This window comes from Poecile atricapillus, chromosome 2 (genome assembly GCF_030490865.1).
Source record: "Poecile atricapillus isolate bPoeAtr1 chromosome 2, bPoeAtr1.hap1, whole genome shotgun sequence".
Classification (NCBI taxonomy): Eukaryota; Metazoa; Chordata; class Aves; order Passeriformes; family Paridae; genus Poecile; species Poecile atricapillus.
In genome coordinates this window covers 42,663,979-42,731,343 of record NC_081250.1, presented here as the reverse complement: position 1 = coordinate 42,731,343, position 67,365 = coordinate 42,663,979, and the positions used below count along the sequence as shown (strand labels likewise).

Sequence of the window (67,365 nt, the reverse complement as noted above, 5' to 3'; positions counted from 1 at the left end):
CACAAGAGAAGCTTCCAGATGGCCCTGTAAAGCCCAAGGGACTAAGTCTGCTGGTGAACAGGTTTTCCAGCCTAGGTGCTTGCTGCACTACATATTTGAGCTTTATATGAGCTGTCCATTGTAAGCTGAGGTAGATATTTCTTTCTAAACAGAAAAAAACTTACATGGGAATTGCACTGAAGCATGTAACAACTGTTACTCTTTAATATCAAAATTACTTTCTTAAAGAAAGCCAACCAGCCTTTCGTAACACTTTTTCAGTTTTTGAAATTTTTGACATTTTGCTCAAAAAAAGCTTTTTTTTAATCTGAAAAAGCTGATTTTTTTAATCAACACTCAGAGTTTCAACAACAATTGTGATGATTTTTCATTCGAAAAGCATGTATATTTTGAAGAAGGTGAAACTTTTCTCCTAAAACTTTTGATCTTTTCCATGCTGTTCAAATCAAGAATGTTATGAGCTAAGTCAGATGATTGACAAATGAGGAGACAGAGCCCCTGATCTCATGTCTGGGCTTGTACACCAGAAAACATCTGTTAGCAAAGGCAGCTAGAAAAATTACCATCAAACTTATAGGAAGAGAATCAGTTTAAAACACTGCCACTTGAAATTCCAAGTATTTCATTCTTCAAAAAGGCCTCCTTTTCAAATTCAAATCTTTTGAGGTTTCCATTTTCTGCAGTCTGTACTGAATACCAAGCCTATGCTCTTATCAAGAAACATGAGCCAATACTTCCAGGAGCGTGGTTTTGGTATGCATGGTGTCTAGACATAACATGATGCTAACTCAGGTGCTGTTTGAACTACCTAGGTAAACCTTAGATCTATGGTGATTATTTTTCTGAAACTCACTCAATCAATTTTCACTTCTGAAATCCATTTCTTCCCAGCTGGCCAGTCTGATGGCAAGGCAGCATGGGAGGGAAGTGAATTTGCTCTGGAGTGAAAACTTTGCAGGTCTTTCTGCTGATGTATGTCCAAATCATGACCAAATGGCTGTATGTGCATAGGGAAGTAGTCGGGCACCGTGGGCAGACCTTGCTTGGAAAAGAAGTTTACAGCAGCAAAACCAGGGAGTAGGACTTTTCCTGTAGGAATTTGAGTAGAAACCTGCCAGGCTTTGGTGGTGCTACCAGATTTCACACTTCTGCTGTTTCTTGACCTTTCAGATGAAAATTAACTCTCCGAGAGAGGAGTGTGTTAAATGATATCCTGGTTGTTGCTTTTTTTAGTTCAGTCAGTTCTAGGTGATCTCCAGAGCAGCTGACATGAGACCTGTGTTAACCTGTTTGAAGCCCCAAACAGTTTGGAAGCATTGTTTCCCCTTGCATGTTGCTACAAAACCTGCGCAGAGTAAGCAGTCAGGAGTATGCCTCCCGTTCAGGACCTTCCCAAACATGGGCGAAAGCTCTGGATATCCACAGCTATTTGTGCATTGTCTGTGGAGGAGATCAACAGGGTTATTTATGCAAAGAAAGCATGAATTTATTTACACCAGGTTTTTTTGCCTAGATGCAATATATTCCTGAGCATATCCTATGTAGGTTTTTAGCAGGGAGAAAAAGGAAATTAGGGAAAAATAAGGAAAAATAAGGAATTAGGGGAAAAAATAAGATGCAGTGGGGTAAGTTAAACCTCCTGTAATGTCTTCCAGTCACTCAACGTGCCTCCCCATCACTCCCTTTACACCCCATGGCTGTCACAGCATGAGCCATAATTGATATTGAAGAAAGAAAAGAGAACCTGGAGGAATAATAAGGACAACTGATGCAAATGAACTGCGTGTGCAGTCCTCCCCACAGCTTTTCACTCCTCCCTGAGGAGCCCTAGTAGGATGTGCTCTGCAATTAGTATTTCATTGAAATTATACCTTTTTTGCTGCAAGATGGTTACAGCTGGTGGTAGCTTCTTAATACAGTGTGCAAGGTCTGGGGGTCTGCAGAGATTTCATGTTCATGCAAATGAATGCAAATGATTTTACAAGGTGTCATGATGTTGCTGTGCTTGTTCCTTCCCTACAATACAGGGACCACGTTGTCCTGCAGAAATTCAGCCTCTTTCCCTGCACTGCTTGACAGAATAGCCATTAACCCACGCATCTTGTGGCTCGGCCCCACCGACAACCAGGAGAAATATCCATCCTTCATTTTGCAATTCTGTTCTTACATGTTTCCACAAATAGTGCAGTCATTTAGGAGAGGAACTATTAAAATGTCTGGGTCTGTGCATGTATCCACCTGCCTTTTTTGGTTCTGCTCCATGCCAGTGTGTGTTTTGGGCCCATCCTGGGACAGCCCTGAGCTCTCCCTGGCTGGTGCACACTCTGTGCGGTTCTGAGATGTCACTGTGTGGTTGGTGCCATCTGAGTTCTACAGGTACTTGCATGTGTGACTTCAGCAACTGGTTAATAAATCTTGCCAAATTCATGTTGTTTCAAAGGAAAAATGCTGTGCTGAACTGCAGAGACTGTACCTGGTACTCAGTGATTTTATCTTGTGTGTGCACGTACAGTGATAACAACTTAATAGTGGGAACAAGAAAAACCCCCGTGTGTCGGAAAAAGAGGTTGACCCTGATCATCTTTTGTGGAAGTATATCCCAAATCTGTCTTTTTTTCCTTGGACCTAGTGTTTAACTTCCCTCATTGTAAAGCTCTTCTGAATGACAGCAGTTCTCTACTGATACAACACAAATGGTTACAGGAGATTTTCTCAGTCCCTTGTTAATGAAATCTCTTAGTTTGCTGTGTCAAGAGGATTTGTCAGTGTGATGTTTCTGTGTCCTGTTGTCTCAGGGTGCATTATCTTCTCCCACCACAGAAGTGATTGCTCCTTCCAGAGTAGCAGTTCACATTGCCATCTGCCTCTGGCAGGGACTTGTGTCTCACCAAATACCAAACAGGTTTTCTCTCAAGTCTGTCAAGTACTTGAGCCTTTTTTTCCCATGAAAGTTATGACTATCAGATGCAGACCAGCAGATGAAAAGGCTGTATCCTGCTGTCTTTTGGCAGCTTCGCTATTTTGTGTTATTTTTACAATGTGCTTCTGGTTTTGGTTTTTTAAATTATCTTTAATACTTAGTATTATTTACAGGTTAATGTTCATTTGCTTTATTCCCATCCTTTTACCTTCTGTAGGTTGAGGGCACTCTTGTTTATTTCTCCTTTTATTCTCTTCCAACGCAGAAAAAATATCAAATAAAGTCTCTTCCATATGGTGTTTTCTAGTCCTGTATTAACCCTATGGCTTTACAGTTGAACCTTGCAGTGTATTTCACACAAAATTGATACTTCTCTTTTTGTACTGCCATATATGTAAATGTTTCTGTGCTGCAAACCTTCAGCCTGCAGAAGACATCACATGGCTCCAGCCACAATGCAGGAATATGTTTCATAGCCACATCCCTTCCCAGAAGCAACATCACTGAACTTCTTGAACTCTGAGGGCAACTATGAGATGTTGGGATGGAGAAAGGCAGTAGTATTTCCCTGTTTGTGAGAGCAGTGCGAGAACAGTTGCAGGAGCATGTGACATGGATGTCAAAACAGGCCCTGGTTGTACTGTTCTTCCTAGTTCTGCACAGACCTCACAAAACAGTACAGATCCCCACCGAGTGATTCTGGGCAGAAATGTAACAACTACTGATAAATCCAATTCATTCCTTCCATTGGGCTGGTGGCCTGTGTGGATGCTTTTGTTGTGGAATAAAGGCGGCACTGTTTTTTCATTTGTTTTAAGCTCATTTTAGCATGACATAAGCTAAACCAGAAAAATCCCTGTGTGTCAGAAAAAGAGGTTGACCCTGAGCATAACATTGGTGGGACAACAGCAGTTTGAGCTGTGGCTTGCCATTGCTCTGCTCCTCTGTGTAAGCAGATCACTGAACTGGTAACAAGACCTGGTCCAGCTCAGCTGCACAGAATTTGACTGGGGTTAGGAGGTTGGCAGCATTTTCCTCCCTTCCTCACTTGTTGGAGCAAGTCCAGAGAAGGACCACTAAGATGATTAGAGGAACAGAGCACCTCTTGTATGAGAAAACGCTAAAAGAATTGAGATTGTTCAGCCTGGAGATGAGAATAATCTGGGGTGACCTTATTCTTCCAGTACCTGAAGAGAGTTGGCAAGAAAGATGGAGAGAAACTTTATACCAAGTGACAAGACAAGGGAGATTTGGGTTAGAGTCAGGTTTGGACTGGAAATTAGTAAGAAATTCTTTGCTGTTTGGGTTGTGAGACACTGCAATATGTTGCTTAGAGAAGTTGTGGATGCCCCATCCCTGGGATTGTTCAGTGCCAGGTGGGATGGGGCTTGGAGGAACTTGGTATAGAGAAAGGTGTCCGTGCTCATGGCAGAGGATTGGAACTAGAGGATCTTTTAGGTCTTGTCCAACCCAAACCCATCAAATCATTCTATGATTTGATGATGATGATGATACGATGCAAAACCAAGTGGGGAAGACAGCAGCAAGCTCTATATCTCTGGAGACATTGGAGCAAGAATATTAATGCTCCTCTGCATCTATGGGCACATCTCAAGGAGAAACAAGAAAGAGTAAATCCTTTGTCTCTCAAAGCTGTTTATCTTCTCTTCTTGCACTTCTACACTGTTGTCTTTTAATGGCTGTATTCTTAGCACTTGTTCCCAGTGATGGAGCACTTTGCCTACTGCCTCTCTCCCCTAATTTTGCTCTTTCTTCCATCTCTGCCCTTGCACTAGGGATGCAACCTCTGGAGCAGAACAGGAGAAAAAACTTGCTGGTGGGAAGGGTGCTGGCACTTTGTTGTTTTCTTCACCAGAAGAACCTTCTGGGTTACATCCGAGATACATCATGTAACATTTCTGTTATCCTGAGGGTCTTTCATGTTAAAAAAGCCATCCTCAGGCTGTACCTGCTGATCCACTCTTCATCAAAATGGTTAGCAGTATTCACATAAAGTCACTTTTTCTCCAGTTGCTGCCTGTGCTGGAGCAGTGCCAGACAGATGGACATCCCTCTCTGAGTGCAGTTACGGTGCTTGGGAGGATGACCCTGGCACATAGGAAAGCCAGCCCTGGCAGCTTCCACTCAGTGGCAGTTGCTGTATTATTGCCTTATCTTTGTTGTTATAATTTCTTTGCAGAACAACAGCAATGGAGAGATGGATTTTGCTTTGTGCAGTCCCAGGCCTTGTAGCCTGTTTTCCTAAAGAAGTGCAGCTCATGATGTCACATCGTGTGTCCACACCAGTGTGTGCATCCTTCACTGCCCATCCTGGTGACTGCTGAACACACTGGGAAACTCCCACCAAGCCTGCAGACAGGTACTGATCCATGAGACTGTGTGTTCCTGTGAATTCTAGGAAAGTTGCAGCTGGGGAAAAAAAAAGTGTCAAGCAGGGAAAGGTAGCAGTTTGAGTAAGGTGCTCTTAGACAGCAAAGACACTGCCCAGGAGAGAGAGAGGGGACCAGCTACATAAAAGCTTCCAGTGGGAGTTGGTTTTTCAGAAGTAAAGAGACTGACAACCCATCAGAATCTGATTTCTAATGAAGCGCTCACCCTTAAGTCATACAAAACTCACTCAGCCACAAGATCTGAATTCAATGGAAACAGGTTGTCTTAGGTTCAGTGCTTTGTATGGGCTTGTTTTTCTGTTCATCTCTCAGAAAGAGCCCTTCTGCACCAAAAATTCAGCTTGCCAGACAAGTTAATGATGTCAGGAGCAGCCTTGGCAGAAGTTCTGCCTCAGAGCACATGTATTATTCACAGGGTTTGCAGAGTGCAGGGATATACAGAAGTCGTGTCCTGCCGAGGCAGAGAATGTCTCAATGACAGACAGAAGGAGAATAACAATATTTTCTTCTAAGGCACATGTGGCCCTGAGCATCTCTAGGGATGTGCATTTGGTAGCTGATTTGAAACAGACTTATTTTATTTCTGCCTGCAGAGACAGCCCTGAATATGTTTTGTTGTTTTTTTTAAGAAGCCACAAAAAAACCCAAAAAACAAACCCCAAAAAACCTCCAAACAAACCACCACCAACAACAAAACAAACACAAATTAAACGTTTTCAGCAAGCTAGTACAGGTCTTCATTCCTTCCTTTCCACTCACAGGAGAATAATGAGTGAGCAGGGAGGCTCGACAGTGGGTGTGTTTCAAAAACAGTTGTGAATTGGCACTACTTGAATGACAAGGGGCGTTGGAAAAGAATGAGTTACAGGACTAATTGCAGCCAGCGGTTGTCACTCATCTAGTTAATCAAGACTGCTTTATACCAAGTGCTCCCCCGTCATTTTCACTCTACCGAGCATTCAAAAAAAATAGTAAAAAATTCCGTCTGGCTAGTGTGAGGGCGATGTGGCCACCAGGTGCCACTCTCGCTCCACGGGGAATACGAGGAGATTGTAAGGCTGGGCACCGTTGGCAGGAAAAGCCAAACCGGGCAGCCATCACTCATTGTGTCCGGCTCTGGATTTTCCTACCAGCTGTACGTAGCTGGGACAACAGCTTTGCTATCCTCCAGTAAGGAGGATGCTGGAAAACCGTGAGTACCACTCACCCTCGTCTACATTTGTTTGCCAGCAGCATTTTTGCACAGGGAGGCAGGGATGTAGATGTAAAGCTGAAAAGCTGCTGCTTGAGAAGGCTACAGCCTCTTTGACCATCTCCTCATTTTGCCTTACCATGGGAGAAGTTGGTGCTTCCTCCAGCCCACATCCTGATGAACACCCTGTGGTGTTATTTAGCTCTGAACAAAGATTTTGTAGTCATTTTAAGTGCAAGAGTTGCCCCTTCAGTTTTGGCCACGGAATGCAAGCCTGAGGTTTCCACCACATAGCCTTCCTGGTTTTGCTCATCATAGGAGCACAGTTTTCTGTGTCCTAGGGAGCAGGGTCCTGGCATTTCCTGGCCCTCATGTTCACTCCTGAATGAAATCAATCCCTCCTGGAGCCACAGCCACTGCCAGTCTCTTGGGCCCCAAGTACACTGGTTTTCATGGAGAAAAGTAAATTTTCCTACCTGCTTGCCACCATGAGAGCTTTCCCAAAGGCTAACTGGTGTTACCAGTGGCTCCAGGGAACAGCCTGTGATGGTGTGCCGTAAGCAACGACATTTTTCAAGATGAAGGAAAAGTACAGTTTGCACTTCCACTCTTGATTTTTTTGTTTTTGTGATCTGGGCTGATGTTTGTATGCAGCAGTGTTTGTGAAGCAAAGGGCTTCTAGAGCTCTTAGGGTCAGATGAGCACCAAGTGTACTTCTGATGTAACCTCAATTCACTTCAATAAGTTCTGTTTTGCCTTCTGCTTGTCTTGCTTCTATCTTTTTGCAGGTCTCCATTCTGTCCTGCCCTTAAATGACTCATTAGACTTGTTTTCTGAGGTAGCCTGTAACATCCCAATTCACTTCTCTAATCAAATCTCTTTCCATTTGAGTTCCCCATGGACTAAACAAGCCTGACATTGCCCTTCTTGTCTACTGGTTTATCCTTTATGTGTTTACCTTTTCTCTTCCTAGTTCATGAATAAAGATGTTAAATACAAGGTCACCGGGGAACTGCTGATTTCCAAACCCAGGAGCTAGTCATATTTCAAGATCAATTCCATTATGTGATTATGTTTCCTTTACTGAGTTTTCTCAGGGAAATCATTTGTCACAGAACAGCAGGCTCCAGCTTCCTGTAACCCTCTTAAATCAATCTCATCATGTCGCAGAAACCTTATTTTAATATCTTCCATTGTAATTGTTTAATTGTTTACTTGAAGGAGCCTTCCTGGCGTATTTAGTAGCAATCAGGTTTTTAAATAGATTACTATTTTTAAACAAAAGAGCTAAAAATGCCACCCCCCATCAGCAAAGAAGCACCCAATCACATCCAGGTTTTCTGGAAAAATTATGAACTGAAAAATCTGTTGAAAACTGTCAGCCTCATGTTGATGCTCACCAGCCCTTTGGTGTCCTTCAGGTAGTGAGTGAGATACCTCCTTTACCGGGTGAAAAGTAGGGAATGCTATGCCTTTATTTGAATCTAGGGTGGTTATCCCCATGGAGACTTTTACAGGCATATTTTCATGTTCTTGTTCTGATGTGCTCCCTGAAGAAAACTGTATCAGGTGACCTGCAGAAACCTTAAAAAATATTTTAATCTGCTGTCTTATCTTTTATATGGGTGTCCTGCAGAACCTGTACTTCTGTTAGGACTTTGAGCTCAAAGTGGTATTTCTTAGGGAAAAAAAAGAATCATAATCTTAAGAAATCCAAGTCATTGGCTTGGGATCCTGCTTCATATCTGATATGAAGGATTCACATCAGGGTATGAAAAAAAGCAAGTATGCTGTGACCTTTTCAACAATGTCCAACTGGAGATGTTTGTACAAGGAGGAGAAGTTGCTGCTGTTTCTAAAATAGTGGTATTTTGTTCAGCTTAGATGCTGCTGTTATCTGCACACTTGTGCCAGAGATAAGGACTCTATCCTGGCTGTTTTTGGTTACCTAGAACATTTCACTCTAGAGTGAACACTTTCTTTTTAGTATCTAGCATCAAAATCCTCCTACAGGCCAGCCTACTGGTGTGTTTCAGTGTAGAGAATAATCATCTATAGATTTGTCTGCACCAGCAGACAGACCTACCTGTTCTGCAGAACAAGTTCTTCCTGCAGCGATAAAACACACCAGGGAGTTTAAAACGTAAAGCTATTGCTTGAATAATCACAATGGCAGATCAAAATTTGCACTTTGTTTTCCCCTCTCATCTTGTTCCCAAGAGGTGTGCTTATGCAAGCGAGAAAGCAAATACCACTGATTGTTTTCTGCATGCTTAGTCCAACTTGCCTCTTTGAAAAGGCTCTTGGCCCATTCTGAATCAGGAATCATCTATGGAACTAGCCCTGGATCTCCTGCTCCTTCAGAGGCTTCTGATCTCATCTTCCACCCCTGCTCCCTGCTTTAACAAGCTGGGTGAGCCCGGTATGTGACATCAGCGTGTTGGTTTTTCACACAGGGTCCTGCAGTGTGGTGCAAGAAAGGCAGTAATGGAAAGAACTGCTCATGCCTCAGGGCTGGGGGAAATGCAGTGTGCCAGCACCAGAAAGACACAGCCCAGGTGTTCTTTCAAGTTCTTGTGTCATATGAAGGCAATGCAGAGTTGTCAAAAGTGTCTTTTTTGTCCAGGCAAAAACCTAGCTGTGATCACATCATGAGAGAAAAAAACCCCAGTGACGGGAACTCCTAAAGGACAAACAAACACTGCCTGTAAAAAACCAAACCAAAACAAAATCCCCAAAACCTGATGCATTTAAATGGCCAGCTGTGCATCCAGTGATGCCTTGGTCTATAGGGTTGAATGCCTCTCCTAAATCAGAGCTTTCCTTCATCTATTCTGAATTAACTGCAGCCATTGTTCTTTGCTCTCTTGAGGGCTAGACCTATTCCTAGAGCTAATTCAAATTAGCTGTCCCAATTAATTAAAGCATCTTAATTAATGGAAAAATACAGAGTCTTTATCAGGCACTCCTTGTCTGGAATACAGCCTAAGATACCACAGCTGAGCAGAAGAGAGACATTTTCTTTCATGCTTTAAATAGCTTGCCAATATGAAAATGTGGTTATAATCGAACTCTTATGAGGATGAAGTTGTTTTCCCACAGCTATAACCCAAATGTGGATTGTTACTCCATTTCCACTCAAACTCCCACTGAAGGAAGGGTGGTGTTGTCCGAGGAAGAGCTGGTTTTGTGTGGGATGACTCGCAGAGGAAATGCAAGCAAAGATATAAGCAAGGGAGAGTGTGAAAACACTCCTACTCAGTTCCCTGTGAGAGAAGAGAGGGGGTGACACACTGGAAGTGGTTGGTGTTCTCCCCCTCTGCCCTCCCAGCCCTGTGGTCATCTGCTGGGCCAAAGATGGCAAGGAGGGACAAGCCATGGTCGTCCTTGCTCAGACACCCTGCTCCAGACACAGGGTATGACAGCCAGTGGAGCCATCCAAACAATCCCACATGAACCTGCAGCTGCATGGGCCAGGCAGCCAAAGCCACAAGCTGACCTTCCACCAGGACATGCATGGCTGCCTCCTCATGGAGAGTTTTCTTCTCTTGTTGTTTCCAGGTTCACCAACTGAACTGAAGAATTTTATTTGGTCACTAACTTCCTTCTCTTCAGGTTTTCTGGGAATATCTACATTGCTGACTGGTGCTTGCAGCTTCTCTGCTGCCCAGGGTCATCTGGCTCCCAGAAGAAATGGGTCTGAGCAGCAAAGGAGGCAAGTGTTGGAACCCCCAGGAGTTCCCTCTGAACAGCAGCAGCAAAAAAGAGATGCATTTTATAAGCACTCATCAGTATGACAAATACAGCGGTACAATTTTTAGAGGACACATTGAAATAAGCAAGGTAATTACTATGCAGTTTAATTAGCTCAGAATTTAATCACCCTTCCAACTGAGAAAAAAAGACCAGAGTGTCTCTTTCTAAATTAGGCAGTACAAAATTTCTCAGTGCCAGTCCTGGAACATCAAGTAGGTAAATCTATGTACCTTTTATCTCTCAAGCATGTGACACAATCATCGCTTTTATTCCCCATTCTATCAGTGATTGCCGTGATCCACGGGATCATTTAAAACAATCCATAATAAACAAGAGTGATTGTGAAGCCCCCTAAGCTGCAGTTTGTGCAATACTTTTTCCAGCACTTAATTTTTTCTGCTGCCACAGATAAAGAAGTACTTGGCTGATCAGGACAGGAGAATCCCATTTTTTATTCCTGTGATATTTGCAGGAGAATGCCCCATCCATTCTGGTTTAGAGAAGGAGAGGGATGAGAAGCATTCCCCTTGTGAGCACTTTGCTGTGCAAAGGCCATGCAAGATGAATAGCTTTTGGTCTGTTACATCAACAAAGCAGATAATTTCTTCCATTCTTCTTCAAGCTGTTGGGAGCTTCTTTATGCTTGACTCAGACCAGATCCCTCTCGTCCAGTTTGCCTTCATTTTTCTTTCCTATATGGGCTTTTGTTGAGACTGGGAACCTCTCTGATAGTCAGCTGGTGCCTCACTCAGGTGGAGTAGGAAAAGGGAGGGAGGATTTTTCCAAATAGCTAAAGACATTGTGTTTTGCTGTATTGGATACAAGGTCCTGAAAGCTAGAAACACAACTGCACTGAGGTGTTGTAGCTACCCTTATGGATAGCTAGGCAAGAGGAGTGCATTGAATGAACCCCAGGGACATGAAAATACAGGCAAGTTAGAATGCAGATCTGCACAGTGTAACAGAGGTAGCTGGAGCTGCTCTGAATTTAAAAAAACACCAGCTGATGAGGTTCATTAAGGTAAGGATCAGAAAGTTGTAAGTAGACGCAAAATAGACTTTAGCAAAATGTTAAGAAGAATGAGTATAATGAAGGATGAAACCAAGTCAAAGATGATTCAGTCCAAGAGAGCTGTGTGCAATACTCAGCTTGTCAGAGTCTGCTTCTCAGTATTGGCCATCGTTTAAGGTGTCTCTAGCTGTACTGTCAGTATGTTAGCATGTCCAGCCACTACAGTGAAGATTTATATGCCATGCATGGAATCAAGCACAACACTGTCCTAGGAGCCCTCCTTCAAAAACACAGGTGAGGATACTTGATGCACACAGGAATATATATATGTACGTCTGTGAAGAATAAATAAATATATATATACACATGTATATACGTATATATATGTGCATGTGTATGATATATATATGATATATATGTGATATATATGAGAAATATTAACTATTAAATTTCCAAGTGGTGCTGAGAGTTGCCTTGTTTCGAGACCAAGTCAAACAGAACCAGTCTGTGTGGAGGATGGAAGAACAAGTAATCTCCTTTTCCCAGGCTCTTCCCAAGAAGAGGTAATCCTATTTTCTCTCAAGGAATTGTTAGAGCTCCTTTTACCATTATTTAAATTATGGATTATTTAAAATTTTCTCAATTTTGCAGTGGGTTCCCTGGAATTAATATTTTAAGTGCTCCCATAGTGAACAACATTTGGGAGAGGTCATTGCTGCCTTGTTTGATACTGACTTCTGTCTGATAAGGAAGCATTTTAACTGGGTTACAAAGTGTTCTTCTCTAAGATGCTTAAAATAGGACTGAGGAACCATTATGATATAAACTAATCTGCTGGACATCAAATTCAGAGATGATCCTGAAATTGTTTAGACATCGATTCTTTGTTATCTTTTCCTGTGGAGCATATTGCTCAATTCTGTTACCATTGAACTGCTGTCAGAAGGAAATTTCAGTGAGCAGCAGCAATACAGAAAATTTAAAATGCAGCTGCTTTTTTTTTTTTTTTTTCTACAGAAGACTTTGGTCTTTTCACTATTTTAACAGTAGGGGTGTGTAATCAGAGAAATTGCAGCTTTTGTATCTTTTCACTGCACTTCAATGGAACAAGGTTATTACTTATGGTTAGTAAGCCAGTCAGGAATGAGAGAATGGATGTTTCAAATGTGTCACTGTGCTACTCTCAAAACTGTAAAAAAGACATCAAATTAAAGGACATCAGGAAATTACCTAGTCCCATGGAATTGGTCCATGCAAAATTAGGGAAAAACGGGGACCCTTCTTCCCCTTCTAAGTTCATTTCTATTTGTTTGCTACTTCTAAAGCCTAGGATGAGAGGAACAATCCACAGCATGTGCAGTGTGGGCCTTAGCCAAAACCCATAGAAATCAGTTGGAAAATATCTTTCTTGGGAGGCGGACTAAGCTTGTTATTAATCACAAGCAGCCAAACCTTAAGTAATTGTCTCTGTGCTAATGCAATGTTGTATTGCAAAACAGGCCCTGTTCTGATTTAAATCTCTTTCTTCCTGGAAGGGGTAGGTTTTATATCTTAAAGTGCCACTGGAATGAAGTTAACAGAAGCTTCCAAGAGCTGTGGGAAAATGTTCTGGGTCCCTTTTTTATCTGAATATGGTCTCATGAGTTTCTCAGTATTTATGTATCTGAGAGCAAGTTTCACCAGGTGAATTAGAAACCACCAGTTCAATGCAAGATGTGGCAGATCTTTCACCTGCTGAGAACATAGGAAGGAATTTTTGTTTTCAAACTAACCCCAACATCTCAGTGTAAATAACATTCTAAAACCAGCAAGGAAACTACCTGGAAAGATGCAAAATCTTTGTGTTTCTTAGCTTGGCTCACCATTCTACCTGTGTTTGTTCTTCCCTCCTTAAATGCATTAACCTTTTTTCTCCCCTCATTTCCATCCCCAGCCTGGCACAATGCAGGCAGTGTTGCGGATAGCTTGGCTGTATTCTAAGCAAGCTGGAGCTACCATTTTAAAACTCTTCTTCTGATTCATGAAGACTAGGAAATAACTGGTCCCCCAGGTGTTCACAGAGGCACAGCTCTGTCCTGGCTGCACATAGTCTCATACTGAAGGTCTAGATATAAAGCAAATGCATTCATAAGAAGACCCTGGTAAGTAATGCTTGTATTTTTTGAGATACAAAATCTTGTTCACTTTTTTTTTAAAAATAGGTGTTTTTTCCTTTTTGCTCAGACCATGTTATATTGCCTTTCAGGGTGGGATTAGCTGGCAAAACCAGTCTAACCCAAGAGCCTTGACCACAAACCCTGAGAAGGAAATGAGGTTTTACCATAGCTATTTCCTTGCTACCTGTATCCAGAGACAAGATACTGTGGTGAAACCTTTACTGTCCTTACTCAGTCAGTGGTTAAGGGTAGAAGTCCAGACCTAGCAGAGAAAATAGGTATCTCCCACACATTTATCTCCTGATGAAGAGCACAGCCATCACAGTCCTCGTGGCTCTCTAGATTGTGAATGGAGACAGAGAAGCACCTCCAAACAGGCAGCTCCATGACATCCTCCTCAGAAATGACAGTCAGAGAAAACAGAGAGGAAAAGACAGAGGAGTGAGTCTTAGTTCCTGTTTGTCACCAGGAGGGAAGAGCCTAACTTTGTGTCACAGAGAACAACCTTTTTCCATTCAGGATGGGTAGCTTGTCCTCTTTTCCTCCAAATGGGTATCAAGGCATTTTTTGGGAACTTGCAAAGGAAAATCACCCTTTGAATCTAAGCAGATGGCAGATGTTTTATCCTTTTTGCCAAAAATAATGTCTGTTAAAAGCTCTCTTCCATGGCATGAGAGACCCAGATCCAGTTGTCTCCTTCAGTGAGGATTGACATAGACACATTCCATTTCCCACAGCAGTGTTGGGAACAACAGGCAATTAACTATTGTGAGAGGAGGGCTGGGGAAACACTTTCAGTTCTGTTGAACTCAGCCCATTCTTGCATTTTCACCATTGTATCTGTGGACTGATTTAATGTCATTTTTGCTGAAAAGGGTATTTTTTGTTTGAAATGAAAATTTTGATCAAAAATGCCAATCATATTGACAAATTTTCACCTCCTAGCAGCAGACTGATTTTTAAAAACACTTCTAAGTGAAGAGGTTTTTAAAAGTCTCTGCAGAAAGCAGAGTCAGTAGTCAGTAATGAAATTTTCATTTTATGAAGAGACCTCAATGGCATTTTTATTACAACTGAAAAGAAGACTACATGAGACTCTTCTTTTGTGTCTCATTTCCAGCCTTAGGGAGAGAATGCATCCAGAAGGAACTTTAACTATCAGTAAAGAAAGAGTTATATGAATTTGTTGCATAAACTAATTAGTTCACACTATTACCTCCTGTGTATGAAAAAAAATTTGCAAAGAATGGGAGAATTTTGTCTGTGAAGTTTAGCTTTGTAAAATTTATGACTACAGAATTCAATAAAATCAGTAGAGTTGAATCAATAGAGAATTCGACTTCACAAGAATGAATATCCCATGGTCTCAACAAACCAGTTTGTCAGTGGGCTGTCAGTTCCTAGAAATCAACTGCATTTGCTCTGGAAAACAGGGATAACTGTACACAACTCTAACAGAAGCTTTAGAAAATATTACATTCTTTCATGTCTGGGTTTTCTGTTTCATGTACCCAGATCTAACTGGGGCAAAATTGCTACTGACTTGGAAAGTGTATTGGGATGTCTCCAGGTGAAAGGGATGAGACAGGTATTGGTGGGAAGTGGAGTGAAAACAGCTTCAATAACTGGGAGCAACAAATTTGCCATGTGTTTTCTGTCATTTTTGTCTTATAGAAATACGAGGTGCTTAATGAGAACTGCTTCTCATAATACCATGTTCCCATGCCCTTGGCAGCAGTACAGGGGTCATACCTTCACAGAACAATTATCTGGTGATCTGTCTGATGTGCTGAGCACAAACATGCTTTTCTTTGCCCTGGGCATGCTGTACTACTTCCATTCCCACTTGCTTCTTCAATAAACATGCATATTGTGTCAGCAATGGAGAGTTGCCACTGGCCTCATTTCTGCAAGCTGCCTCTGAATCTGACTCCATGTATTTCACTGGGAGCCTGGTGATTCAGGAGAGCACTTCTCATTTGAGCAGTCCCTTAGTTTCCAGTCTGTCACCTTTGGTGAATAGTGGCATAAATGTGGATGATCACTGTGGTACACATGACAGCAGTTGGTGTCATGTTTCTTCATATTTGACCCTTTCCAGGTGGCAGCAGCAAGCCCCTTTTCTGAAGGAGACCAGAATGGAAACATTGTGGGTTTGCTTGAATGTTTGAACTTTCTTTCTCTATTTTTTTTTTGTTTGTTACTAGGATGAGGTGGCACTAACCGTCCAGTTCTCCTGCCAGATTTTCTTGTAACTGGATTCAGGAACGGATGCAATTTCCTCATAAGATCAGGTTGTTCTCTAAGTCTGTGCACAGTCATGCAAATGTATATAATTTAATGCAAAAGTGAATCTTATCATTCTCAGAGTGTATAGACTTTATCTCTTGTTGGTTATTAAATTCTAACCCTGGGACCCCCTAATTCACACAGTTTTCTCATGTGTTTTATTGTCCAAAAGTCTCGCAAAGTTATACCTTGTGTGAATTAAAGTCTGCTGGAAACATGAAGGAGTGGTCAGAGGGACCTACAGGAGGTGGCATGTGGGTCACAGATCCGGCCCAGGGCAAGTGCTGACAGTCAGACTTCTAAAAAGATGTGAAGTTTGAAATTCACATTTGGGTCAGAAAGCTCTGCCCAGGTATGGCTGTAAAAGTGATCCATGTAATTAAGTGGATTATGAGACAGCTGAGTCTGATGAAATCCAGCTTGTGCAGGGAGCCAGCAAAAAGCCTCTGTACCCCATCACACTCCAATTAAGCTCTTTTTGCTGCTGTATACACCCCCTGAAAAGACATTTCACACACAGCACAGACCACGTACACACACTGAGATTTCATCTGTGATGCTGTTGGGAGTCCAGGGTTCTCTGACCAGGCTCCTTCAGATAATCCATGGGGTGGGGTTAAAGTTCAATATCAAATTATTAATGTACAGATTTTTCTAGTCTTACTTGGGCTTTCACAAACAGACTTAAGAATTTAAAACAGTGACATTAGAGCAATGCATGTTTTCATTTTTTATCTTGACACTAAAACTAATAACCCTCTCATAAGCAGTAGGCAAACATAAATATACCCTAAAAAAAGCCCCAACAGTTATAAAACTGGATAAGCATATAAGTTTATGAAAGAATTAAGCATGTCTCAGATAATTTAAAAAAATAATTATTTTGACATTTCTCTGTACAAGTCTGGAGCTTGCTGAGAGAGCCAAGCTGATTAAAATTCAGATCCCTTCTGGCATAGAAACTCCATTTGAACCTTTAAGAAACAGATAGGCACCTTGTGGATTTGCCTGCTGCACAAGCATTTGCTCAAAAAGCCATCAAATACATTCAGGGGCAGAGAGGTCTGTGAGGTGCTATTAGACCAGATCTAACATCTGGCTCAAGGAGTCTCTGAGGCCTGAGATGGCAGCAATTGAGAGGGTATTTCAGAGGAATTATCCACATGTGGTAGCCCTGTCCCAACAGCCTTCTCATCGACATCTGCTCCTACTGATGCTTAAAAAGAAGGCACATCCACCTGCTGTCTGATCTGGTATATCTGTGAGTTCTTTTGTATTAGTCTTGGAAAGTGGGGGTAAATTACTGTGTTGAAGAAAGAGCAGCAAACTGAAAAATACAGTATTAAAGTAGGCAGAGGCACACGCCTAAAATACAGCTAACCTTGCTCAGCAGACAGAAATCAAAATGAAAATGCCTGTCTGGCAGCCTCTCATGTGTAAAACCTTGCATATACAGGTTTATGTAAAAAGCTGGATATATAGAGTGTAAAATGAAGCTAATCTGTTCTTGGCAAATAAAATAGATTGGAAACCACAGAGAAGTGATTTGGTTTTCTGTGGGTGATAATTGTTTGCACTGATGTGAAGCGACCCCAGGGAGATCAGCTTTTGTCCTCATGGATCTTAATCGAAGTCATCTGGACTGAAAGCATGTGTGGTTTCATGGAGCCCCGTTTCAGTTTTATGATGATTAATGTATTTTGTCACAGTTCTAGCCTGTACTCTGGCCAAATGAGGGCTCCACTGTTCTTGGCACCATGCCTCTGCCACTTCAGAGATAATCCCTTACTCAGAGAGCTCTCTGGACAGACCATGTCTGGGGGAAGATCAGAGAAGAGTGCCCTGTCTGTTGGCACAGATTGTTCAGTGATCATTCAGTGTATGTATATCCTTTTTTAAGGAGAGAATTTTTTTGGTCCTGAATTTATTTAAAGAAATCTCCTGCCACTGGTAGATATGAGCACTTTGGAGAGTGGTCTTACATGTGTGAGTCATTTGAGGAGAAAAACCAGAACAGCAAATCCAGTGGGAAGAGCTGTCTTCAGCCTGAGTGAGGAGCGAAGCAAGACAGGTAAGATGGTGCAGGATGACTGCCTTGCTGAGGAGCCAAACAGTGGATTTGGCTTTGGAGAAAGAATGGTGGGACAGGATACCATTAGGAAACCTGACTGGAGGAGGCAAAGAAACAAACACCTGGACAAACTGACACCAACCTTCAGAGCATCCATATGAGACTATCACCCTTCTTATTTTGTGCTTATAGGTCTAATATGGCCAAGCAAGTAACTTCAGTGTTTGACAGGCACAGGATTCTCATGAGGGGCTGGCCAATGCAGCAGCAGCTGCCTTTATTGTGTCTGGCTTTACTGTGCATGCACAACACATCCTGTGGCTGGCAGGGCTGACTGCTCAGGACTATCATAACAGACTTGAGCTGCAGGCAGGCCCTCTGTTTAGATCTTAGATTGTTTCTGGTGGTCACTTTCACCCAGGGCTGAGTCAAGGCAAAAACCCACCTGAGGAAACCCTGGAAGGTTCACAAAGCCATCAGTCAATGCTAAAATACTGTATGTGATATGCCCTTCTGCAGGTCATATATATTCAGGGCACCAGAATGGAGACAAAAGGGATGAAAAAAAAACCAAAAATTCACAGATATACCAAAAACTGGATGCATTTGTCACATCAGGTGCCCAACTTACTATTACTACCGTGAACTTGAGAGATGATACTGTACCTGTGGCTGCAAAAGTGAATGAAGATAATGAAACACAGTCAAGGTTGTAGGAACAGCCCAATCAATGTGCACTTCATGCCCTCCACCAAACCCAGCCTTGCACTCCATTTAGCAAGAAATTCTCTTCCCCCATACTGGATAAGAAACAGCTTTTCAAACTGTTGGAATCAAACCAGGCATTTAATTAAGTTTCTCTGTATTTGTTCAGTTAGTGAGAAAACAAGCTGTTTAGTGCAGGCTATTTTTGAGCAGGAACTACATAAGGGCAAGACTGCAAATTAGAGATGGTTGTTAAAATCACTATTATAGGGATCATTCTACTCTTATGTGTGCTGCTTGTTTTCTTCCACAGGCTTCTTGTTCTGTACAACTGACTTTAATGGCTACAGTTGCATTTCTGAGCCTGTGAAATGACCCAAACCACTGCAGTTTAATGTTTGTGAATGGAAAGTGAAGAAATAACTTGTTGTATTAGCTCAGAGGTAGGGAAACAAAGCAACAATTGAATAACAGTACTGGCAGGTGAACTTGGCAGGAGCTGTAATGAACTTTTTTCATCTACAGATCTACTCAAAGAAATAGCCTGACCTGTACGGAGTTGCAATGGAAAGGATTTTATGTAGGAATTTTAGAATTATTCAGCTGATTTGATCCATTCCTGGAAGAGCACAAAAACGTGACAGAAATGTTGCTACAAGGACTGCTTCATACTTTTTCAAAACTTAGTGGGTGAATCTCTCCTCCTGAACCAGCAATTTGTCAGCAATTACTTCTGAGCCATGGAAAGTGAAACATCGATTTAGAGTTGTCAACTGCACAGAAATCTTTCATGTTGAGCAGTTTTTCACGCAGCAATTTTTAAAGGATTAAATCCTAAGGAGTAGTTGCTGTAAATTTATCCCTGTTCAGTGGAGGTGGTACATGTCTTCGAGTCCAAAAGTAAATTTCTTGTAAGAGAATGGTATTTCTTTGTCACATTCCTGTGTCTGGTTTTATGACAATGGGGTATATAAGTCGTGACATAGCATATAAATTCACAGGCATGGCCAAAAAAACCCCAAAACGGGATGAGTTTGTTGAAAAGCTGCATGAGCTTGGCTTGCAGCTGAAGGGCAGGGAAGAAAGGAATGGGAGCAGCCAGTGTCACTCCTGGAAAGCAGCACTCCTTTCAGCAGCACAGCATGGCTGGCACACACCCTCTCCTGCCGCGGCAGCTCGTTTGGCTTGCTAGAACTCGGGCATAGCAAAACAGACAAAGGGGCTGCCTTTTTCTGCTGCCCCAGCAATCTGCTGCCCTAATTACGTGCCTACAACTTGTGCTGGCTCATAACCATGTGATGAAGGCTTTTCCTCAGGGCTTTTAATTGATTGAAGCAGCTCTTGATTCTCATGACAAGAGAGGCAAGGTATAAAAAAGCTCTAAGCCTCAGGAAGGGAAATAAATAAATGAGAGAATATTTTGCTTCAGCCTTAGAATGAAATTTTTATTTGTTTCAAGTCCTCCCAGGATGATGTGGACCAGAAAACTGTTACTACAGTACAGTCATAGCTATGAGGCAGAAGGTTCAGAAACTAAATCTAAGACACATCATTAGCTTTAGTGCTCAGTATGGGAATAAAAGCATAAACCAACAAATAGCTGTATAAGGTATTTCAAAGAAGCCATCAGTGAAATGCTGAAAGAAACAAGGCAATTTCTGTATCTAGCCATTACTCAAAAACAATGACAATATCTCATGAGCAATGTATGAGAATGTATAAGAACTACACAAACTGAATTTCTCATGCCATAGCTATGAATTTACCTTATAGGGTCTTTATGGGGGTGTGGTGGTGGTGTTTGTCAGTAATAATAAAAAACTATAGGGCAGCAGATGCTTTAAGACTATTAAAAATCAGTTTTGCAATGGTGTAAGACAAAAAAACTGCATTCATGATCTCTGAAAAGAATTGCATCTAACATTCGTCTAAATGTAGAGTCCACATGTGGTTTGTGACTTCCTTGCTTAAAAGCCTGGAGAGCTATCTTCCCAAATCTGACAATTCACACAATATGCTGCAGTAATCACAGAATCACTCAGGCTGGAAATGCCTTTAATATCATTGAGTCCTACTGTTAACCCAGCACTGCCACATCCACCACTAAATCATGTCCCTAAGCACCACATCTACATGATTTTTAAATACCTCCAGGGGTGGTGACTCAATTGCTTCCCTGTGCAGCCTGTTCCAGTGCTTGACAGCCCTTTCAGTTAAGAAATTTTTCCTGTTATCCAGTCTAAACCTCCTCTGGCACAACTTGAGATCATTTCCTCTTGTCCTATCATTTGTTCCTTGAGAGAAGAGACCAGCCCCTGCCTGGCTACACCCTCCTTTCAGGTAGTTCTAGAGAGGGATAAGGTCTCACCCTCCTTTTCTCCAGGCTAAACAACCCCAGCTGCCTCAGCTTCTCCTCACAGGACTTGTGCTCCAGACCCTTCACCGGCTTTGTTGCAATGCTTTGGATGCGAAATACATAGAATGTTTGTCTGAAACAAATGGAAGAAGTGTTTTTTGCCTTGGAATAACATGTTAGTCACAAAAAAGGCCTAATTTTAATGTCCTGACTCATGCTGGCACAGAGGGCTCCAAATTCTTTAGACAGCTCTGCCTGCATTGCCATTTGTCACAGTTGATCCTGAGGTGAAGAGGTGAACATGAAGGTAGGAGGTCTTTGAGAGCAGAAATTGTGAATGAAGGCTCAACACTGAGGAAAAGTCCCAGGAGGAAAGTATCCAGGAAGATCCACAGAAGTGATGAGCTGAGTTGAAGGGCGTCACACCAACCTGCTGACAACACAAATGGTGGAAAAGGCTGTGCAAAAAGCAACACAAATGGTGCAAAAAGCTTAGGATGAAGACAAGAAGCCTTCTATTTACTGGACCTTGCAAAGAATGCACAGTAATGAGGGATGGATCTTATTCCTATGAACTGGCAAAGTACAATGCAAGAAAGCAAACTTACTGCAGCCACCAGTATCTTCTTACCTCCATTTTTTTACATTAAGATTTCTCCCCATTTCACCCTTTTCTGTCTCGTCAGAGGATATTTTGAGGCCTCCTACACAAGGAACAGATGTGGTTCCATGGTGCCTTGGGATGTATAATCATCCATCCCCTCTCCTGATGGTGCTCCTGTCAGTCCATAGGGAAAAGGGGCAGTATCTGCTGTGGGTCCTTGTGTAAACTTGATACAATAAATGCATTGCAGAAATGTGTCTGTTACAAATATTTATTCATATCCATAGTATTTTAGTTTCTAGAGACTTGCTATTGATCACAGACACTGGTATTCATGTAAGAATCCGCCAATATCAGTCGTATTTTTACTCCACATATTCATGGTCAATGGCAGCAAAAGCAGTAATTTTTTCCTTGAGACTCTTGGCAATGCAAGAGTTCATTTGTCATTTTTAAATGGACACCTGGGGTAGATTCTGTCCAAGCAAAACAAATCAATACAGTTAGTTACACTAAGTGCATTTGAACAAGGATATTTGAAGGGGAGAAGGAAAAGGTGCTGCAGCAAAGAGGATGATGGAGAGGAGAGGTGTGTGTGCTGCAGGCTGGGAAAACGGCATCCAGCTTAATCTATGCCTTGGGATGGAGGAAGGGATGGAGGATCAGGAGAAGAGAACTATAAAAGGGTGGACCAGGCTGAGAAAGAAACTGAAGAAAAGCCAAAGAAGGTTTAGGAAAACAAGAAGATAAAGTGGTGGATCTAAGGTGGGTCCCCTGGGGTGAAGCAGAAGAACCAATGAAACAAAGCTACTGGGCATGCCTGGAGAGGAATTTTTTTTTCTAGTCCATTTGATTTTGGAGCACTGTCCTGGACTTTGAACCAGCTGAGTGATTTTACAGCCCATATCACTTATGCTGCTATCATGATTTTAGCATGGCAACAATAGTCACCAGAAGAGCAGCTTGTGCAACAGCTCAGCTCTTGGCAATGGTGCAGAAAGGAAACAATCTTGTATTTATTTTATAGAAGCAATCTGTTTTTACAGAAGTAGATATAGAAGGGAGGGTTTGCTGTCTTTGCAAGCACTAAATTTTAGTCACTGATGTAGGACTGGTTGACATTTTACCTTCTATTTCAAAATGTTCATGTTTGATTGTATAAAAAATAATAAGCTTTTCTGTGGGGTTAGCAATCCAGCTCACTTGTCATTTTAAATGGACACCTGAGCAGATTCAGGTGACTGAGCAATGCAGTCACTTGGACCAAGGGCCTTAAATACATTTGGATGGGAGAAGAAAAATGTGCCACATGAATGGAAATAATACAAAAGAAATTAATTACATGCAACAGACAGGCAATCAAGAGGGATGGGAGGCTTTGTCTTCATGTGCTAGAAATAACTGAACTGATCTCCCAAGATCATCATTAAATCAGTTTTAATAATGTGTTGTCATCAAAAAGAGAAAATTGCCTCCACTCCCAAAATGAGTAGATTACGAAAAGATGCTTACAGATGGTTCACAAGGCTGCAGCTGCTTTCTTGTTCTCCTTTATTCAAATATAAAAAATGCTGTAACTCTTCAAGATCTTTGTGAGAAAAAGAAGCAAAGAGGTGCATTTGGGTTTTTACATTATGCCATTCTGAATCCAAGAACAACAAGCAAATGGTGGCAAAGAAGTTGAAGTGTCTCACTGTGGTTCCAGAGCTTGTGTCCCTGGCAAACCCATCCTGCAGGCTGTAGGATGATCCTTGGCTGTAGTTGATCACACAGGTTGGACAGGGCAGGATCTGTCACGCTGCTTCTGGGAATATGCTAGGTCCACTGAGCAGCCTAGGTTTGGCAAGAACTCCAGTAAAATTACGAAGTAAGTGGTGCCTGTACGCTGGCATGGATGGAAAGGTAGTCCCAAGAGTGGAGGGACTGCTGATTTCTGGGGTCTGAGAAATGCCTCCCTGAGAAAGCACCTGCTCCTTTTAGAAGACGCAAGGATTCTTTCACCCACCTCTAGGCAAACCCCCTTCTGCCCTCGCTTTGGGAGGGAACTGAGGAACGTGATTTAGGGGCGGCCAGCAACACCCTACCGCCCCAGCTGCTGTTAAATCCCGAGCGGAGTTTCCGGAAAGCGGGGAGCCGCCGGAGGAGGGGCAGGGAGGGGGGCACGGCCGGGCCGCGGGGGTTCTGCGGCGAAACCCGCTGTCCTCCCAGCCCCGCTCCCCGGAGCATCCCCGCTCCCCGGAGCATCCCCCTCCGGGCACAGCATTCCCCGCCGAGCACAGCCCCCTCCGGGCACAGCCCCCTCCGGGCACAGCCCCCGCCGGGCACAGCATCCCCCGCTGCCGTGGCGCCTCGGGTGCGCCCACTCGCCGCAGATCTCTTCCCTCCACATCATTCTGTTCATCCGGATTTCTTTATTTATTTATTTTATTAATTTTTTTTTCTTTTTAACCTGCACGTTGGGTGCTTTTTGTTGTGTTTTTTTTTTGGGTTTTTTTTTTTTTTTTTTTTTTTTTGCCGTTCGTTTGTTTAGCGTCTATTCGGAAATACAGGCGCAGAGGGCGGGCACCAGCCCGGTGACTCTCCACACATCCCCCCGGGAGAGAGGCGCTCGCAGCCGCTCCGAGGGTGCAGCCGGCTCCCGGCTGAGCCTCTCCTCATCCCGGGACAGGGCGGACAAGCCCGGCTGGTGGAGGTACCTTGGGATGTGGTGGGAGCCGGGATCCCCGGGCCGGGGCCGGCTGAGGTGCGGAGGTGGGCGGCTGCTGCTCCGGCCGACGCGGCGGGGCTGTCGCTCTGTCTCTCCGACGAAAAGAATTATTTTGGGGGGATAATTTGATGTTTTCTCGCAAATCATAATCATGGTGCGAAGCTTTCTCATCCGGGACGGCGGTGAACTGAGGGAAAGCTTCACCCGCAATTTGGTGTGCATGTGCTTGTTTTTACTTAATTTTTCCTCCGATGGAGGCGTGTGAAAACTCCTCGCAGGTTTTCATCATGGGGTGTAAAGTGTTGTGGATGTTGGGGTTTTAGTGCTATGGGATTTGTTTTGTGGGTTTTTTTGTTTGTTTTTCTGTTTGGGTTTTTGTTTGTTTGTTTGTTTTTCCCACAGCACTTAAAACATTCACCTGTCGACCTCGTGTGAAATAAATGGCAATGGTGTTTGTATCTCTCAGGTTACAGTGTAAAGAAAGGTGCATGCTTACCCACCCTATGAACAAACAGGTCAGTACCTAAAAGAAGTGGGTTTTGTGTTTCAGGTTTCTTGGGAAAAGGAATTTCAGCACAGTCATTTGTACTGGTGTCCATTTAACTTAGTTAAAATGTTGGTGGTATAAAGAAGTTGAGAGTGTTTTCCTTTGCAGGCAGGAATTCTTTTTGCTTGCAGGTAAGATGAAGAAAGTAATCCTTCCAGTGTGCTTGCATGTGGCCCAGTGTAATTAACTGTGTGTGCAAAGATAGGTATTTATGCTGTTTCTTGCAATGCAGCTGGGTTTTGATACTCAGTTAACACCTTTTATTTGTCTTTTTGCCAACAAGTGCACAATGATAGCAAGAGTTCCTTACCTTACAACTCTGTTTAAACTGTGGAATGAATGAACTCCTCTCTGATATCTCTACAGATTCCACTGAATGGGCAAATGTGGCTGTATTGCCTGGTGTGTGAGACTTAGATCTGAGTGTAGCCATAGGTGAACACAGCCCTGTGCTTCTGATCCAGTTATGTGGCAAGACAGCAAAGGTGGCAGCTGTGTGATGGCTTCAAGGGGTCACAGAATGTAAGGTGCCCCTTTGATACAGAGGCTATTGTGTAAATCAGGATTTGCAGATTATCTCTGATGAAATTGTCCTGATTGCTGATGGGACAAGACTGTATGAGGTATGTCTTAAGAGATCTGCCCTTGTTTTACATGCTCCCTCTCCAAAAAGATTTTTGAAATGGGAAAAATCACCTCTGATGAAGACAAATCCCAGCACCAGGGACGCACATGGGAAATTCAACAAACCAAGACTTTAGTTTTCCAGAAATGGGAGCAGAAAATATTTAACCATTCAAACCTTAAGTGTTAAGAGTCTAATAGTCATTATTGCTTTGTTTTTTAGTAATGCTTTGTTTTTTCAGTCATTTGTCCTGCATGTTTTTTTCTTTGATGTTGACTTGGTTTTTTTCCAGCACTGAACATCAGTGCTTTGATCCAGGAGTGACTGGTATATATTAGGTTGTGAACAGATAGTTCTCTTTGAGTCACTTTATAACATTATATGGATATATCCATGTACAACTGAAAGCTAAAGAAAATTACTCTTTGTCCCCCTAAAGTATTTTATGCAGATGGTTATTCATAAATGTGTAGTTAAGAATCTGCTCTCTCCTTTCAAAAAGGAATTGATCTGTATAAATACTTCTAATTACTATGTCCTGACATTATCTGCAGGTTACAGTATAGGTGTTAACATATTTTTAATAGTAAAATAAAAATTTCATTTTATCATTTGGGCACTCTGTACATGATGTTTCAGTGCCTCAGGATAGTAAAGCAATGAAGAGACCACCAATGTGGCTGGTAATTTTCTCTTTAAACTGACCAATTATTAAAATGATAAAGCTATTATCAAGCCAATAAAGAAAGTATTGGAAGAGTAGATAGGCAGCAAGCAAGGAGCCCATATGGATTTAGTAAAGGGAGTTAATGAATAGAAAAAATGATGTTTCTGAAGTGTGAAAAATGTGTCAAAAGAGTTTCCAAAAGTCAGTCTGAGATAGTTTTCACAACAGAAATAGCAAGACAAAGAAGGAGAGTAGTAGCTGTAGGCAAAGCTCAGTGTGAAGCTAATTCCAGAACAAAACAAATTTATTTCTTCTCTTTTGAATGTGAACATAGGTGTTGGACCATGGGTACCCAGGCTGAAGAGCCCATGGGGTGTAGAAAAGGGAAGTTGTGTGAGAAGCATTTATTCTGCTTTCTCCCTCAGCCCTCGGGCTCTGGTTGGAGCTAAGGACATGACCAGTGCTGCAGGTACAGTGGGGCTGACCCAGTGTGCTCTGGCCATGGACTGGAGACCACCTTTAAGCTCCTGTCCTCAGCTGAGGTTGGCACTGGCGTTTGCTGAAATAGCAGGACAGTCCTGAGCAGCCACTGGTATGTTCAACAATCAGAATGGAAGAATTAGGAGATGTGACTCAGGATAGATCGCGCCAGGCTGCATTGATTTTTCTTTTCCAAAACAAATGGTTTCTGAAATATAAAAGGTAGGCAAATTCTCCTTGTTGCATTCCTCTGATACTTCTAAGCTTGCCATGTCCCTCCAGCTGCCTCTTTCCTCCTCAACCGCTGGGGAGCATAAGGATTCTTGATATGTGGATTGTCAGTATTCAGAGATACTGAATGGTCCCTTGGGATTAAGAGGTGTCTGGTCAGGGACATGGAAAAGGATGAGCAGAAGTTCCAGGAAACCTAAACCACATTTGAATTCTAGGAAACTTTTCTAGAGGATATGAACATATAAATAGCCTTATTGTTAGTATGCATGTTTCATGCCACCTTGGGGTTTGTCAAATATAACCATGTTAGATTTACTTAGATTTAGTAACTTTTCATTGCAAAACGTCTGAATTAAAGTGTATATTTTTATGTGCAGTACAGAGTGATAATAATAGGAATACACACGTATTTCATCAGCAGTTAGTGGAAAGACGCCTACTTTAATATTCCTAAAACCTCCTCTTTTATTTTTTTTTCTTGCTGAAGAAGCCTGTATCTCTTGTAGACACCGAGCTTGCATGTCTGGCAGAAAGATCCAGCTGCACTCAGTGGAGCAGCCTCCCTCAGGTGTCTGGGTCTGAGTTGCAGGAGCACAGGGGAGCGCTGGGTGAGCACCAGCCCCGACCTGCCTGCCCACAGCCGCTTTCCTCAGGCATGGGAGGTGAGGAGCAGGCACCTGCACGTAGGCACCGTGTGGAAAATGGGCAGGCTGAAGGTGAAATCTGGCATCGTTAGCGTGACAATACAGACACAGCCCTTCCAGACAATGAAAAGTTAGTGGTTGCAAAACAACAGGCAGTTCTTGAGGAGGAGATGGAATTTGCACTAAGTAATCCAGTTGATTAAATTAGATTTTATGAGTTTCAACTGATTCAGGGCTTCAGGCTTTAAGTCAGAATCGCCAAATCCTTTCAAATTCCTTAAGTGTTTCCCGTTTTGTCGTTTCAGGATGCTCACCAGAACCCCGAGTGTTGTTGCCCAAGTGTTCCTTCTTCTAAGCATAGTTCTTGTTATTGCTATTGCAGTGATTCAGATAAATCAGCAACAGGTCCTCTCCCCAGGGCTTAAGGTAAGTCATAGGATACCTCAGGAAGGAGAACAGTGTTTTGAACTGATGTTTAATAATAATTTTTATGGGGTGATTCAAATGAGCTTACAGCCATAAATTAATGTTTAATCATATCATCATGGGAAAACTGAAGCTGAGAGAAAAAGAGAATTGATCAAGAGTCAGTGGCAAAGCAGGAAAAACATTTCTTGACCCCCTCTCTGTGGTGGCTATCGCACAATGTCTTCAGGACTGAAAGGCCACAGGTGAAGAATACCTCACTCCTTTTTTTTTTTTCCCCCTTTAGTTTTGCCAGAGATTGGAAGTAATTTTAAAATGATTTTGAAGTTAGAAATACCCAGAGTTTAAATTCTACCCCCAAGCACAGCTGGGGAGTTTATGCTGACATCTTTGCAAATTGCTCCCGTGTATCAAAAGCATTTGGGCTCTAAGTATGCACTTGATCCTTTACAATGTGTTGGGACTTGCTGGGTATTAACAGAAGCAAACAAACTTCATTAAGGGGGGCAGAGCAAGCTGCAAAAGACAAACTGAAATACTCTGAAGATCAGGCTTTGCCTTCTGCTGTGGAACATGTGTGCAGGTTCTTCAATGAGAGACGTACACAACTGAGGAAAAGCTGTAGAAAATACCCTCCTAAGAAGCTGTTCAGCCTGGCATGTAGAATTCTGTTTTTTTTCCCACGATCCTCTTGTCAGATTTTTCTTTGAAGTCCCTTGTACCTTTCCATCTGCATGTGTGTTTAACTGGATAGTTCACATACTGATAACCATAGGCTAATGCCTCGTTGCACTTCATGGGATTATAAACACCTTCGGCTTTGTCTGAATCATTTGCTGTTGTGTGAGCCAGACAATGGGATAAACCTGTAATTCTGATACGTGTGTTTTATGTATTTGTGTGGTGTGGTAGGGGGTGTGTGCTGGGATCGTTCGTGGGGCCACAGTGCCTCAAGTATGTGCTCTGTTGAGCCCTAAATGGTTGCTTTCAGCAGCCTCACATCCCACCAGTTTTCATGCAAGGCAAGCCTGGACTGACATGCATCCCAGCTGAAGCCAGGACAAGGCTGAACTCACTATCTAAAAGACAGCCTACACACCTCTGGTGTCTGTTATTAATTCAGTTTCACATTTAGAATGACAAAACTGTTCACTTTACTCTTTGAGGAAGCATTGGAACCACCTGGACAATCTGGAGCTGGTTTAACTGGGGAGGTTTGCTTACTGAACCACAGCAGCTTCACAGCTGCTTCTCTAGGATGGCTGGTGTTTGCTCTTCTGGGTGTGCTTTAGCTTTGGATTTGAGTTTGGGCTGTAAGCCTGCTCATGCAGGTGATATGGAGGACCCTGAGTTTGATTCCTGAGACACCGAGTTGTTCTCAGTGAGTAATTTACATTCACAAGAAATTCACAGGTAGAAAAGGAGGACCTTGGTATGCCAGTGAAAGCCTCCAGTACCTGGCTGATATGATGGAGCCTGGAAGTGACAGTGTCCAAACTCAGTGGTTGATTAAAATTAATTATGGCAACAACATGACGAAAGCAGATTTATTTTTTGCAAATGGCCTTGTTCTTCTGTTACTACTGTTTGTGTTACCTGTGGCATAAATGCTGTTTCCCAAGATCCATGTTGAGAGCATCCATTGTGGCTCTCAAATTATATGCTATGCCCTTGGTGTTTTAAACTGTTGTTGCAAAATTGAATATTATGGATCCTTGATGGTTGGATTATCTGAAGACTGAGCCAGTGATTCATGAAGGAAGGGCCTGCCCATTGCATGAGGCTATGGCACTGAAAGAACTCATGACTCACTGACTCTACACACCATGAAGTAAGAAGAGTGATGAAGAAAACACAAACATCCTCAGTGGAGAAGTCTGCAATTATAAATGATAACAGCACTGAATGCAATAAGCCTTTGCAGCAGTCAAAAAAAAAAAAAAAAAGAAATCTGTTTGTCTATTGCTATTTTGCGAGCCCTAGAGAAAAAAAGCCCACTTCATTATTGTATTTCTTTAATTTGTCCCTTGAGGTGCTACAGTTTTCAATACCTAAATTTTTCATGTCTCTTTTGGCTCTTAGGAAGTGTTCTGCATTGTTTGTGGATGCTGTACTTGATTAAAACTTGTTCAAACCTATGTAGCTGAATTGAAGCCTGCATCTAGCACAGATCCACTTTTGTGACCTCCATCTTCCCTGTAACTGGTTTAGCTTGTTAGCTTCTCTTGGCAGTTTCCCAAGTGATTGGAAGGCAGGTGGCCCATCATAACTGTGCCTGCTTTAAGGGTTTGTGTATCTCTACATCCTCCTATTGGAATAATACTCAGGCTGAAAAGGTGATTGATCCTGAGGCTTGTGCTTGCTTATCTCTTGGGATTACTACTCTTCAGGATGTGCCTACAAAGCCATATTCCCATAACAAGCATTTTCTTTCAAGTCACTTTGTTTTCCCCCCTTTCTTCTTTTTTTTTTTCCTTCTGGACTAGAAAACAGAATCCTGAAGCTTTTCTGGGTCAATGTTGTCTCCCTGTCTTGTCTGACTAATCTAGCCCATTGAGTAGGTGGTGAAGCTCTTGGATATTAGGGATTAACCAGGCCTTTGAGCTGATTGAAATACTCAGTGAGTCAGTTGAAATAGAAAGGAAAGAAGGGAGAAAAAGTAGTTCTGGTCTTTAATGGCTGCTAGCCTGGGATAAGGGTTTGCCTATGCTCCCACAGTGCATTTCAAAGCAGGAAGGCATTGCTTGTCCTTAAAGGCAGCCAAAGGTGATCCAATATGCAACTTGGACAGAAATCTAACATCCCCAGAAAATTTTCATCCAGCCAGTTTGTCTTTGGCAAGACAAGGCTTGTAGAATCTTTTCACCTTCTTAAGATGCAGCATCCTGTGTCATTTCTGGCTTTTTAGTTTTTTAAGATTAATCTTGGTCCTAGCATGTGACACAGTTGTCACTGATCACCGTTTTTTGAGGCTGCATGGGCTAGTTTGCACACAGTGAACTCACACACGTCCTGAGGAGCTTCATGAGTCACCCTGAAATGGGCCCAAGAGACCTTTTCAAAACCAAGCATCTATTTTAAGGTAGGAAGAGGCTGTATAGGAAACATAGAGGAGGAGGAGGGGGAGAAAGGAAAAAAAAAACCTTGTCAGTCATGCCTTGGTTCAGATAAGAATCTGAAAGAAAGCTCTTTTGGGATGGAAATCTCTTACTTACAGAAGGAGGCTGGGAAATGCAGGGGAAGGAGGAAGTAGCTCAAAAAAGTCCACAGTTAACTGAGGTAAAAATACTTCCATTCTCTTCCAGCTCTCCTTGGGCCTGGTAGTTAGCTCTAAAAGTAGGCAAGTTAAAAGCTTGTATTTGGCACTTTAAGCTGACTGAGACTATATTTCATTAGTAGTCCTTAAGCAGATTGACCATTACTGTGTTAGGTACCTCCAGGGTGCTCATCTCTTCCAAGGAGAGGAAATACACTCAAATTATCTTTGCTAAAAGTAGTTACTGAAACAGAACCTGATGATGTAGTGGTTTGATAGTATCTGTGGAGCCTTTAATCTTTTAGTGGATCATGGTAAATATTGTCTGCATAAATATAAATGAAATTTTCATTATCTAACAGTCCTCTATGAAACAGACTCGACTGGTAGTGCTGGTTTTCTTTGGGGGGCAGGGGTTTTTAGGGTTCCAGTAGAAGCCAGGAATAATCAGGTGTGGAAGCTGAATGGTTTGCCACGTGAAGCAGTGATCCTTCCCAGTCGGACTTGTTGGTCCCCAAGGGAGGCAGTGGGATGAAATTTATCAGCCTGCTACAGGGGCTCTTACTGCTTTGCAGACAGATGGAGGCTCTCATTTTTCAGTGTTGTCAGGCTCCTGGGTATCTGTCTGTTTCAAAAGAAAAAAGCTGACAGAAAAATGAGCCTTACACTGTGTGATTCCTATCAATTAGGTGACTTTGGAAGAGCTAAACATACTTTCAGGATCATAAAGAGGATACCAAAATTGCATTTTGCTTCCCTTTATGAGATTGTCTTCCCAGTTACTACAATTTTCTTCTGCCATAAAATATGGGAAAGGGGGAAAGACTGGTCTGGTGAGCAGTGGGGTGGGATGGAGAAACCTGTGCTTTAATCCCAGAGTCCAAGGGACCTGGGACAAGTAATTTAAATATTTCCCATTTATTTTATAAATAATCATGGGGTAATATTGGTTCTCTTTCCCTCTGTATTGTCTTATACTCTGGCACAACCTGTTCTCAGAGGCAAACTCTCAGGTGGACTAAACACTCAAAGGGAGAGGTTTATGGGGAAATTAGGAAAGAACCAGACTTGTTACATCATTCTTACTGTCGACTGTTAGGTACTTTACCACTCTGCTCATAGCTTTATGGATCCCTTGTGCATCCTTGAATCTAAAGCCTGTGCTTAGATATCAAACCCTTCAGTGCTCAGGGAATGGACTGGGATAAAGGGAAATGAACTTGCTCCAAAATCAGGTCCTAACACAGCGTTATCTATTTGTCAGAGTGGGTTTTGAACCTGATGCTGAAAGGAGATGAGCATTCTCCATCCCCACTGAATTAATTATTGAAGATGTGTAGTATGTTCCTTGGTTTGCAGCCAGATTAATTCTGTGCTTGGCTGTTGGATTCATGCCTAAGCGCCTAACACTCAAATTAATCTCTCTTTTAAATAATACAGTGTGCATGCATTTTCTAAATGTCTGGTGGTGCAGTGAAGTGCAGCTGCATATGGGCATTTAAGCTGTCATTGTTTCTTTCTTCATCTAATGTATTCTTTCTTAATCCCCAGTATGGAATAGTCCTTGATGCTGGATCCTCTCGGACTACAGTCTATGTCTATGAGTGGCCAGCGGAAAAAGAAAACAACACGGGAGTAGTGAGCCAAACTTTCAAGTGCAATGTGAAAGGTGAGCTCAAAGGAAAGTTCCTTAGTTGTTTTTAGCCTGGCTTGTAGTGTTTCTTCCCCTTCCCCTTCCCCTTCCCTTCCCTTTTCAGTGCTGCGGAGGGAAGACTGTCACGACTATGTCTGTATTTGTCAGCATTAGTTCTTTTCCTACTGATACAGTAAGATGCTCTAATCATTGCACCAGAGAAAAGAAATTGTAGCAAAATTTGATTTATTCCATGGCAGTGCATGATTGGTGCAGACAGAATTCAATTTAAAGAGAGTCAGGACCTGTAAATGTTCAGACCTTGTGTTTCTTTCAGAATAAAAGTCTTATATATATTTAAAAATAGCTTGGAATAAAAAGAGTTTTAGAAGAATGGGAATCCAGCTCTTGTTAGATGTTAGTTGTTAATTAAGCTTCTCCACACTACAGAATTAGGAAGTAGTTAATAAAATTATTGAGAGAATAGCTAAATTGGCAGAACTATTTCTGAGGGTGTCATAGTTTTACCAAACATGTAGGTGTGGCCTCTGTCTCAGGAAGACCTGTGTCTGTGCACAGCTAGATGTCCCACAGGTACCACTGGCTACCTGCCCTGTCTCCTGTCTGAGGTTTTGAATTGATTCCTCACAGAGAGACAGACTAGGCTGACTTCTGATCACACTCCAGTATGGTTAGGTGGTTGTGGATTCCTTCACAGAAACTCTCAGTCAACTCAGTGACATCTGACTGAGTTGTCAGAGTTACGAAGATGCCACGCATTTTGTGAAGACAGATGGCCAGGTAGCCATGGTCAGCCAAGTACTCTTCATCCCTAAGTGCACCAAATCATCAGGGTACACTCTTCTAGTCTTGGATAACTCTGCACTCTAGGAGACAGAGGGCTGGTTGATGGGAGATGTGCCCAGCTAAGCTTTGGGTGACGGTGGTGAACACATCTGTCAGTGTTTCTTTAGTGACCCTCTAACCATAGTCTTAAGCATTTAAATTGGGGTGTGGTTCTGGGCCATAATGAGAGGCAGATTTTTGCATACCTACTGAACTTGAAGGCCAAATGGTCACCTACTCTGTGAGTTCTGTGATGGTTTTATGATTTCATTTTTGCCTTTATTAAGTACCTCTGCCCTTGTATGTAGGAACCAGTCCCAAATCCAAATCCTTTCTTCATAGTGCATTTAATCTGTCCTGGTAAGACTCTAAGCACTGGCAAAACAGGCAGCTGTCCAGGAGAAAATGGTCATTGCCTTGTGACCCGCTCTGTCTGAAAACTGGAGGAGGGGAGGTTGCAGCCACCAAAGGGGTGTAAGGCAATGGCAGCTGCTGAGGATGTTGCTGATCTGTTTTCCTCTGGTAGCAGCTTTCCTTTCAGCTTCAGGCCTGTTTGTGCTAGACTTAAGACTTTCAGCAAGTCGTAATTCAAAACCAGGGCCGTGAAAATCTAATGATGACACGGTAATATTTAAGTTTCAATTCACACAGCCAAAAAAGGAGCTTTGGAGTGTGGAATCTGTAAAGGCTTGCATATTTTTATTTCTCCTGTTTCTATCAATGCAATGTGATTGAGCATAAATGGTTTCTCATTTTGACTTGGTAAGAGCCACCTTTTGCTTAGCTTGGGACGAGGTTGTGCAAGACATGGCTGCTACAGAGGTAGATGGAGTTCTGGCAGTTGTTCTCTGCGGGGCAGTTGTTTCTTGGGAGTGCCTGGACTGCTCCCTGTGTGACTTCCTCAGCTTGGGAATGTTAGTAAGGAATATTTTATTTACACCCAAATTGAGCCTGAACAAGTAGAGATCCTGATGGTCCTTGGAGTATTGAGCAAGGCAGGACTTTGATGTTAATTGTTCAAATAGCTATGCCTTATGCAGCAAGGTGTAACTCTCCTTTCTGCTCTTTGAAGGCTTTGGAAATTTGGAAAGCTGTTTACTAGTTCATGCACCGGAGCAGACCTGTACCTCTATGAATTCAAGAGCCATTTCTGTGCCTCTTGAAATGCACAGGCACCACATTGTTTATTCCATAAGCACTCCTAGTTTTCAGCCATCCTACCCTTGTTTGCAGTTATGTGGAGGGGGGGAAGGGGGAAATGTCTTTCTCTTAACACCTGTTTGTTAATTGGGCTAATTTGTAGTTGGCAAAGCAGGATGAAATCTATCTCCTCATTCTCTTTTAGGCCCTGGTATATCCAGCTATGAGAGTAGCCCTGGAGCTCTTGCCAAGCCTCTTGATGACTGTCTGAATAAAGTCAAGGAGAGAATACCAGTTCATCTGCATAAAAACACTTCTGTTTATCTGGGGGCTACAGCTGGCATGAGACTGCTGAGGTATGGCACAGATTTGAACTACTCTGTATGCATACTAGCATAGCACTCTGTGGAAACAGAATGTGAAAAATGCACTGCACTGGATGCATTTTTACCCACTGGAAATTGGCCATCTCAAAAGGAAATGGAGCCCAGCCAACTTAATTTAATTAACTTCTTTGATAGGGAAAGCGTGTCTTTCCTCTGTTATGCCGTATTGAAAAGAAACTTGCTTTATTTTGGAGAATGCAAGAGTTTGATTTTCTCTTTCACATCTGTCACAAAATACAGTGTTATGTAGACAGATAATGTTTGTGCACATTCATGGGCAGCAAAGGCAGATTGAAGCTAGACACTGCATTCTGAGTGTGGATGGGATCTGATGTGATGCGGCTTTTGGGGTCTGTCTGTGGCTTTAGCCTTGGCACAAATTGGCTTTATTATATTTGTTCTGTGGCTAAACAGAGCTGGAAGAGAGATTCCAGGACTGTTTTAACCAGAAACTGTCATATAAACACTCAGTTCATTACAAATAAAGGGGTATATAAGGAGAAAAAATCCCACCCACAAAGCTGCATGATAAAGAGTGAAGTCAGTACATACTGAGGGAGTTGCTTGCTGAAATAATGCTGGATACTGGCTATTCCCTATCAAAAGCTTCCCCTTTAGGGAAATAATGTCTGTTTCATTTATTAGGTGATTGTAGGAGTTTTCTTGAATTGCTAGTCAGTGAACAATAAACATGAAATTGCTTTTCCAGATGCTCAGTGTCTCATGTTTTGTGAATTGCTTAGGTTGCAAAATGAATCGGCAGCCAATGAAGTCCTTGCAAGCATTCAAAACTACTTCAGATCACAACCTTTTGAATTTAGGGGTGCGCAGATCATAACTGGGCCAGAGGAAGGGGTGTATGGATGGATAACGGCCAACTATTTAATGGGCAATTTCTTAGAGGTGTGTGGAAAAAACTGCATGATTTTCTTTTCACTGTTTCTCTCTTATAAATGAGAAGTTTGAGAGGACATGCCTGTTAAAGCGTCATAGTTGCAACTTCTGTTTTCCCCTGAAGTCTCTAACAGGGTCTTTTTGTGGCAGTAATAGGACAAACATAAATCAAAGAATATGTTGTTATGGGAATGGGATATGGCAAAGGTAAAATTGTTGATCCACAAAAATTAACTCTTCTCTGAATGACATTGGGTGCCTTACCTAAAACCAAAAAGTTAGATGACTCTTAAATGCATCGGTATGTTAAGTGTGACAGGTGTTGATTGTCTTGCCAACTAAAGATCTTTTCTTATTATTATTTGCTGTCCTTGCTGCCCTACTGGTGAAGGACCTACCTGGCTTAGGGGTCTGCAAATTGTTTGGAAGTGTTGGCTCACTTGTCTTAAGCAGACAAGACTGAAGCACTGAAGGTGGCCAAATATACCCCAGCTGAGCCAGAAATCGTTCATACACAGCTCATTCCAAGAGCGCTGAAAAGCTTCAGGCTACAACACCAACTGTCTTGTGCAGACCAAGCAATACCAATATAAACATACTCATGCTGTTCTCAAACTTGGAATAGGGAGCCAGATGTGTTGGAAAATCCATTTTTAGGTACAGGTATTCAGTGTGATTTCATTCAGAGTAAAAGCTGTACCAAGATGACCTGTAACCACTCATCTGCATTCGTGACAGGAGTGTGCTTCCCTCACCATCGACAACACTTCTGCCAGATTATCTTACTAGGCTAAAATGAACTTCAGCCAGTACTGCTGAGTATTGCTAGCTGTCCTGACTGAATGGTTCCTATCAGATCATGGCCATTAAATAAGAAGGAATTACTTGTTGGAGCTGTGACTGATAGCTCATGGTGAATGTGTTGTTGACTTGCAACATTAAAAAAACAAGTTTTGGAAACACCCGTTCTGTAGGAGTTTTTCTCGTTGTGTGCATTTCATGCAGCAAAAATGGCATTATGAACTTCAAGGTGGTGTCAGTCTTCTACCACATGAATTTTAATAATCCAAATATCAAATTTCATCTGGCAAATTCATAAAAATGGACTGCAAGACGTTGTGAAACCAGTTTAGTCTAGAGAGTTCTGTGAAGAAATACATGTGGAATATCACTAGTAGAAGAGAGAAATTCTGACCTTTGTGACAATGGGCTAAGAGTCAAATTCTGTGAGGAATTGTTTATGGGAATTTTTCACTGTAGAATTTTATTTTGAGTATATTTGCTAGCCCATAAACCCCATCGTTTCCCTTGTGTATACATTCATCTCATCATGCTTACTGGATAAACATTGACATAGATAATCATAGAAAATCTACATTTGGCACTGTGACTATTTGAATCAACTACAAAATTTGGGGAATATTTTGGGAAATATAGGGAAAAATGCCATCTGAATGGATCAGACTGCAGTTTCAGTGGAGGAAATGTACAGATTGAGGGTCCTTGCTCTTTTGACTTTGATGGAGCTTTCATCTGACTTTTTTGCATTTTTCATTCTATTTTCACTATCTGTGATCTCTTGGTATTCTATTCCTTTAATACTTCTTGCCTTGAAACAAGAAAATCTTCATACCATTTCCATTCAGATTTGTTCAGGTTCTCATGGGTATCTGAACTTCAATTCTCTACATTCTAGGATAGACATTGCTCTGGTTAGTCCTGTGCTTTAATCATTGTGCTGTCCTATTGAGTTGAACACTATGCTGCATTCGTTTTCCCATCTTTCAGGATCATTTCACTCTTTGAAAGTACACCCCTCTTATGTAAAAACATAATGCCTGTTTTCCTCATAGTTAATTTTTTTTTTTTTTTAAGAGTGAAGGACAAAGAATGGGGGGGAAAGTTTCAAGAAGTAAAGAGTAGAAAAGCTTGAGGGGAGAACAAGCAGATGATATTTCTAATTTGCCTTGCTTTTAATTTTACATGTAGAGAAACCTTTGGAGGACATGGGTCCATCCTTACAGAAAAGAGACTATGGGTGCCCTGGACCTTGGAGGAGCTTCCACTCAAATTTCATTTATCCCTGAGGACCCTGAGGAGCACTTCAATAGCACCTTGCAAGTGAAGTTATATGGTTACAACTACAATGTCTACACTCACAGCTACCAGTGCTATGGGAGAGATGAAGCTGAGAAAAGGCTTTTAGCATTGCTCTTCCAGGTCTGTTTAAGACCCTTTGCTATGTTGCTCTTGCAAGTGTTCAGTAATTGTCTGAGCAGGGTCTTAGGCTTGTGTTCTCCTCCCTTTGCTGGAGTCTGGAGACCCCAGTAAGAGCTCAGCTGTGCTTTGTTGCGGCCAAACACACTTAGGTTTCATACAAAAAACTTCATAGTTGTTAAAAATTAGTGAGAGTTCTGTGCCATTTGACAAAAAGGCCTTGTAAATATTTTGCTGATCTTGCCAATGACTTCTGGAGAAAGGAGTTTCTATGAATTATAGTGATCAGCAGTGTTGTGCTGACCAGTCATGTCAGTGAACAAAAATACATGCATCTGCAGTTTAAAAAGATTCCTGTAGTTCATGCCAAATTAGGTCTTTGTTGCTTTTAACTAATATTTATTGTTTGGGATTTCTTGTATTTTTTTTTTATTATTCTTTTTCCCCCCAGAAATCAAACACCAGTGCCAATGTGGATAATCCCTGTTACCCTCAAAACTATAACACAGCATTAACGATGAAGTACTTCTTTGGCAGCCTTTGTACACAGTCTCTGAGACCAGCAAATTACTACCCAAACCAGCTTGTGAATTTCCATGGAACAGGAGACCCAGGTCTGTGCCAGGAGATGGTTTCTTTATTGTTTAACTTCACTGCTTGCAGAGACAGAGAAGACTGTTCATTTAATGGAATACATCAGCCAAGAGCTAAAGGGAATTTTGTGGTACGTTTGCAAACACGGTGTGTTTCTTTTTGAGTTTGTTTGCATTTGATTTCTGTAGTTCTGAAAGTAACCTGTCATCCACTCCTTTCCTATAGGCTTTCTCTGGATTCTACTATACAATTAATGCTTTGAATTTATCTGGGCACTTTTCTCTGGATGACTTCAATTCGAGTATGTGGTTTTTCTGTTCACAGAGCTGGTCACAGGTAAGTGGGTGGTTGGTTGGTTGTTTTTTGGTGTTGTTGGGATTTTTCTTTTCCATTTTAAACCTCTAAAATGGGGATATAAAAATAATATGGACTGGCTATGTGTTCAGTATCTTTCAGAAGGTCTGTATCAACCTAGCATTTGTTTTTCCACAGTGCTTCAAACCATGTAGTATTTCTGTCATGCTTAACACTTGGAATAGGTTTCAAAATTTCATTTCATAGTTCTAACCATACTATAGAGATGACATGTAAATTTTAGAAACCATAACATCCTCTATCTTCAATGTACAGTTTTATGTATATTTTCATTGCTTACTACATAAGCTGTTTCACTTTTAGAGTCTTTCTTTTTCTCAATCCCTGTATGTAGCTGCCTACATCTTTACTTGGTATTTCTGAAATATGTTAATAACTTCTAATTAGAACCCAAATATTCTCTAGTTACAAAACCCCAAAGCATTTGCTTTTTCCATAATTAACATGTTTTTTTAAAAAAACCCTTTTGCTTTCAGCTCCAGTTTATGCTGCCTAAATTTGAAGAAATATATGCCAGATCCTACTGTTTCTCGGCCAATTTCATATATTACTTGCTTGTACATGGTTACAACTTCAATGCAGAAACTTGGCCACAGATACATTTTCAAAAGGAGGTGAGTAATAATAATTTTCTCTTACTGTCATTTTAATCCAAAGAGACTGAGGAGGAGACAGAAGATGCAGCAGCCTGCAAAAATGGAATGGTTGTAAACAGCCTTAGCAAATGACTGTCAAATGTTTGGCATAAGACAAGACACTTTTCAAACCTCAGGAGAAATCTCAGCCTGTTTCCAGGGGTTGCAGCATTACTTGGGGATGCTACATAGATTCTTTTAAAGATATTTAAGCAAAGATCAAACACTTGTGTTTTAAACATCTCCCTAGTATTTTGCTCTAGGCAGTAATCTGCCTAAAACACCTCACCAGTCAAGGTCAGTTTGAGCTAACCCTGCTGAGCCAGAGAGCAGAACTCTGCTTCGCTGTCTCCTGGCAGAGCCTAGGAGGAGCTGGCAAAGCAGTTTGTAGTCAGTGAGTGGTGATGAAGCAACTAGGACAGTTTCCATCCTCACCCAGCTCATCCATCTGGGCCGTAATCTGGCTGTCTGGTATAAGAATATTTTGATGGGGTATTGCCTTTCAGCTGACAGAGGGAGAAGGCTTACAATAGCTGTGTAATAGATGCATTTATTTTCCTCTCTGCCACTGCACAAAGCCTTAGTCTGAAATCCTATCCCAGACTGTCTCCTAATGCCCATATAGTTTGGAAATGCATCAGCACTCGCATGCAAAAACAACAAAAGAGTAGGTCGTAGATCTTCATGGTGTATTCTTAAATCCCCTTAGATGTGGGGGATGCTGGCAAGCTGTGAATGAGAAATCAAAAGCAATGTGTTCTGAACAGTCATATCTATCACTCATGCACCAAGGAATCAAGTAGGATTTTCTTGCCTTGTTTTGACCTCTGATGGACAGTCATTAGCAGCTCTGGAGGAGAGTTCAAAGTTTAGCTGTTCCACCAGGAAAACAGCACAGAGTTTACTTTGAGATCTTAATCTCCACTGGGCAGGGGGGTGGGGTGTGGATTTGTCTTGGTATTTAAATATATCTTGTGTCATCTCCAGCAGATAGGAGCAGCCAGAAACAGCAACATTTTCTTGTTTTTAGCCAAGACTATAAAAATACCGAACAAAACAAAACCCCAAAAGGCTAATTTAAAATTAATACCTTTGTTGCCTAGGTTTTACACTAGGGTAATCATGAAACTCCAAAATGCAAAACTACATTCTCTTAATTAGATCTGCCCCTACTAAAATAGTAAGGTCTAATGTTGGCTGATCAGCTAAGCTGCCCCAGAGATAACAGCACAATCTCACTACGACTGGACAGTGGGCTTTTTGTCTATGCTAGGAGTATGTATTTCCTTTTAACTAGTGAACACAGCCAATGAAAAGAACCTTGGCCTAATGCTAAGATCTGGGCGAGATCCAGAGCTAGATGATTTGCAAAAAATTAAAAGTTTTAAACCTCATGATGAGAGGAAGACAAAGGACACTTTACCTTTTGGTCCTGTGCTTATCTAGTGCCAGGACAATGACTTAATGAAAAGGACAGTAGAAAGCTGGTAAACTCTATTGCTCAAACCAGAAGTAGGGAAAGATGGCAAAACAGGAGGACCATGGAGCAAATACAAACATACTCCATTTTTTATTGTTTCATCCATTTTGAAGTAGTTTTCCATTTATGTTTATTTTTTAAATGGAAGAGCCTAGTTTTGGTTTGTTTGTAGGCACAAAACCAAACATGGAACAAAAGATAATAGAGTTCCTGCTTTGGTGACTTTATCCTGGCTTCCTCTTTGGCCATGTTGGTGAGACTCCTTGTGGGTTTTCTTTGTTTTCTTGAACTCAAATGACATCCTGGGATTTGGCTATGGTGAGGGGCTAATTTTAGGAATTGGCATAGTAGTCATGGGTTTATTTGTTTGTTTAAAATGTGTTTCTTGCACAGAAAATTGCCTAACTGGCTGTCTGCATATAGACCACACATCTTTGTACCCATCCAATACCTGTGTCTCACTTCTTTAGCCCAGTGACCAATCTTATTACCATTCTCTGGAACTACAGAAAAAGGATAATTTAAAATGGTTCTGTGTCTTCTTTGTATATTCCGCTAAAGATTTCTCCTTGCTAATTTAAAGGACAGTTGCCATCAACAGCAGTTGAGCTTTTGGAGTCTATTCTCTTTGAAAATTCCATGGGACTAGGACTCTTCTGTCTTTATTTCAGGTTGGTAACAGCAGTATAGCGTGGTCACTCGGTTACATGTTAAGCCTCACGAACATGATTCCAGCAGAAGGTAAGCTGATCCAGTTACCTCTGAAACCTCCTCTGTTTGCTGGGCTCCTTGTCTTCCTCACAGCCACAGCACTGTTGTGTCTCCTCTTCCTCGTCTACTTGTGTATTGCATCGCATCATCGGAAGAACATCCCTCGCGTTGAACACGTATTTATTGCAGAATGAATGAACTTTGCTGAAGACAAAACAAAAATTTTATAGTGCTGTTAAGCAGAACTTTATTTTGCACACCCCCCCATTCAAAAATAGATAGCAAAAATGACTTCTGAACCAGAAGCATCAATAGAGAAGAGGCACAAAGGAATCTGTCATATGGTGAATTGGAGTGCTTTTGGTAATTTTGGTAATTGTTTCTGTAAACCTCATTTGTCCAGTGCGCAGCAGAGAAAACATGGGCAGATATGTCACTTTGCTTTATAAGGGATTACTTACCTTTTCCTGCCAGGTATGTTATTTTTTTTGTTCATTAACTCTGTGCTAACTGGTGAGCTCAAGTAGTGGTGGATTTGATCACAATGGCAGTTGTTTAAGATAAAATGAAACAAGACAGTAGCAGCTGTGGGAGGTGGGAACATGGTAGCTGTCCTTGGTGCAGTGCTGACACTAAAAGTCCTGAAGTAATCTAATTTCTGAAACTGGAACAAGCACTGGATAATGACAAGAACTGAAAGGAAGGGCTGTGATAGAATTGTTTTTATTGCTGTTTCAAATGGATTGATCCCCATCACAAAAAGGTGTAATAAACTGTCAACACCTCTCAGGACTTTTGAGCCTGTCTTAAACAGCTGTATCTTTTGGTACCATAGAGACCCCAAAATGCCTCTGGTACATAAGATTTTCTTTGGAGGTGGAACAAAATGCTTTCACACTTTAGTAACTGAACCTAAATTTAAATATCTCACAGTTGCCTCCAGAAGACAGTTTTCAGTGTCCTTTTCTGACTTTCACAGAAATGCTTTCTGTAGGTCCTTACACTGAAACCCTGACCTGTACACCCCACATACTGTTGGTCTCAGACAGCGGCAGTCCATACTGATTTGACACATATGTATTATTTCAGCTGTCTGGATAGAGTCTCAGATCTTAACATTCCATTAACACGTTAAACCCTTCTTTCAAGGCCAAGAGGAACAGGAGCCAGTCTCCAGGCCAGCAAAACACCTTTTCTCTGTGGGTTCAGGAAAGTATTGCTGGAGCTGTAGTCATGGCTCTACTGCCTTGCTCAGCCTTTCCACTGTCCTTCAGCAGCACTGGGATCCACCTGGAAGATGCTTCTCTCAAACATACTGAATCCAGAGCTTTCCTACAAGGGCTGCTGCCTTCATGCAGCCATCAGCTGGCTTCCATGAAAGCCCAGGCATTCTTCACCAAACCTCACACTCCCTTAAATCATGGGACTATTTCAGCTTCCTCTATTCCCAGTATTGATTAGGGGATAGATAGGAGACAAGTTGCCAGTATTTTTACCCATAAGTAACATTTTTAATTTCATTATTTTGTTTCTACATCACCTTCTTACATAGTTGTTTGTGTGGTTGGGGTTTTGTTTTCTTTTATGTTTTTTCATAGGCTGACAGATGATTTGAAGGGAGCTTAATATCTTTTTAAATGAAAAAAAGAAAAAAGTGATTTTTCAAGTGGATCAATAGGGCTTTGTCCCTTCTCTTCTTCAGTCCCTTCTCTTCTTTGTCCCTTCTTCTTCAGTTGATATACTGCTAAGGCTTGTCAGTCTTACAGGAGTAGCAATAAGGTACAAGGTATTATAAGATGATGAAGAGCTCTGTGGTGTCAAAGTTGTATCTGATAAAGTATCTGGAAAAATTTACTTCAGAGTGCATGGACATTACAGAGGCTGGCAGGAGATATTTTGTGTAATGGATCTGTAACTGCAGTTATGGGTGAAAAAAACCCCAGACTGTTGGATGAGAGAATTAAAATGTTTTCTGTGGAAAATATTATTCTGGAGTATTTACTAGCCCTACAAAACATTTGCTTTGTGAGTGGCAGGCCCATTCAGATGTGGTTTTACACAAATGGAACACACTTGGGAGTTAGTCTCTGTAGAGCTGGCAGCAAAAGAACAAGTAAATTTTTTCAAAAATCATTTGGACTTCCAGATGTACTTATATAGGCCAGTATCTGTTCAAAGAATCAAATTACCTCTGTGAATCGCCTGTTTTGCTTTTTTAGTAGTTCCCTCTTGTCCTTATGTATATAGTCTCCCTCAGTGCCACTGGGATACGACCATCTGCTCCGTCGTACCTCTCCTAGAAGTTTCAGATGGAAAAGTTGAGGGTGTTGAACTTCCAGCCAAGCAGCTTCAGTGACCACAGCTAATTCCTCCCCCAAGTGTGAGCTGCAAACAGAACAGGCCAGATCCTTGTCCTGCTGTCTAGAACCAAATGGATCTCTGGGGGAGACAGGGAAGTTGACAACGCTTGGGAATGTGTACAAACCAGAGGTTATTTATCTTTTTATACTCTTCAGTGCCTGCTTATGAAGATTAATAAAATTATGAAAAGTTAAGCTAAGTGTATGTTTTATTTTTAGCGTGTTTTTCCCCTCCTCTACCAGTATTTCCATGCTGGTAGAAATGTTATTGTTAATAGAAGGGTAAGAAATCACTGAAATGCTGTTTTAGAGGGTGGAAATTTGCAAGCTGCAAAACTGATGCAGGTTCTTTAGTGGACAGGACAGATCATACATGATGGTGACTTGGGAATACAAGCACCATCACTCCAAGCGTCCCCCCCCTTCCTCCTTCTTCCCCCACTTTACAAACTGAGTGTGATTTCATAAGGTCTGGAATATCCCTCTGGTCAGGGTGGGTCACCTGTCCCAGCTGTGTCTCCTCTCAACCCCCCATGCAATCCCAAATCCCTTGCCAGTGTGGCAGTATGGAAAGCAGAAAAGGCCCTGGCTCTGCGCAAGCCCTGCTCAGCAATAACAAACACATCTCCGTATTATCAACTCTGTGTTCAGCACAAATCCAAACCCCAGCCCCATACAAGCCACTGTGTTAACTCTACCAGCCGCAAGGGGCACGAAGTGACAACTCTTACACGAAAGAACATTCTGACTTTAGGCAATCTCGGTCTATCCCACACTTCGCAGTACAGGGTGGGCTCCTGGTGGGCGCTGCCCCAGAGAGGGACAGTGTTTTGGGGTGACCAGGACAGACAGTTTAGAGCAGTGCCTATGGAGGAGGGTGGGACCTTCATGTGGCTGGACAAGAATTGATTCTTCTGGACAACATCTGCCGCGGCGGAGCCTGACCGCGGCCCACAGCGACAGGGCCGGGCACGGACGGGAACGCGCGCGCCAGGACGCCACAGCGCATGCGCGCGCCGGAGCCACGGCCACGGCGCGCGTCCCCGTGGCCGCCCCGCCCCGCGCACGCGCAGCGGCGGCGCCGAGCCGGCTTCCGGGCGCCGGGGAGGCCGCCCCGCCCTCTCTCTGCTGCCGCCGCCATCATGGTACGTGCGGCCGTGCCCCGCTCCCCCGGCCCCGCCGCATCCCGCCACGTCCCGCCACGTCCCGCCGCGTCCCCCCTGCCGCCCCAGCGCTCCCGCCCGCGCCTCCCTGCGCCGGCACCCGCGGCGGCGGCGGCGGGGAGCCCGCGCCCGCCTCACCCGCGCTAGGCCGGGGCCGCGCTCCGCGTGTTGTGCGGGCTCGGAGCGCGGCGGGACCGTGGTGACTTTGCTGAAGCCTTGGGGTTTCGTGGTGTTGGAAAGCTTTCCGGGAGCTGAAGGGAATTTAGAGGAAGGATGGGGTAGGAGTATTTACAGGAGAACGTGATGACGGGGCGGGGGGGAATGGCTTCACACCGTAAGAGAGTAGGTTTAGATTAGATACTAGGGAAAAAAAATTTACTGTGGGGGTGTTGAAGTACTGGAACAGGTTGTCCAGAGAAATTGCGGATGCCTCATCCCTGTAAGTGTTAAAAGACCTGGTTGGATGGAGCTCTGAGCAACCCGGTGAAGTGGAAAATGTCCCTGCCCGTGGCAGGACGGCTGAGACTAGGTGATCTTTAAGGTCTCCGTCCAACCCAAACCATTCTGTGATTTTTTTCGGGGAGCTCTTTTAAAGCGTCTCCAGAACCTTGAAACTGAAAATGGCCTTGGGTCTGTTCTCGCCTAACTCTCTATTCTTGCCTGCTCTCCCAGGTGTTCAAGCGCTTCGTGGAGATCGGCAGAGTTGCCTTCATCTCCTTCGGGCCACATGCTGGCAAACTGGTGGCCATCGTGGATGTTATTGACCAAAATAGGGTAAGCTGTGAGTGCTGTGCCTGTGTTGCCTCCTTTCTGCCTTAATGGAAGCTTGTATGCTAATGCTGTATGTATTTACTTCAATAGGAATTTTGTTTTCAAATAAGTAATTGATAAAAGGATAGGATTTAACAGCTGTTGTATTTTGAACCTTTAGGAGCACACTTTGTCCTGCCAGCAGGTGATACATCCCCCTCACTGCTGTGTTTCCTTGCTGTACAAGTGGACAAGGGATGTCAGTTGGAGTCTAAAGCATATGAATGGAATGGCATTAATGTGTGTATAGAGTGAATATTTGGGCTAGGGGACTCTTCCTGTGCACATCTTAGTTATGTGTGGCCTTTTTTTTTTAATTCAGTTTGGCTTTTTTGTCAAAGGTAGGCCTTTAAAATTCTTTCTGTAAAGCCTTGGGTTGTACAGGCAGGACTTAACAATCTCCATTTTCATTGCATAATATGTGTTTAAGTTTGGGATCATTGTTGTCAAGATACTGTACATACATTATTAGGAAGCAGCTGTCTAAATCAAATGCAATGGGAAAACTGCTGCAAACCCCCACATTTGTTTCCCTTTTTCAGGCACTGGTGGATGGGCCCTGCAGTGGTGTCAGAAGGCAGGCCATGCCCTTCAAGTGCATGCAGCTGACTGACTTTGTCCTGAAGTTCCCACACAGGTGAGTTGGAATCTTTCTTGACCTGTGTAAAAGAACCCTATGCAGTCGCTTGATGACTGATCCTTATTATGCCTAGAAGGTTCAAACAGTAGTGGATTAACAGTAAAACTTTGGCAGACTGGTATCCCAGTTGAATATGTTTAGGTTTTCATTGCTAGTGTTGGCTGATCGCTGCTGTTCAAAGGAAGTCTCACAGCAGTCAAGGCATCTCACAGGTAGTTCTGTGGTGGATGGTGTGGGGAAAAGCAGTGTAAATGCTGCTGTAGCTGTAGCTTTGCTTTTGCTACTGCCTAAGTCACCTTCAGGCATTAAGTAGGTTCCCTGCCTACAGAACTACACTGGAATTGCAGGAGGCTGAACTCATTCTGTTCTTTTAGCTCAGTTAATGTATGAATTTCTGTCATTTAGAATCAGAAAAGGGCTGTGGTTCTGATCCTGAAGCAGTGCTAGGAGTAGCTGCTCATTTGAACAGTGAGGTGGATTGGGAGCAGATCCTGGAGGTCGATGATCAGTGGCACGGGGTCTAGTTGGAGCCTGTCCCCGGTGGTGTCCCCCATGGTTCCATACTGGGCCCAGTATTGTTTAACCTAACTCATCAGTGACTTGGGTGAAGGGGCTGATGCCTCCTCAGCAAGTTCATTGATGACACAAAGCTGGAGGAGTGGCCAATATCCCAGAGTGCTGTGCTGCCATTCAGGGGAATCTCAACAGGTTGGAGAAACAGGCAGAGGGGAAACTTGGGAAATTCAGCAAGGGCAGGTGCAGGGTCCTGCACCGGGGGAACAATAATCCCAAGCACCTGTACAGGCTTGAGGCCAACCTGCTGGAAAGCAGCTCTGCAGAGAAGGAGCTGAGGGTCTTGGTGGGACAGCAAGCTGTCCCTGAGCCAGCAGTGTCCTTGTGGCCAAGAAAGGCCAGTGGTATCCTGGGGCGTTAGGAAGATCGCAGCCAGCAGGGCAGTGGAGGTGATCCTGCCCTGGTGAGGCCACACCTGGAGAGCTGTGTCCAGGTCTGGGCTCCTCAGGACAAGAGGGATGTGGATCTCCGGGAGCTTGGGTGACCAAGCACTGGAACAGGTTGCCCAGAGAGATTGTGGAGTCTCCCTCACTGGAGATACTCAGTAACCCCCTGGGCACAATCATGTGCCACATGCTCTGGGATGGCTCTGCTTGAGCAGGGAGGTTGGAGCAGGTGACTCCACTGTGGTTCCTTCCAACCTGATTCATTCCGTGATTCTGTCAGTTCTAATCAAGCGTTTATTCAACAGAACATTAGGCCACAAGGATGCATGTGGCATTGACTTGAAGTGAGATGTCTGAAGTAATGTATTAAGAATCATCTTCCCTTGAATGAAATTTTGGAGGCCAGCATCGGGGAGAACCCTTTTTTAATAAAGACTGTAAATGTGATTTTGTGACTGTTCCAATGCAGTGCTCGTCAGAAGTGTGTGCGACTTGCTTGGGAGAAGGAAAATATAAATGAAAAATGGTCAGCGACAAGATGGGCAAAGAAGATTGAAGCCCGAGAAAAGGTAACAGTGTTTCACTGGGTGAGGAGTACATGTACTGCTCCTGCTTAGTAAAGTTAGTTACAGTCTAAAGGCTGCAGGTTTTCAATAGCAAGCTAGGATTAAAGATACACAAGGCATAGGTTTTTAGTTTACCAGCTTAAACTTCTAGTATTTTAACAGTGAGTGTTGTTTTGTTCAGTTTTTTCTGTAACAGCCTCTTTTCCTGCACCTCTTTTCCTGCATCCTGGGATGGTGCAAAGGCCTTAAACTGTGAGCTAGTTCCAGAAGTGCAGATAAACCTCATTTGGAGATGATCAGTTACTTTAGGAATGCTTTGGAATGCTGAGCTTTTCTTCTTGTATATATCAGTTTCATGACTGATTCTTTTCACGCAGAAAGCCAAAATGACTGACTTTGATCGTTACAAGGTGATGAAAGCAAAGAGAATGGTAAGTGTTTGAGTGCTGCTTCTTTATGGGGTTAGTGCTTGTAGCTTTAGAGTCCCATCCAGTGTTAATAGCCCTACTTTAACAGCTGGCTTGGGTGTGAATGTCTTGAATTTTCCATGCTTCATTGTATGTCACCACTTTCTAGTCAATCAGAAAATTTGAACTTGTGTAATCCACGTGTCAGTCCTCCCAGGTTAGAGCTGAGGAAGGGATTGCCTGCTGATAAAATCACATATTCTGGATGGGTTGCTGTTAGTATTTCACTCTCTAATGAAAATCATTACACATGAAATACTGAGATGCCTGAGCTACCAGCCAGAATGATAATGTCTACTTGGTAGATTGGAACAGTTTTTAGGTGGAATTTGACATTTCAAATAGAATGCATGGTAAAGGATGATAATGAAAAGAGGCAGAATCTGAAAGCTTAGCATTTGAATTATGGCACAGTATTGGAACTCTTGCTCTTCCCATTCTGATAAAGTGTAAACATTTTCTTTTTTTTTTTAACAGAGAAACAGAATCATCAAGCATGAAATGAAGAAGCTTCAGAAGTTGGCTTCTAAAAAGGGCAAGAAGCCAGGGAAGCCAGAGAAGGCACCAAAGGGCAAAAAGCCAGAGAAGGCACCCAAGGCTAAGAAGCCAGAGAAGGCACCAGCATCGAAGGCACCAGCACCGAAGGCACAGAAGGCACAGAAATAAAATGAACTTCTCATTATGTATAACTGTCCTTGTTCTGGTTTTAAAATTACAAACATTTGATTTAAATTGTAATCATAAGTTTGTTTTTATTTCTGACCAAGAGTTGTTGTCTGTCTCATTTTTTAATGTCCAAGTGTTGGATTCTAGTATTCCCCAGGAACATGCAGAAATGCTTTTGGCATGCTGTGCCCAGTACTCTATACCCAATGCTAGTTGAAATAATAGCACTCCCAGTTATTTAAAGTAGGTCAGATCCTGACATTTAAAAGCAGTCTGCTATTGGAATTGGTTGGGAATGTACAAAATTACTTCCACAGTCTTGAGTGTAAAATACGTGAAAATACACTAATAGTTCTGTGTAAATTCAGGCATATACTGAAAGGATGTGTTTTGGTTAGAATACAAGAATGTCAGTGTTTGAAAGACTTGACAAATTGCTGTTCAAACACTAAATAAATTATTTTTTAGAAAACTTACACCATTTTTAAAGTAGTGACCTGGAATACGTGGATGCTTCAGATGTCAAACACCACAGTTGCCCTGTTAAGTTACCATAAGCACAGTCATTTGTGAAGTATTAGCAAGATGGAAATTGTCAGCATGTATTTCAGTATGCTTGCTTTTTGGAATGTTTAAGATTTTGTGTCAAGACCTGAGATTAACTCCAGTTCCTTAAACTATGCAGCATACATAATTTCCACTATTTAATCAAAACCATCAAGTAAAAGGGAGCATGACATAAAAATGAGTTCATCTGAAACACCAAACTGCTCAATTTAGTATTTGCATTATAAAATGTTTACAAATCTCAGTGTCAGCATCCATGTAATTTCCTGTGTTTCCTCCTGTAGTTTCTTGGCAGGAGATCTTCATTTTGAATGGAGAAATCTTGTAAGTCTGAGGTATTGTAATTTAAAAGCAAATTACTTTTTCAGTCAAATATAAATTGGAAGAAGTATATATTTTAAAGAATAAAGGTTGTGAGACCTTTATATTGTATACATGCTGTAAAATACACTGATAAGCATATGTTGTTAAAAACATGTGCTTTAACTATTTAAATGGTTAGTGCTACTAGTTTCAGCCAGCATTAGGCATACTCAAATACTTAGAAGTATACAGTGTTGAGCTATTTATATACCCTTGTAAATAGAGTTCAAGCACATGGTTGATAGGAAGGGATATAACTGCTAAGGGGAAAAAAAATCAAAAATCATGCAAATTGGGACTAAAAGCCATGTTCAAGTGTCTGGAGGCCTTGATTTAAATTGGATTTTGAAGTGATTAAATCCACCTACTCTGAAACTCTTAACTTGAAAGTAACTTCAAAGTTCTATCAACCTGGAGGTGCTTTAAGGTGAGAGATTTGTCCCTTAGGGTTCTTGATTTTTTTTATGTACTACTGTTAAGCTTGGTTATGTAAGACTGAGGGAAAAAATGGTAAATGTGCCTGTACAGAAACAAGACGTGCCTTCAATCATATGGAGCTCAGAAACACTTTTTCTACACCATCTACTAGTTTTTGAAATTACTGTCTTCTCCAGAACATCTTTGCCTATGACTACACAGCAATTTATCCAGTGTTTTCTTCCCTACCACTCAGTAGCTGCTGAGGCAGCTGAAACTTTTCCAAGATGTAAGGTGTACAGTAATCCTTGGGAGCTAGGATTGTCCTGAAGAGTGACCTGGTAGTGGTATAAAACACATGTACACGGTTGTGTTTGCCCTAGCACTGTGTCACAACAGCAGGACATTAAAGATTTAGATGCTGCTGGGGAGAGAGAAGGTTTTGTGCCTTAAAAGAAAGCTGGGCTCTGTAACACCGCACCTAACAAGCAACATTTCTGTCAAAGTACTGTTTTTGTTTTGGTACCTGGCACTGTGCATTTCTGACTGGGTGTTCCATGTCAGCAGCATCTGGTGCTCCTTTCAGCAACTCAAAAACCTCTTTGAAACCTGCAGGTGTGTATTGTGGGCAAGTCACCTTCCTTTCAGTCCATGAGCATTGTCCAGCCCTCTGGGCTGGTTCTTCCTTTTTGTAAAGCTACGGGGAAGAGGAAGAACTACAGGAGTGCAGTTTATTTCTGAAGGTTTACCACACGATGGCAACGTTAGCTCTTCATAACCTTGTTCCTAAGGCCAGGCAATCGTGCTGCCTTCCCGTGCAAGGAATGGTGCCAAACAAAAGGGATGGTACAAACATTTGAGAGCAGTGGACGTGCTTAGCCAATTCTTCATTTTGCCTTTATAGTTGACTAAGGTGTACTTGCATGTATCTTTATTTACTTTGTGGAGCTGAACAGAAAGAAATGGGATCTGCTGTCTAGAAAGCTCAAAGAGAAGTCCCTGTGTTTGTGTTCTCATATCACTTCATGCAGAATGTGTAGTGGGCTTGCTGGGGGCAGAGCAGGGCATCTATCCCATCCCTGAGATCAGCAGATAATTGCTGTATTTCCTAAACCAATACCAGTACTTGGTAAATGCAGTCCTAATCTCTGTGCTGCAAAGTCTGGGACACGTGAGCAATTCTAGGAGTAGGATTGGACCCCTTGGCATGATCTGTAATTAAAAGGTGTAAAATCTGCTATTACCATGAACCAGCCATAGTTCTGGGCCAGTTGATTTGCTGGTGATGCATATTTCTTCTTGAAAAATGCTGTATCTGCATGCTTCTGGTTCTTGGCTAGCATGTCTTTTACTGTGTTTGGCATCTGAATGTGTTCCAATTTTTTCATTGAGATGTAATAGACTTGAAAGAGAAATTTCTGCATTTACTGATGGACTTGTGACAAATCTGTTCTAATTTGTAGCTCTATTTATTTTGTCTTGCTTCAATTATAGTGCCCTTTAAATGTTCCCAGCCCTGTAAGGTTTCTCTGCTTTTCTCCTGTGCACACAGTGTCTCTGAAAGCTCCACGTGCCTGCCTTTTATCGAGATGAAGGGGTGCTAATTTCTATTCACATCATTATTGGTATATGAGTAACTACAGCTTGCAAGCAAGTGGTAAGTGGAGCAAATTACAGGGCTGGCTGTGTGTGGTCTACTCATTTCAGGTCTTCAGCTTTTTATTATTCTGTTCTACAATTTTGGGGGGATGGAGGGGGGCTGGGTTGGTTTGTTTGGGAGTTTAATTTGGGAATTTTTAATGTTGTTAAAAATTGAAGTTGTATGTATTATTGTCACACTCAGGTACTTTTGAATTTGTACTGGCATTTCCTTCACTGAAACAGAAAGATCAGCTTTTACCAGTTTAAACATGACTCCCCTGGCTGTCCTGCAGTCCTTGTCCCTGCCTTGACACAGGTCCTGTGGGTACTGGTGATGTACCCACACCCTTTTCCCTGCACAAACTTCATTCCTGGGGGCTGTGCAACTTTCAGTTCATCCTGTCCTTAAGTGGGAATGTGGCCCAAACTTCACTTTGTGCAGCTGTCCCTGTATTATAGTCTTGTTTTAGATAAACAAAGAGTTGGTCATCTTTTCCTCACCTGCCTTTCAGTGATGATAAAACTGAGTGGGCTCCAGGCAAGTCTTTCTGCCAAACTCTCCACCTCCCCCGTAAGCTTTCAGACCACTATATGCATCCAAATTAGAGAAGTCTTCCACCTGAAATCAGCTATATGTGCTGATGTCCAACATAAAAATTATGCCATTGCCACCAGCAGAGCCACTTCCTCCTTCCTAAAGTGCATTGGCCCAGTTCTTGTTACAGAGGAAGTACTTTTTAACATTTCCCTGGTGATCCCCAGTTGGATGGTGTTTTTGAGGGTTATTTAGTTCTGTAACTGCTCCTCACAGATAGTGAGGAGAGGCCCTGACCTGCTCATCATGGCCCTCAGCAGAGCCGAGCTCTTCCCTCACATCCGCTTTGGGTGGAACGCGGGTGGTGTTTCGGAGCACTGTGCCCTGCTAAAGGTTTATGTGGCAGGATCTTATCGGGAAGCTCTGCACTGATGAAAATGAGAGATACTTCAAAAAAGTAATGGTGTGCATATTTAAATATCATGAAAAAATATTATCTCTGAGGTCTGCTGCTGCTTTACCTAAGAAAAAGTACCTCTCTCACAGTGGGAGAGCACAACATCTGAGTACTTTTCACAATAGCTCACCAGTCAAGACTTTTTATAGCCATTGTTTGAGCCTCCTGTTTACAAAGAAGGGACCATTGCTAGCTGTGTTATTGCCATGGTCCGGTGCTATGTAAAAATGTTCTAAAGAAGAGATGGAAAATAGGCTTGAGGGCTTTTTCCTTCTTTCTTCTCTTCCTCCCTGGCATCCCTGAATAACTTTACAGGGAGGGGTTTCTTCCTTGTTTATCTTTTATTTCTACTGTTTTTCTCATTCACATTGCACATGTGAGGCTTAGCTCATCCTGGAATTCTCTGTGGACAATGAAAAAAAAAAAAAAAAATCAGAGTTCACGGCATAATGAAATAAATTAAATCTGACTAGCTGAAAGTGGCATCATTTTTGCTTGCTTGAAGCATTTTTCAAGGTCCAGGGAGAGGCTGACAAGCTGCTGCTGTTGGCGATGCATGCAGATCTTCATCCCAAATGTGAGCAGCCTTCCTCAACTTGTAGACACCTGAACATGACCTTGGAAGGAAGGATGTTCATACTGGATATGCCAGGTCTCTGCAGCAGGTCTAGCATGGGAGGCAGAGTTGCATTTAAATATCAATGCAGGCAATTGTGCCACAGGATAATTATTCCAACAGGAGACTGAAAAGCATCCACATGCTCCATGCTGCAAAACAATTTCTAGCCTCCTATAGAAAATTTGAGATTGTGGTCAGAAGAAAGTTCCAGTGCCATGCCACGGGCTGAGAGTGCCCAAGGTCCCAGGCACTGCCAGCTACCCTGGGTGTTTATTGCTCAGACAGGAAATTCGGTGTCTTCATGGTGCTTGGAAGGAGAACATGCCCCACAAGTTAGACCCTGACAATCTGACATTTCTTTCTGGCCACTCTACTCAAAACTTTCGAGAAATTCGGCTCCAGGGCTATAACTCTGTACCATTAGCAGATGATACAAAGCCATCCTATGGGGGCATGGACAGGATGTATTCTCCATGCCATGCAGTTCCCTCCTCTCTTCTCCTATGCTACTCTACTGGGAGGGACAAAGGTTCAAGCCCACTCCCTCTCCTGTCTGAAACTTCCCAGAACTTAATCTTCTGATTATTAGAAACCTTCTAATTGTCAACCTAAATTTATTCATGACCAATTTATAATCAGGAGGCTCCACTTCTTGCTTCCGTAACTGCAGGGCTGTCAGGAAAGATTCATGAGCCCATATGTTGGTCAGACCCTATTTTCAGCAGCCACAATTCAAAGCTCTCAGATTAAATACTGCCTGATTGCTCCATGTGTTAATGCATCTCCCTAGTGCAAAGGTATGTACACAGCCAATAGTGTCTTTGTGGTCCCAACTCAAGCATATGCCAATAACTCCTTCCAGGAAAAGAAACAGATTGCTTCTGTCTTGTTTTCTCTCTCTCTCTCTCTCTCTGTTTTTTTGGGGGTGGAAATGTTCCCTGCATCAGTCTATGTTCATTTCCCCCTTGTTTCTGTGCGATCCTGCAGGTTAGAGCTGGAGGTCTGCTGAGATGCTCTGAGGAAAATGAAGTCATATGCTAGCTTGAGGTCACCTGGGCTTGGGACACTGGCACACAGCAAACCCAGGAGGGCAGGCTCTGCCCCCAGGATCTGGCCTGTTCACATGCAGAGGTAGGAATTGAACTCTGGCAAGGTCTTGGAGAGCCACAGTCGCAATCTGTGGGACGGCAGGCAAGGCACGCAGCTACAGTAGCCGCTAACGTGAATCTCAGGCAGCAATGCTCTGTGCTCCCACCTGGCATTGCCTGTGCTCCCTTTCAGGCTTCCCAAAAGCTGCCTGCAGTTTTAAGCCGTGCAGGAAGCTTTGGATGGTGCAGGAGAACCTGTGTTCACCCCGCCCCTGTCTGTGAAGTGCAAGAGCAGGCAGGGATGAGCTGAGCTTCTCCCTACAGAGCCCCACCACACCTCCTTTTCTCTCCCCAAGCACCTCCAGAGTAAGATGAGTTTGGACAACTCCTGCTCAGGAGGCCAAGGGAATCAGCCATTCAGGTCTCTGAACCCCCAATACTAGCTCTTAGCCCCTCTAAACCAAAGTAACTTGTGCACCAATTTTGCAACTCTTCAGGAAATTTTTCTGTGATGATACAGTTTCCAGTGACTTTTCCTGGCCACCTTCCATAAGTGTGGTAGCACTGATGCCTTAAGTTTCAGCTTTCATATTATGCAGATTCTGTACTGCCTTAGTGTATAGCTCTCAACTTCATGTAAAGTGTTAGCAAGTTCTCATCACAGTTTAGTTAGACAAAACAATCCTTTTCCAGCCTGAGAACCAAGGACACCATTGCAGCTTCAGCCCCCAAAAGTATAAACAACAGGGAATTGAGGAGAGCAATCTGGGATGATGGGACTTCACAACCTGAAGCTGTAACTGGACAATTAACCCCAATGTGTAAATGGACCAAAACTTATATAAGTGTGAAAACGTGTTGTCCATCTTGGGTGTAGCCTTGGCCAGGCTCTTGTACTGCCCAAGGTGTATCCTTTGAAGGCCTTTTTAATAAATACCTACTCTATTCCTTTAACTCTGTCTAGCCTCTGTTTTAGGTAGCCTGTCAAGGCATCAGCACAAGTGGATGGCTAGGCAAAGCCTTTGCTAAGAAGTGAGGAACTATGAGTGTAACAATTGCCAGCTAATGTGGTTTCATGGTCAGTCAAAGTCATCACCTTCCCAAGGAGAGCACAACATCTGTGCTGGCAGGGCACATCTGGGTGTCTCCAAAAGACACAGCACCATACACCCTTTTTATTTTGCAAATGGTATAATTTACAGAGATTGTTTTACATATTCGATGAGAAACCATCTCAACAACAGATCTCAAAATGAGACATCAATGCTAAAGCTTTTATATGTGGTGGGGTGGAATTGTTCTTCATCCAACATCCTGTATGTTCAGTGAGCAAGTTAAAGATACACGCACACACACATTTATTTGCTAGTGAAGATTGCAGATGGGGTAGGATTAGTGGGATACTAAATAATAGAGATCTGAATCTCTTGATTTATGTGGTGACAGTCCAAAAAAAAAAAGGTGTTTCAGATTCACTGGAGTGCTGGGGTTTGTATCTGGAAAGGAGAAAGAGAGAGGAAGGAAAGATAAGACTTAAAAAGGGGGGGATCCCTGCCTTGGGAAGGACTGACTGGAGAGGACAGAGATGTTTGGGATGAAATACAGGTAGAAAGTCAGTGTTGAAGTTCAAGTTGTTATACCAGCTGCTGGGAGCAATGGAACCCTGTGGGATGGAACCATGTTGGGGCGCCCATGTTGTGCCACCTGGAAGGTTCACCCTCTCCCATGGACTTGGGATGCCACAACATGGCTGGGCTGTCAGTGACTGTTTTCACACGAGGCTGAAGTTCAATTGTTTCCAAAAGCTGGTGGAGGATGGAGGCTGAGACCCTTGCTGATGCAGAGCGGTCAGCTTTTCTTGGAGGAGCAGCCTAGGAAACAGTTCCTTCTCTAATAATACAGCAAATGTCTTGGACAAGAAACACGGGTGGTAAGACTTTTTTTTTTTCTGGCTGAACATGGGAGAGCTTTAAAAATAGCCCTTAGAAATTCAAAAATGAAAAGAGAACCCTAATTCATTTGACTCAGCTCATGTTCTGTAAAAACAATACTGTATTCTGACAAGCGATTCAGAGTTTGTAGCGTTTATCTAAAATGTTAAATTGGAGGAATGAGTAACCACCTCTGAAGGACTTAATAACTTTGTCCCTTCCTCCATATGCTTGTGTTTGAGTCATGACAACAAGGAGGATACAATAGGTATTTGTGGGAAGTATAAAGCCAGTGCATTCAGGGAACGTGTGGTTCTTCTGCAGATGTTATTGTTTTCTCTGGCATCTTAAACACTGCTTATAAAGGATTACTCTCCCTTCAGGATGTGACCTCCCTGCCTTTTGTCTTTCGTCAGACAAACGGTGACAAAGGCATCCCAGCAGCATTAATTTACTCTAATTACTGCATTGGGGGTGTGCAGCTTCTTCAGCGTATTTACAAAAATTCAGTGCATTCCATAAATTACTTGGGTGGGCTTATTTCCCTGTTAACAATGAGGAGATGCACGAGTCGTTCCCACACACAGTGAACTGAAAGAAATCACCCACATCCAGGTTTTTCTCTGAGTTAGGGACTCTTGTTTGTCCCTTGTAGGGATACTGATTTGGGAAGTGGGGCATGGGTTCATGTCATGCTCTGAAACCAGATTTTTTTGAAACTCAGTTTTGCACCTTGCCTGCTTCTCAGCATCTTTTGTGTCCCAGTGCCAGATGCAGTCTGAGTCCAAATCTCTCTTCATTCTGCTTGATCCCTATAGCCTTAATTTCCCATCTCTTTCACACCTCCTGCAAAGAAAGGGTGAAGTAGCAGGGTTTCCTCTACAGTTCCTTAAAAAAGCACTGACACTGATTACCAACAGATAGAGGACATAGTGGGGTGGGAAGGGAAGAGAAATTTGAAGGTTTTCTGAAGAGCTTGTTTTTAATCAGTGCTTGATAGGTATGATTTATCTGGGCAGGGTTTGGGTCTCAGAAATTCATTCAAGCTTATAATTATCTTGGCAGATGTGAAAAGTCATATTCATAGCCCCTCAAACCCATTAGAGCCTCACACTTTTCTAAAAGGAAGAAAAAAGCCTTCAGCTTTACTTTCTGAGAGGCAGAATAGCTTTCTGTTCCTTGACAGTTCTTGAAATCTGTCCCCTTTCCACTGCCTGTCTTTAGCTCCCAAGGGAGAAATGAATGCAGGTCCACTGGGACAGAAAGGGAAAGAAAAAAAAAAGTATTTCAGGGAAAGAAGAAAAAAAATCAGCCTATTTTCATCCTTCTGCAGCAGTCATCTCTTTATGAGGACAAGCCAGTAGAAAGGCAAGTCAGACTCTATGAAATGGAGTCAGGTTATACCAGAAGATTTTGCTAGTGCCTACAGTGGAGTCATTGGGGGGAGCACAGAGGTGCTGCTGTGGGTGCAATAGCACCCATGGCCTTCTTTGCTCTTCATTGGTTTCCTTAAATTTTGGCCTGCTTAGAGAACCCTAGGAAAAGGTCTCAGGTCTCCTGTTTCAAGGTACTTGCTCCTGGCTAAGCTGGATCTGCCAGGAGATACCAGCAAACTGAGCCCCCCACACTGCTGTCCTGTGCCTTGCAACAGGGACAGAACAGCTTTTGCTCCTCTACAAGGTGGAAGGGATCAGGCTCAGGAGATCTTTAGTATTGGAAATAGTAGGTCAGCTGGCCTGAGCACCTGGTGTGATACATGCCTGTTTTGGAGACTCATATTTTGCCTTCAAGCTGGGTTCAGTCCCACCTTCCTGCTCTTCTCCATCTCCCTTTGCTGCCTACATCTCTTGGGAGCTTCTTGGAGTGGGGACTGTCCCTCATCCTGAAGATGAGCATTCTCCTCACAGGGTCAGGGGATAGAAAAGAAAAAAGAGAGAAGAAAAGCAGTTTCCACTGTTCACAAATTCATTAATATTCCAGAATGCAGGAGCAGGGATGCTACTTATGGGATCTGGGGGCTGCAATGGTGGGATTAGGACTACCCAGCTCAAGGGGGTACAAGGTAGTCACAGTCCTATGGATTTGGGGAGTCCTCCTCAGAAAACTGGTTTACAATGCACTTGGTTCTTAGGTCTGCTTTTTAAATTTGCTTTTTGCATGGTGAATGTAATTAAAAATCAGGGAAAGGAGCGGGGGGGGGGGGGGGGGAATTTTTTTAAAATTTCATAATGCCAAGATTGGAGCATTTGTTTCAAGGCTCATTAGATTTCCCTTACTGATCTGCCCACTGATCATTTAAGTCTGTCTGTTACAGCAGCCATCCAAGCCTGTTTCTGATGTCAAATTCCTCAAATGTCAGGCATGCATTTTAAAGGGTTATTTGTAGGGAGAGGCAATCCAGAGAGACCAGCCGGAGCGCTCAGCCTGTCAGTCAAGGTTCGCAGTGCTGCCGCACTGACAGGAATCATTTTGGCAGAAAATTGCATATAAATTGAATCATTTCAAAATTAAGAAAGGGAGATGAAAGCAAACGCTTCCAAAATAAGGTGCCACCGACGAGTTGTGATGCGCAGGCTTCAGCCTCCGGAGCCTTGCAGATCCCTTCCCTGTCTTTGGATAGGCCATCTTTGTGCCAAGGCCAGTAGTAGGTTATTGCTAATTGCTTCATATTGCTAATTGTATTAGAAGTGTTAGGTTATTATCTGCCCCCAGGGAACTGGCCTCAAGGGAAGTGTTTGAGGATGTTCAGTGCTGCAGTGTCCAGGACAAGCAGGAGTCAAGGTGGCAACAAGGAGGGGATGCAGGGTTTGGTTTCTGCACCCCTTCCTCATGCCCATGGATGGCATGGAGGGGGGTGTGCTGAAGCCAAAAGCAGGCACACTGCTGTGGTGTGTAACCTTCAAACCACTTCTTTTCTTAGCTGTAGTTTAGAGTAGCAGTGGAAGGGGTAGGGATATTAAAATAAGATGCACACGGTGAACCAAGAGGGCCTGAAGGCCCTGGGGCACTGGGACCAGTGCAAGAGCACACTGGGCAAGAGCACTGAGCTGCCATCATTGTTTACACCCAATGTGTTGCATCACCTTGTGAAATGAATGCCACTGTGGAGTGTGCATGGTCAGTGAGCTAGAATGGGGCTTGGGGACACAGGAGCCTCCTCCTGGGTCTGCCCCTACCCTCCCGTGCTGCCTTGGTCAAGTGACTTGGCCCAGTTTCCCTCAACCTCATCCTCTTCTCTTTTTAGACCATGATATCTTCATTGTATTTCAAAACAGCCTGTACTGTGCCTTTATCAGATTTTTTAAAAATACAAATATCAGTAAAGAACAATGCTGATCAATCTGGTTTGTTTTACGGTTTCCTGGAGGAGGTAGTTGCACAGGTCAGGGACCTGGAAAGCCCCCACACCTGAGACAGAGGGTTTCCTCCTGTCCCCAAGCTGGGCTGGTTGGGGCTGAAGCTGGTGAGGGGCTGCAGCAGTAGACAATGCCAGGATGAGGGACTCATGAGTTTTGCTTGGCCACAACCCAGGGGCTGGAAGGGAAAAGTTGTATGAAACAAAAACGCTTTGCAGCCTGGCAACTGCCTGTGTATCCTGCTTGGCCATGGAGGGCTCTTGAAATACACTGCTTTCCAAAGCAATGCCTCCAGACCCTCTTCTCCCAGGGGCCTGGGGAAACGGTACCTAGGATGCACCCTACACCAGGTGCTGGGTGGGGGAACTGCACTGGGCACTGCAGGGCTCAGCATGCTGCAGTCTGCACTGCTGGGTGTGGTGAGGGTCCCCTTCCCCTGTGCCACTCTCCTGGCTGCCTGCAGGCATTGTGTGCCCCAGAAAAACAGGCGCCTGAGCACCCTAAAAACGGTTTAAATGCATTCATGCCTTTTAGGCAGATAAGAAATCTTCTCTCAGGTCTGTGTCCACTCCAGGCACTGATGTGGAATAGCTTTTTGCTGGACCATTACTGAAAGGCAAAGAAATGCCAAAAAAAGACCTGCAAAGAGCATTTTCTTGAACACTCATGAGCAGACCTCTGGTTTGCTTTCCTGGCTCTGGGGTCCCTGTGGCCCCTGGGGCTCTAGTGGCTCCTCTACTGGCACCGAGGTCACTGTGAACAAATGGGCTTGGGAGGAGCACGTGTGTCTTCATGTCCTTCTGGCTCAAATTGGCCCCCGGTGTTGGGAAAAAAACCCAAAAAAACCAAAACAGAAAAAAAGCAAGAAGGGCTTTTATTGTGAAAAAGAGACTTTTCAAATGCCTGTTCCCCCCTTCCCAGCCTCTCCACTCCCCTCCTCACAGGGAGGTGGGTCTAGGATGAGGCAAAGTTTGAAAACTCCCAGCTGAAGTTTGAAGGGTGTCCTCCCGCCCAGGGGGAAGCGGAGGCACCCGCTGGCGTGTGGTGACAGGAGCCCAGGAGCCTCTGCAGCGCAGAGCTGGGCAGCAGGGACTGTGGACAGCCCGGAGGGGCACCCCTGGGTGACAGCCCCCGGCTGTGATTAATGGCCTGGGCAGAGGAAGAGGGCTGATTAGTTCCTGGGTATTTTTTTTTTAATTGCTATTTTAATTTTTTTGTGTGTGTTCTGTGTGGGTCCGTGGTGTCGTATGGAAGTGCCACAGGCGGCCGGCACCCGAGTCAGGAGGTGACCGTGTGCTGTATCGCGCACAGGAGGTGAAGCACATGAGGAGGAGTGCATCGGCTGCTGCTGCTGCGAGACATGGTAGGATTTAGAGGTTTCCTTGCTGAGCTGATAGTGGGAAGCAACGCGGGGTTTGCCCCATGGGATGAGGTACAACGCTGTATCCTGGAGGTCTCCATCCTGGGGGCAGCTGGGAGGGACCACTCGGACGGTCAGAGCATGGTGAGGCGAGCAAGGCAGGGAACCGCTACAGCACTTTGCTGTCCTTAAAAGCATTGGGGTGGACCGAGCAGATTGTAAGAATGCACTAGGGATGGACAGAACAGATTGTCAGGATGCCCCTAAAGGCAGTGCCTGGGGCTGCCGTAGCTAAAGCACGGCTGTCAGCCAGGGAGGTGATTACACTCCGTCCGCCAAAACCCACCTCTTTTAAGTGGCCAGGTGGCACTGCTTGAGGCAGGCGAACAGCCTGGGGTGTAGGCAGCGAAGTGCAGATAGAGATCACGAAGAGCCGCTCTGTGCTTTCTGTTTGGTACTGACAAAGCACAGCACTTTCATCAAAAAGCCACAAAATCGGCCAGTTTGGCAAGGGAAAACTTCACGTCCCTCCCAAGAAATGTTGTGCTTCTCCAGCATCAGAAGGTTTATCCACATCTGTTGTGTGTTCCAAACCTTAGGGTGGTGTTTCATGTCATCTAGTGCTCCAGTCTGAAATATCCCTTGGCAGACCCATCTGAGTAAGCACACAGCAGCTGAGCTGGGATGGTCCCCCATGCCCAATTACCCCTGCCCCACCGGGGGACAGGGGGATGTCATGCCAGGGAGTTTGCACTGGGGCTGGGGGGCTCTGTCCCTGCTTCGCCACCTCAGCCCTTGCCAAGCTTGTGTTGGGCAAGGATTGCAAACCTGTGATGGATGAGCTGAGGAGATGCCTGGTGCTGCTGCCAGAAACTGGTGATTTGTGTCACTGAAGCATTTTTATGTCCTCGAGAGTGTGCTGATGACTCAGGGCATCTCTGGGGACAATGCTGCTGTGCCAGCCTTCACTGCAGTGTGTGTGTTTGTGTATGGGGGGCCCTAGTGTCATGCTTTACATTTTCCATCCTATGGTTTGCATAGGCTGCTTTGGGTTTCTTAATTAATGAACTTCAGCAACAGGAAAAAATGATGAGACTGGGGCTCATGTCACCCATTTTGGGGTTGAAGATAACTCCTCCCTGTCAAAGGGAAAAGCAAGGCAACTCTCCCCATACCAGCCTTTTGTCTGCAGTAACATTTTTCTGTACAAGCATTCACTATGAAGCCTTTCAAAGCCTGTACAGCCTGAGCCAGGTACCTGGTGTGGTCTCCCATGTGTGAGTGGGGTATTCACTTTTTGCCGGGATTTCCATTTTGCTTTGGCAAGGGAAGGTCTGCTTCTGCAGTCCTTTCCCCTTTGTGAGCTCCTGCATTGACTGCTTTGATTTTGCCCATAATCTGGGTTTGCTCTGGACACCTGCAGGCAGGGCCCTGGTGGTCATGAGGAATAAATCCAGGATCTGTTCCTAGCTGATCATCTTGTTGCTTCATTTGCAGCAGAACCCTAAACAAAGTGCTCGAGATGATTTTTGACTCCTTTCAAGGTCACCAGGAGGGTGACCCCTTGCAGAAAGCCAGAGGGATGCCAGCTGTGAGCTCCCCTGTTGGTATGGAGAGCACGCTTGCAGTCGGCTTCTTGTTGGATCTGGCTGCCGCACATGCCCGACCTGCCGCAGCAGAGAGTGCTGGGGGATGACTGCATTACAGAAACATCTTCTTTCTTCTGGCTTCAAAATCTGCCAGCGAGTAGTTTCCAGTTGCTGTTGTTTGCCTAGGATGAGGCACTCTAAATACGAGGGGCTGATTGCGCTGTATTAATGCTCTGGCGTAGATTCCAAATGCCTCAATTACCCCTTTCGCTTCCAATGCTCAGTAACTCCAGTCCACCTGCAGCTACTTGCCTTGCCCTGAAGGAAAAGCCCCCTTTCTGTGAGCCTGGCTGCATCAATGCTTGTACCATGTTTGCTCTGCTTGCTCACCCCATGGATTTTGCTGGGAGAAGATGCAGGCTGGGGGGTGGCTGCTAGCAGGCTTTGCCCAGGATGGGGTCTGCGGGACACAGGCAGCACTCAGAGCCAAGTGGCAGGCAGTTTTCTGCCCCTGTTTTTTCTCTTTCAGATGTAATGGCTTAACAGGAGGAAAATAGGTTTGCCTTTTTGCAGCTGAAGCCAGGGCTGGTATGAACCATTCTGTTTTGAAGAAAGCCCACAGGGCTGAAAGGCCCCGCTGTCCTCCTCCTTCTCCCTCCCCTTTGGAATCCCACGAATGCACTTTTCTGCTCTCCAGGAAGGGAAAAAGCTGACAGTCAGCTCAGGGAAACCCAACTGTCTGATTTGGGCAACCTCCACTGAAACTCCAACAAGGGAATCCAGTGCTACTCCTTGCCAACACCCCAAAGAGGGTTTTGTGAGCCCCCACTGGGCACCAAGCAAGCATTCCTGTTCCCTGGTGCTGGTCCATCAGTTAGAAATGAAAATTGAAAATAAATGGATCAAAATACCTCCTCTCCAAAATACAGAAAAAACATGATAAAATAAATGAAACTGAACCAAATGTCAAAATGTGTGAGAGATTTAGCAGCATTCCAGGCACTCACAAGCAGGATTGGCAAACTCATCAAGAGCAGGAGGAAGTAAAATGTGATTTTATTGTAATGTATTCCTCCCCATATTAAATACAGCCCAGAACACATTGCAAGAGGGACGTGGCTTTCTGGCACCTCTGCTCTTTGCGTCTGTCACGTGTGGAGGAGCTGCAGCAGCACAGCCCCTCTGGGGATGCCAAACCAGAGCTGGTGAGCAGCCCAGAGGTGCAGCAAGAGAAGTTACAGGGGTGAGGGGACTTGTGAGGAAGGGGGTCCGTGGCTCCCAGATTCCAGTTCTTATGTCCCTAGGTTTGGAAATCCCAAAGGAGTCAGCTCGTAAGCTATGGTCTGTGGCTGGAACCTGCTGAGGAGCAGGACTGTGGGTTCCAGAATGCCACAGGAACAAATCAAATTCTTCTTCCCCAGAAGAAGCTCAGGGTTGGAGGCAGTTTGTGTGTGGGACTTGGAAGGGAAGGAGTCCAGCCCATGGACCACAGGCTGCTGCCCTCCTCCAAAGCATTCCCCATACAAACCCTCAGAAACAAAGGCAAGACTGTTCAAAATGAGCGGGGCATGAGGCGCAGATGTTGCACAAAGGCAAGCCACATCTGTTTCACTGGGGAAGGGGCCCCCTACTTGCTGGTTCAGCAGGCAGATGGGAAAGCTGCTCTGAAAACTTACAGAGCTGAGTGCAACAGGCTGGCCAGGAAACTGGGACGAGGGGAGGGGGAAAAGGGAAACCTGGCAGGAGCCTGCACGGCAGTGGTGGAGTGTGGGAGCAACAGCCTCCCAAAACTTCTGCTTTCCCTTCCTGATGTCCCTGCTAGGAATTTCTAGGTTGTGCTGCTCTCATGTAAGTGTGAGGGTTAGGGGAATGAGCAGAGGGAGAGGAGGGAAGATGAGGAGGACCTTCCTTGTCCCGTGAGGATAGCAGAACAGTTGTGCATTCAAGGCTGCTCAGGTCCTCACTGTCTCCTGTGAACACGAGATGCTGTTTCAGGTCCTCAGTGATTTGGATGATTTGGGTGCAGGTTGATACCACTTTTAGTGTGGAAAAGTAAGGAAGATGTTTGCACATGCAAGTGACAGCAGACCTGTGCATCTCAGGGATGTGTCCTGAAAGACTGCCATCAATCTCTTGGGAGATGTGTCTCCAAGAAGTAGAAGATCCAGCTAAGTGCAAGAGTCTGCGGTAAGAGCCCTGAGTCTTACATAGCTTAAATAGAAGAAAGATAAGGCATCTGAAAGCTTTTAGTTTGCTTACTTTAAGCAGAAGTGTGGCATCCTGGAGTCTGTTTATTTTTGTGGTGCTTTGTGTTGACTTCTGGAATTAAACCAGAGTGGTCCTGAGCTGCACTGTACATAGCACCAAGATGAAAAACTCCCTGTCCATCTCACACAGACCTGAGTATTAACTGTCTGCAAGCTGAGATTTACACAGTGGGAGTGAGGAGAATTATGAATCTTTCCTTTTGCTCAGTGAAAATCACATGATTTGGGGGTAAGGACGGTGTCATCACAGGACAAGCAAGTCCCTGCCGGTACCCTGCAGGGCTTTAGTCCACACCAGGTGCAGGACAAGGTCTGTGTCCTCTCTGGGTCCCCCCAGGAAGCATCCCTGACCTTGACTGCTTCAGCTGCACCCCATGGTGTGGTGTCCTCCAGCCAGGTGCTGGCCATCTGTTTCCTTCAAGGTGTGTCCTCTGTCTCCTGCTCCAGGTCTTCCTTCTTCAGAGATACTGAACAGGAGATTTGGGATGCTGGGAGTCTTGCCACTCTTGTAAGATACTCCTGGAGAGGGACAGTTTACAAGCCTATGTTTCTGCTGTACTTCTTTGGCCCATAACGGGGAGCAGACAGTGCAATGGGAATAGCACTGTTAAACAGAGCAGTTTACAGCTATGGCTCAAGATTTTCTTCAAAATGGTCCTTTGGATGATGGATGTGTGAGAAAGGGCTGTGCTCAGCCTATGGTTGTGCAGAGAAGAACCTCCACGGCAAGGAGCCTCCCCAAAACCAGAAATAGTCAGTCTGGGTGGGAGGTTTAGATCAAGAAACAGGACATTTCATCCCTAAGAAGCAAAAAGCTTGAGGGGCTGATACAGGGCCTGGAGCCAAGGACACGCCAGGTTATTACTAGAGAGAGGCTGTAGAGCTTGAAGGTTTCCAGGTTTTTATAATTTGCTGCCCCAAGGCCATAGTGATAACTGGGAAGAACTGTGAAGGCAAAATTATTTGAGAAGTTAAAGGTGGTGTGTTGGCACCATCCCTTTGAAGTCAGTGCTCAGACTGAACAGTGCCAACACTCTTTCATCCATTTATGCTGCTGCCAGAGTGCTGCCCTCTGCTAGTACAAATCCTGCTTGTCTCGCACATAGGCTATAAATGATCCCAGAAGCTTTGCAGACTGTCCAACATTTAGCAAAGTACAGCATGTTTTAAGGTTTTATCCCAGGCAATTTAACTCAGTCATTTTCTGGTTTGATTTTGGACATGTTGATGGGGAAGTTTCTGTGCCAGCTCTGAGGACTTTGCTGACTCTGCAGGGAAGGACCCAGCACCATGTGGTGATGTGTCACATTTCCATCTTCTCAGCTTCAGCTGACCCAATGTTTGCCGTGACTCCGTTTCACAGGCTTTATGGGAGCAGTCCCCTTTCCCACCTTCTCAGTGCCTGGCTTGAGCTTTCCAAGCCACTTGTGTGGAAGTGGGGCTGGAGGATCACCTTGAGCAGATAGGCATGGGCTACCTGCCACATCCCTGTCCTGGAACCAAGTGGGATGATCTTCAGGGTGTCTGCAGAGCGCTGAAATATAGTAGGGTCATGGTTTTCCCCTCTGGAAGGGC

The 67,365-nt window shown here is 43.6% G+C and overlaps 2 protein-coding genes across 2 annotated transcripts; both read left to right on the top strand.

The window, feature by feature from the left end:
* Positions 1-24,656: 24,656 nt before the first annotated feature.
* On the top strand, positions 24,657-42,768 carry ENTPD3 (ectonucleoside triphosphate diphosphohydrolase 3). The gene is made up of 10 exons (XM_058832232.1): positions 24,657-24,694; positions 27,682-27,802; positions 32,610-32,727; positions 34,883-35,033; positions 35,807-35,966; positions 37,947-38,177; positions 38,626-38,898; positions 38,994-39,104; positions 39,620-39,757; positions 41,930-42,768. The coding sequence occupies exons 2-10, from the start codon at positions 27,683-27,685 to the stop codon at positions 42,161-42,163; spliced, it is 1,536 nt and encodes a 511-aa protein (XP_058688215.1). The 5' UTR covers positions 24,657-24,694; position 27,682; the 3' UTR covers positions 42,164-42,768.
* A 2,553-nt stretch (positions 42,769-45,321) lies between these two features.
* Positions 45,322-49,696, top strand: RPL14 (ribosomal protein L14). The gene is made up of 6 exons (XM_058833110.1): positions 45,322-45,474; positions 46,165-46,266; positions 46,845-46,939; positions 48,371-48,470; positions 48,845-48,898; positions 49,412-49,696. Exons 1-6 carry the CDS (start codon positions 45,337-45,339, stop codon positions 49,598-49,600), a joined length of 678 nt encoding a protein of 225 aa, XP_058689093.1. The 5' UTR covers positions 45,322-45,336; the 3' UTR covers positions 49,601-49,696.
* Positions 49,697-67,365: the final 17,669 nt, after the last annotated feature.

Bases quoted from the DNA above. Each gene is read 5' to 3' on its own strand.
- RPL14 (XM_058833110.1), top strand. From the start codon at position 45,337: ATGCGCGCGCCGGAGCCACGGCCACGGCGCGCGTCCCCGTGGCCGCCC. The intron at 46,267-46,844 runs GTAAGCTGTGAG...TCCCTTTTTCAG, and splicing joins ATGTTATTGACCAAAATAGG to GCACTGGTGGATGGGCCCTG. The intron at 48,471-48,844 runs GTAACAGTGTTT...CTTTTCACGCAG, and splicing joins AGATTGAAGCCCGAGAAAAG to AAAGCCAAAATGACTGACTT.
- ENTPD3 (XM_058832232.1), top strand. From the start codon at position 27,683: ATGCTCACCAGAACCCCGAGTGTTGTTGCCCAAGTGTTCCTTCTTCTA. The intron at 39,105-39,619 runs GTAAGTGGGTGG...TTTTGCTTTCAG, and splicing joins GTTCACAGAGCTGGTCACAG to CTCCAGTTTATGCTGCCTAA. The intron at 39,758-41,929 runs GTGAGTAATAAT...TCTTTATTTCAG, and splicing joins AGATACATTTTCAAAAGGAG to GTTGGTAACAGCAGTATAGC.